This window comes from Corvus cornix, chromosome 1 (genome assembly GCF_000738735.6).
Source record: "Corvus cornix cornix isolate S_Up_H32 chromosome 1, ASM73873v5, whole genome shotgun sequence".
Taxonomy (NCBI): Eukaryota; Metazoa; Chordata; class Aves; order Passeriformes; family Corvidae; genus Corvus; species Corvus cornix.
Genome location: NC_046332.1, coordinates 98281379 through 98353467, shown reverse-complemented (window position 1 = coordinate 98353467; position 72089 = coordinate 98281379). Strand labels below are relative to the sequence as shown.

General features: G+C 41.5%; 1 protein-coding gene across 3 annotated transcripts; it reads right to left on the bottom strand.

The window, feature by feature from the left end:
- Positions 1–28449: 28449 nt before the first annotated feature.
- CLCN4 (chloride voltage-gated channel 4) lies at positions 28450–70053 on the bottom strand. Of its 3 annotated transcripts, none has more exons than XM_010394379.4 (13): positions 69946–70050; positions 68492–68561; positions 59545–59696; positions 59108–59207; positions 52604–52791; positions 47177–47299; positions 45441–45647; positions 45269–45349; positions 44208–44753; positions 42013–42199; positions 38643–39041; positions 33717–33933; positions 28450–32360 (listed from the first exon to the last, which is right to left on the bottom strand). In XM_010394379.4, exons 3-13 carry the CDS (start codon positions 59686–59688, stop codon positions 32270–32272), a joined length of 2283 nt encoding a protein of 760 aa, XP_010392681.1. In that variant the 5' UTR covers positions 59689–59696; positions 68492–68561; positions 69946–70050; the 3' UTR covers positions 28450–32269. The 3 variants fall into 3 exon arrangements, with proteins under 3 accessions (XP_010392681.1, XP_010392683.1, XP_010392680.1); XM_010394381.4 differs by having other exon boundaries at positions 68492–68558; positions 69946–70049; XM_010394378.4 differs by lacking the exon at positions 68492–68561 and having other exon boundaries at positions 69946–70053.
- Positions 70054–72089: the final 2036 nt, after the last annotated feature.

Sequence of the window (72089 nt, the reverse complement as noted above, 5' to 3'; positions counted from 1 at the left end):
TGAGTCTTAATTTAATTATGTAGACTAGAGTAAAGCTGAACAGAACAAAATGGAATAGAACAGACTAAACATATTAACGTAATTAACATAGGTTATTCTAACATTTATTACATTTTAAAGCGAACTTCCATCATATGCATATTTTACCTTTTCTCTGTAATTATAATGGCTAAAATACTATTTTGTCTTCTTAAAAAAAGAAAAGTCTTGCATATTGGATGATTTCAAGACAATTTTAAGTAGTGTGAAATCTGTCAGAAATTGTGAAACTTGGCAATGCTGTTTAGAGTACCAAGATTTCACCAGTTTTTTGCAAATTATAAGAAATGAGGCTCCCTCAGCCTTCTTTGTTTATTTGGAACAAGAAAGAAAAGAAACTAAGATTATATTTTTAATGGTTCATACCAAACTTGTCTAAAAATATATAGATGAACATATTTAGTTTGGAGCAGTAATTCTGAATTCTTTGTCTGGACTGCTGAGTATGGCAGTGCTGGGTAACGAGAGGTATTGCAAGCACGGAAGAAATAAGGTTTTGGCCTTCTTTCAAATTGTGTCTATAAACTGGAGTATGCTCTTGGCTGATTTTCTCTGATTAGACATCATCTATATGGTCTCCCTCTGCATTCAGCAGAGAGAAATAATCACCTCCAGGCACATCCTATCATGTCAGCTGAAATGCTCTCTCTGGGTGCCTGCATGTCTCCATGGAGGGTTCCTTGATAAATACTACGAATAGATAGGCAGCTTTTACAAAGGAAAAAAAAAAAATAGATGAGATGGGTCCCTCTTAATTGTTCATAGGGGGAAAGAGCCCTGCCCCCATCCTGAGCCAGTGAAACCTGCTACAATAACTCATCCAGGCTTTCAACAGTCAGAGTGCTGGAGATCCTGCATTCCTCGGGACATGATGTGGACAGCTTCAAAGGGAGCTGGTTCTTCACTCAGACTTCAGCAAAAATGCCAGGTCAAAGGTTGAGGGTTTGTAAACTAATAATCCCCAGATGACAGAACAGGAGCCCTTACCAATATTCTTTCCCTACTTTTTTTTCTTATTTCTTTATTTCAAGGGAACTATGTCAAAAAATGGTCAAAGAAAGAAGAAGGGAATTTTTAATGCAACTAACAATGCCGTGAATATCTTGGTAAGGAGGGAAGGAATACACACACATTTTCAAACACATTTTAGAAGAGAATATGCATGAGCCTAGAAGAAGAGCCTTATGGTTCAACTCACTGAAGACTGTATTAGCATTTGCAGCAGTGTTGACTTTGGAGTTTTCTGTCTATCTTCTTTTAATTGTCTTGGAGCCATCTGAATCATGTAAGAAAAAGAAGAAAAAAAAAAAAAAACAAGGAATTCAGCTGATATCCCCACTTCTATTTTGTAAATGAGCTATTAAAAATACACAAGACAAATCAGATTCTGGATGAAAATTTCAGTACCCAGTCTATACACAGGTCTGCTTTACTAATGCAAGGCTTAGACATTTCATATGGGAGGCTTTGTAGGAAGAAAATGTAAATGGAAGGTTTGCAACAACCTAAGATTCTGAAACAGTCTTTAGGAGAGCAATTTCCAGCCAGAGGCATCTGCTGTCTCTTAGCCAGCAATCCCAAACTGTGCAGGATCAGAAGTTTACCTCCAGGAAGCTTTCTCCAGCTCAAACTCTCACAGCTCAAGTACCCCCAGCTCTGCAGAAACATGAGACAAAGCAGCTCACTCCTTCACCCCTGGTCTCTTGGTACTTGGTCTGTGAAGGAATTTCTTTACTGCAGTTTCTGTATGTGTATATAGACAATGAAGACATTTACAACTATGCTAACTGGAAGAAAGCAGCCAGAGACCAAGCTGTGTGAACAGCAATGCTTTCCTGGTATACAGCCACAATTCTCAACATGTGCTGCAGAGAAGGGCAGGAGAGGAGGACAGCCAATTCAGCAACTTCTGATGTCAGGAAGGCATGAAATTTCTTACCTGTCCATCAGTAGGACAGGGGCCAAAAATATTGGACTGCACTAAGGCTTGGCAGCACATATTGAAAAAACATTGAATTCTCCACACAGTTAGTCTTTGACTCCCACCACAGACCAATCAGTGGTGTTCCCCAGGGCTCAGTTTTGGGAGAAGCCCTGTTTAATACCTTTGTCGATGATTTAGGTGAGGGGACTGAAGACACTCAGTCAGTTTGCATACAACACCAGGTTGGGAGGAAGCGTCGATCTGCTGGAGTGTAGGAAGGATCTGCAGAAGGATCTCTACAGGCCGGATCAGTGGGCTGAGGCCAATTGTACGAGTCTCAATAAGGTGAAATGCCAGGTCCTGCACTTGGATCACAACAACCCCATGCAGTGATACAGACTGGGGGAAGAGTGGCTGGAGAGTGGCCCAGCAGAAAAGGACCTGAGGGTGCTGATCAACAGCCGCCTGAACATGAGCCAGCGTGTGCCCAGGTACATGGCCAAAAAAGGCCAATGGCCTGTACCATCCTGGGCTGTACCAGAAACAGTGTGATCAGCAGGACCAGGCCAGTGATTGTCCCCCTGTAGTCAGCACGGGAGAGGCCACACCTTGAATCCTTTGTCCAGTTCTGGGTCCCTCAATTAAGGAAGGACACTGAGGTGCAGGAGCAAGTCTGGAGAAGGGCTGGTGAATGGTCTAGAGAGTGAGTCTTATGAGGAATGGCTGTGGGAGCTGTGGTTGTTCAGCCTGGAGAAGAGGAGGTTCAGTGGAATGTTATCTCTAAAACTCCTGAAAGGACGTTGTGGGGATTGGTTTCTTCTCCCAAGTGACAAGTCAAGATGAAACAGCCTCAAGCTGTGCCAGACAACATTTAGACTGGATATTAGGAAAAATTTCTTCAGTGAAAGAGTGGTCAGGCTATGGTCAATGGAATAGGCTGCCCAGGAGGTGGTGGAATCACCACCCCCAGAAGTGTTCAAAAGGCATGTGGATGTGGCACTTGCAGTCATGGTGAACATGGAGGGGCTGGGTTAATGGTTGGACTTGTATGATCTTAGAGGTCTTTTCCAACCTAAATGATCCAATGATTCTATGGTCATGGATTTTGTCCATGTGAGAAAACAGCAGTCGATATGCATATGGGATTCACCAAATCAGCTTGCAGGCTTTCTTGCAGCTAGACATTTGATTGAAAACTGGATGTAACTGTATCAGTTTAAAGGTTAGATGCCCAGTCTGATCTGGTTAGCCATGCTTTACTTAAAACTAAAGAGGTGAAGGAAGAAGAAAAAAAATATTTTATTAGCAGCTCCTCTCATGCCATCTGGGAATTATTAATTTGTAAGCCTTCATAGTTTGACTGAAAAATTTAACTGGGAATAACTGCTTTGAAGCTCTTCTCAGCTGCTGTAGCAACCAGATCTCTGTATCTCAGACTGGCTAAAGACCAGATGAATTACTTCACCAGTTTGGAACAGGTTATTTATGCCCATACTGTTCAGTCCAAGTGGGAACCATCTTCATATGCCTAAAAATGGGCTGGCTTAAACTTTCATTCTCTGATTAAAAGAATGCCAGAAACCTTCAGAGGAGAATTCAGCCACCTCTCTCAGACACATGTTTTAGGACCTACAGAATCTGCCCTCTTGAGCTGTAGCTCTCCGTCCCTCTGTCCCTCTTGCACTGACCACAGGCAAATCCCAGGGAGCCAGCCCAGAAGAGGTATCTCCTCCAAGGACTCCAGTGAAGCACTGAGAGAAAATGGTAAAAAAAATGTGGAAGGGGAAGAAAAAAGTGGGCACAAAGCTAAAGAGTAAAAGGGTTATGGCAGGTAGTTCTTCACAAGGGGAAAAAATTAACTGTGCTTTCATTCATTTAATCACATACAACTTCTTCCTATGCAGCACTGCTGATTTTTCTGCTGGGGGCTTAATTCTAATCTCCAAGCAAAGAAAAATATCTCTGTTTTTCACAGAAATAGCTTTGTCTGCAAATTTTTTGTCTTTGTGTGCAATGACCAGAAAAAGTTGAAGATAAAGCCACAGAACAGTGGCCCCTCTCCATATATTCTACCTCCAACATAGCCAGTGTGGTTTTCCTTAAGAATACCAAATTTGTCATACAGCAAATACATGACATGCCTCTGTATGGGTTAAATAGCCAAAAATACTTGACAGAGAAAAGAAAGAAAATGCTTAGTGTTACAAAATCAACAGACCTCATGCTCAGAAAAAATGTAAGCAATTTATTACTAATCTAACTGGTATCATTCTCCATGATTGTAAGAATAGCAGGGGAGTTTAATTGTTGGGAAAAAACCAATCAATCTTTTACTGGAATCTGAAGGATTAAGGCAAAACATGGCATTGAGCCCAGCTTTAAAAAACTTCAACAACATATGAACCTTAATTTTCTTTAGTAGAAAGGTATTTTCTCTTCAAGTACTTTTTTTTTTTTTTTTGACAGTCATTTGACTACTGTAGAGCACATAACACAAGCTGCCTTCAATTCATTTATTCTATAACGTATGAAGTGTCCAGTTCTGGATTAAGAAAAAAATTTTTGGAACTGGAAATCCCTACATATACCCTTTAACTTTTTTTTAGAATTTTCTAACTCTTCTATGGAAAAATATATTAATTACTTAAAAAGTAATTTACATTGGTTTAATTGCCTTCTAAGGAAATAATGAAATCCCTAGGTCTCAGCCTGTAAAACTGTCCTTTAATATAAGCATAGCCAATATTTGATAGATCTGTGATCTTTAATTATTTTTTCCAGTGACTTTTTCCCAAATTTCCCCTGTATATTTTTTTCGCAATGGCTTATCTGGTAGGAAAATCCCAGTTGTTAAACCCAAGTACAAGTGAAAAAAGAGACCTCTGCATTTTCCCATAGCACTTCTGCTTCTGCATTTCCTAAATGATGGATGAGGATTGTTTTGAGTCCAGGAGTTTTCCTGTGCACTATGCCATGAAAAGGTGGGGGTGAAACAAAACAGGAGAAATCTCAGCTCGGTTTTGTTGGTTTTGACCTACATTTCCTTTTTGTACTCCCATTGTATAAACAAAAGTTTTGCCATTAAATTTGTTTTTGCATGCAGCCCATGAACCATACACAAGTCAGCTGAAATATCTCTATGAACATATGCGAAGTTAAAATTTGTCTTTTAAACATCTATAGACAGAACCAAATCTGCTATTTACATTTTATTAATCTTCCTTTTTCCCTTTTTTCTTCTTTCCTCCCTGCCCAAAGAAAAATACTTCAGGCTACTGCACAATGGAAATTTTAGTAAATGTGATTCTGCAATTCCTTTTTGGATGGAAAACAAACCACAACCTCACAAGTGATCAAAGTAGAGGGAAATACTTCCCTTCACAATTCTGTTGCTAGCAGTTACATTTGATATATTGATGAAATCTTGATCCAGTGATACCTGAACAAAAAATTTTCAACTTATTTTAGTGGGAGCTGCTCTTACATCATATCTTACATTCATTGAGTATCAAAAAATACAATTCTCTACTGCCAAGAGATGAGACTACTCATTAATATTGATCTAGATGTCACTCTTTTAACTTCAGTCTGGAGGTCCTACAACAGGAAAAATCTCTTCTTTCTTAGATATGTAATAGCCAGTGTACTACAGCCAGGGAAATTTGTCCTGAATTGCAGAACAAACCCCATGCCCTTGGTTCTGCTAAACAGAAGAACTATATATGTTTGAATGTAGCTGAATGAATTTTGTTATACATTTAACAGACCTTGATACATGTCTAAAGCCAAAGAAGGTATAAATACCAATGTCAGTGCTTAAAGGCATCATTGCTGGTATTTCACCTAACAGTGCCAAGCATACTGTTAATTATACAGGTGCCTCAAGTGACTTGCAGTTATGTTAAGTGATCAGAATAAAAACTTGCTGAATTTCAACCAGTTGGAAGTGGCTGGTTGCTGCCCTACCACTTGGTTTCATTCTAGCATTAAACCAAAAAGTATGTGAGAGAGTGTTTAAAGATTCCCAAAGAGTAAAAACTGTAATGTGCCAATGGGAGTATGAATGAGTCACAGCTATTTTAGGAAGAGCTTGATGCAACAAACTTAAACCCCTTGTGATGAATTTATAATATATATACTGCTTTTATTTACAGTACTACCTTCTGCTATAAAAAGCTGCAGGAATTATTCCATCTTTCTCTTGCTGAATGAAAGGCTAACACAAACAGGGTAATTTTAAACTCCGGGAAAACAAAAGGCAGCACAAAGAAAGGGAAAAATGTTTTCCAATCATAGTTTTATATGAATTACTTAAACCAAGTGATTTCAGCGGATAGTAGCCTCATAAAGTCCAAAGATATTAGCTGATCATATTGTTCTATATTCTATTGTATTAAACAATTGCCAGCCCTATATAAACTGACCACAGTGTGACAGTTTCTGTGAGAAGACATTTTGAAACCAAACTTTTGGAAGCTAAGTTTTACTGCAGCTCATTATTGCCTTTAAATTCATTTTTTAAATGACATCATGCTCTCACATAGGCAATTATCAATGTTTGCTCCAGAGACCTTTGACTTTGAGGAGAACTGAATGACATGGTTGTTTGCATGCATACTATCCTAATATTTGCATAGGCTATATATATATTTGCACAGAAATGTGTTTATCCAGGTTCCTGTCTGAAGTGGCCAGCTAAAAACAAACTCCCTGAAGCTATACAATCATGTCAGTGTGAAAAGATGCTAGGTGGACTTTGTCAAAGTACTTCATAGGCTTTTGGGATCCAATTCTCTTTCAGGGACTCAGCTGCCTCTAAAAAGGGGTGTCTTGGCCTTGGCTGCACTTCTCTGTCCAGAGAGGCCCCAGGGCTCCAGGAAGCCCTGGAGGCACCTCAAAGGAAGAGACATGGGCCAGTGTGTGCTCCTGCACCCCACTCCCAGCTTGACCTGGGATGTGGCCAGTTTAGAGAGAACCTTTACATCTTCCCTGGAGGTTGAAATTATCTGTAATGGCTTGCAGCTTTAGCCTGGATTCTGTGAACACAGAAACATTTGGGAATGGTTGGGGCCGTGTAGGGGTGATGCTGAAGAAGCTCTGGTGCCTGCTGGGGTGCAGGGCCATGCAAGCAGAAGGGACACCTGAGCCCCTGTTCCATCCCCTCAGCCCAGCAAGTGCTGAGTGAAGAAATGAGCACAGACAACATCCCAGGAGGTGAGCCCAAAGAGGTGTTTTTTGGGGCGGCATGATGGCTGGCTGTGGTGAGGAGCTCTCCCCTTCCCACTCCCACCAGCTGGCTGGTTGTTCTTCTCAAGGACAGAAACCCATCATCTTGAACTTGGTAAAATTGTCTCATAGCTTTTTAATTTGCACAAACTGTGTTTATTTTCATCTACAAAATAAGGGTGATATCTAGAGATCTGGTAACCCTGCAAGATATTTATTTTAATACATTGGCCATTTAATTCTGAATCTTCAAGGGTCCTTTGGGGGCCAAGAAAACCACAACAATGAAAATCAGAGGGACATGGAAATGTTTTGGTTCTGTTGGACTTGCTGAAGTGGGTCCATGAAGGTGATCAGAGTGCTGGAGCACCTCTCTGATGAGGACGGGCTGAGAGATTTGGAGTTGTTCCTCATGGAGAAAAGAAGACTTCAGGGAAACCTTACGGTAGTATCTTCAGTACCTGAAGAGAGCCTACAAGAAAAGATTAAGAGGGACATTTTGCAAGGGCATGTAGTGACAGGACATGGGGAATGGCTTCAAACTGAAAGAGGATAGGTTTAAAATTAGGAATTAGGAACTATAAGGAAGAAATCCTTTGCAGTGCAGGTTGTGAGGCACTGGAACAGATTGACCAGAGAAGTTGTGGATGTTCCATCTCTGAAAGTGTTCAAAGCCAGGTTGGATGGGGCTTTGAACAACCTGGTCTAATGAAAGATGTCCCTGTCCATGGCAGGGGGGCTGGAACTAGGTATCTTTACAGTGCCTTCCAACCCAAAGCATTCTCTGATTCAATAAGTGTCTTACATATGTGAAAGACTTCTTCACTAGTTTTTCTAGTAAGGCCAGTACGGCACTTTGTCTTCCAGAACATTTCTTCCGTTAAAAACATGTCTCTGGGTCATAGGAAGATGGATGTTCTCTCTGTTCCAAGACCCAATACCTAGCAGAGAGGGCTATGCATTGAGGAAGGGAGGGAAAATACTAGGGGCTGTACCAATCATCAGGATGTGTCTAACCTGTTTCATGGGCAACTTTGCAAACACCTCTCTGAGCTCCCCCAGTGCGGGGAGCAGCACTGACTCCAGGACGCAAGCCTCCCCTGCAGTTGGGGGACAAGTGTGCAGGTATTGGGGGCAATGCAGGAGGGACTTGTCAGAAATGTTGGGGCTGTTTTAGTACTAGAAATTGCAACCTTTGGAAATTTAAGCTCTCACTGCTCCTTCTCAGCTATGAATGTTTTGGCTAATGGCTTTGGCAGGAGCAGGTGTACAGTTAGTCAAATAAAAGAGCAGCCACTGGCCCCTGCATACAGCAAAGATACCCAGCCCAGGGATGAAGAAATCCAAGAAAGTGACACAGTTTCAAAAGTAGTTTTGAAGAACTGTAAATACACCCACAAAATCTGTAGCAGATTCTTTTCTCTGGTGAAGAAATTGCGATGCTTCTTGTCCCCTGTTAAATCTTTATATTGTTTCTGTCACTCAGAGGAACACAGAGATATTTCTTTCTTAAATGTAATATTAATAAAACAGAGTCAAAGGCACATTGGTGGCTTTTCTGTCTGGCTGCTAAATGGCTTAGAAAGTATGCAGCTCTATTTTTAGGCAATAAATGCTTTTAGGGATTAAAATTCAAAGGGTAAGGTAAACAATTTCATATGACTCTTTAACATGAAAGATGATTTTTCCCTCAGTGCAGGTTAGTACTTTCACAACAGGATGATGAAAGATACCCTCACTGCGTTTTTCCCTGTACAGGCTACAGAGGATCTGGGATGAAGCAATAAAATATGGAAGAGCAGCACCAATGTATATGGACGAAAGAGGGGAGGGGAAGGTAAATTCAACCAAATTAGACTCTGATAGTCAACTGTCCCAGCTGGAATTAGATTCTGTCACTTGTGAATATTTCAGTTACCAGCTGAAAGACATCTAGCAAAGCAATGAAAGCCAATCAGTGGAAGAGCTAAGTGTTTTGTTTCTCAGCCAACTAAATTAAGCCACAGTTGTATTAAGGTTTTAAGGGGGGAAAAAAACCCCAAAAACCAATATACTTTTTCCCACTGGCAAGCAGAAGGAAATGCAGGTACAATTTTTTTAATGAGTGTGTGTTGCTGAGTGGTAACTTACCCCCATCTGAGGGAACGGGGACTCCTGTGGGAGGCAATATGCCAGGGCAGTCTGGGTGTGCGTTTGTGGTGCCCTGGTCCCCACAGGGGGCACCTGCATCAGAAAACCCCCTCTTCCTACCTGGCTAAAGCATATTGGATGATGTTTCACTAGGTTAAAAGGTCTTTCCCTAAATCCCATCTCTAAGCTAAAGGCCCATTTATGTTAAATGCAATAGGAAGTAGTAGAGGCAGAGCTTCATGCTGTAAGCCAGACCTTCCCCCCTCCCTCCTTTTTCTTCTGATGTGGTGCTAGGACTATGGAGCAGATTGTTTCTGCTTTCTACTGCAAGCAAATTTCTTGTTTCCTGAGCACAAAGGCATCAGGAGAAATTAAAGCTAAAGCTCATTTTCCAGAACAGTGTTAACATCTATGAAGAAATTAATTGTTCAGCTGGCCTCTTAATCTAGATGACAGTTTTATTACAATTAAAATATCACCTCTAGGAGGCCCTTTGTTTGCATTTGACAGATTTTATTGTGTTTATATAGGCTAATGAAGCAGAATTAAATTATGCGGCTTATATTAAATTTAAATGCCTGATTTATTGTATTTAAAATCCAAAATTTATCATGCATGTTCTTTAATGCCACACAAACTACATTAGTTCACTGCTGGTTTATATTTTACTTTGGTGATTTGCTCAATTGAAAAAGGTTTTGTAGGCACACTAAAACATGGTGAATTAATGTCCAAATGGCTAAAACAGGAAACTGTCTTCAAGCATTTTAGAGGAGTAAAAGTATTGCGATGCTAGGTCTAGCCTGTGCTTCAGGTCAGTGGCTCTGATTTCATGGTTTACTATCAGTGATTTCACTGAAGTGCTTTAATTTGAGCCTTTGCCAGCTGAGATCAACTATCCATATGCTCATCTTTGTTCTTGAGATTTCTTGTTACTTATTTATTTATTCTAGCAAACTTTGTTATTCCCCATTAAGCATGCTGATCAAATAATCCCTACTGCATACAGTAATCCATAAAAAGGAGCACTGAGTACTCAGGTTTCTGTAAAACTGCAGAGCTGATCACCCATAAACCTGAGGGTAACCTGATTCTCATTAATCTTTGTCTTTTCTGATCACAGAATTCCTCTGAGTTTACTTTAGATTTCTGTCCCATAGATGCTTACAGCTCATTTCATTACTCCATGTTTGTTCCTTCATTAATGGAGAAAATTCGATGTGTAGTGAGATTCACTGGATATGTGTTTTAGATGCTGCCTTAAGGTTGTGCTGTAATGCCTCTATTCCTTTCCTTATTAAGGAAGCCAAAGCTGATTAGTTGAGAGGTAGAAGACATCTAGAGTGGAGATATCTGTTCACTCAAATTAATCCCATGGCTAATATCTGAAATATTGCTAAAATATGTTCCAATCCTTATGAATACTGGTACTTCTTTTTTCCTTCTTTTTCTTTTTCTTTTGTCAATACAAGCATAAATGAAGGGCTTGGGAGAAAAATCAACCTCCAAAACAAATCACTGGAATCACTGTTATTAGGGTATATCAGACAATTCTATGAGTCCTTAAGTAGTCCAAGAAGTGCTATTTAAGAAGAGCAATTTTGCTGAAAATTTGACTTTCAGGATATAAAGCAATTTCATATATCCAGTTTGAATCTGATAACCAGCTTTGGCCAGGGAAACCACAGAAGAAGAATTTCAGAAAATCATTTTCCTTTTTTAATAGCAGTACTTGGTGAACTCATGACATCAGTGATTTATTTTCCTTTGTAGTATTGCTCTATCTTCATCTTGCCTTTCCATTTTGGCCATTAGCTCAGACGTATATTGTTTCATATGTAATACTATGGGGAAAGAAACATATCAGGGTTGATTTTCTGCTCAATTATTAAAATGGTATGAGCAAGGGAACAACTTAAATGATTTCCATGATTAAATATATTGTGTAATGACACAGATGTTTGTGGGTATGAGTAAACTGCAACTAGGAGCCAGCTTTATTTCTAGGACTTCATGCAGGACGATGAGTTTCACTACTTTTTCCTTCAGTTCTCAGGTGTCTGTAGGGATTTCTCTTGTCTGTGGGTGGCATCCACCAGCTTCATCAGCAGGAAACTTCATGAAATCTTCAGGATTCAGCTGTATGAGGACTCAGCCAGTATGAGGTTCAACTCAGTGTAAGGAAAGATTCAGTAACTTCCAACCCTTTGTGGTGCACCCATTTTCATCTATTTGAACTGTAGAAAAGTAGGTCTGAGCAGGAAACAAGGCGGGAATAGGCTTCTGGCAGATCAATCCTACTTGTTGCTAACTCAGTGTTTCAATTATAGAATCATAGAATGGTTTGGATTGGAAAGGACCTTAGAGATTATCTTGTTCCAATACCCCTGGAATGGGCAGGGACAGCTTTCGCTAGACCAGGTTGCTCAGAGCTCCATCCAGCCTGGCCTTGAGCATTTCCATGTGTTTAGCCATGGAAAACATGTAGGTTCACAGAATCGTTAAGCGCCAATAGTGTACTGAGATTTGTCAACTGCCATGCATCAGAGTAGGGAACCCCAGCAAACAGGATCCTCTTTAAAATATAGAGACTGGTTCTGAAATACCAGATAAAATGAGGTTTTATACCTCATACCAGGAGCAGCTGTGTCTGGAAGTGAAACAGGATTCAACAGGAATTTTCCTCTGCATGACTCACTTGAGGACATAACACTTCTCCCTCATAGAGTTTCCAGTGAGAAAAGTTAACACACCATGTTAGAATGCACAGAACCCAATATTAAAAAATACTGTTGCTTCAATATACCACAGTCATCTTCCCTAAAATCAAGGTGACAGGTTATGGTCCATCCTGCAGCAAAAGACCTAGACCAAAGTTTCTAGCCTGACGGTAGATTTGTGTCTCTAAGAGAGGTCCAGGGTCCTGCCAATGGATTGCATGAAGAGCCCAAAACCCCCAGTGATCCTGGAAAGCTCATTAGTGAAGAATATGAGTTGTCATTGGAGTCTCTCTTATATGAAAAAAAAAAAAATCAAGAAACACTAATATGCCTTTTAGTATGGAAAAAGTATCCTTCCTGGAGCAGCATCACATGTTGCTTGCTCTTTGACTTGTCTGGCTTCTGTCCTTTCTTGCTTTACTTAAATCACTGTGACACAATGAGCCTTAAAAGCAAACTTGTTCCTTTGTGCTAACGGTGTGCTTGCCCACTTGGCGTTGGTAAATAGTGTCTAGGTAAAGTGCTCTATGTTGCAGCAGATAAGTTGTTTTTTTAAAGTTTGTATCAGTTTTCAATGTAGAAATATATGAAGAATTTGTGACAAAGAAAGAAAAAGGTTCTTTCTGTGAGCTAATGTAAAGACTATCTACCAAAGAATGGTCTTGCTTCTGTGTATAGATCAGCTATAAATTGGATACTCCAAGTAAGGTCCAGGAGCTAAAGGAGAGGGTCCAGCAGAGAGCCACAAAGATGATTACAGGTCTGGAACATCTTTCCTGAGGAGAGACTTAAGGGAGCTGGGCCTGTTTATTCTGGAGAAGACTGAGAGGAGATCTCATCGATGCATATAAATATCTCAAAGTTGGGTGCCAAGAGGATGGTGCCAGACTCTTTCAGTGGTGCCCAGAGACGGGATAAGGAGCAATGGCCATAAACTAAATCACAAGATGTTTCACCTCAACATGAGGAAGAACTTCTTTTCATTGAGGCTGACCAATCACTGGAACAGTCTGCCTGGGGAGGTCATGGAATATCCTTCTTTGGAGACATTTAAAACCCACCTGGACATGTTGCTGTGTCACCTGCCTTGAGGTGACCCTGCCTTGAGGGTAGTTGGACTAGATCATCTCCAGAGTTCCCTTCCAACCTTAACTACTCTGTGATTCTCTGTGATTCTCTCTGATTTAACACTGTCATTTTCATTTTTCATTAAGTCAATCAAATTAGGAAAGCAAAATAGTCCACTGAAGCAGAAATATATGTTAGTATATTTAATAGGCCCGTTACAAGCTTTGAAACAATGCAGCCTAGGTTGTATCTGGTAAGACTATACAGAGCAGAACTGGATATGCCAAAAAAGCAGTCAGTCTGTACAGTTGCCAGAAGAGGTGTTAATATTTTTCTCCATTCTAGTAGAAGCTCATTGGGATATGCAAAACTCATTTGTTAAGTAACGCTGGAGAGTGACAGATGCTGACATATATAATTTGACAGCGGCAAATACCAGGTACTAGAAAGTGTCATTTCCCATAAGTATAAAATAATGGGTCATTATTCCCTGACAGATTAAAACCCGAGTGCTATGAATAAATGAATCGGTAATCCTGCGTGTTTTAAAAGAAAAATAGAGCATTCTTTTTCTTCTTCCAGAAATAAAGGAGATTTCCTTTGTTCTCTTCTCACCTGTGTGTGTTACCACCAGTTGCCAGCCCTCTGATGAGGTGGAGCAGATGAGGGAGCCTCTCATACAATCTACTTAAGGCATTTAAGACCTTTATGTTTCCAGACAGGGGATGCTGGCTCCCTAGGCAGCCAGTGCAGAAACAGCACAGCATCCAGCAGATAGCTCAGAGGAGAAGCTTGCTGCCTCTTTGATTGCAAGAGGATCCCAGGAGCGCAGGCACGCCCAGGTCAGGGGCCTGACATGAAGGGTGCCTCTCAAGGGTTATCTGTCCAGCTTTGTGCTGATCCATAGGATGGATGCTGTTATGGGGCCCCATAGGAGGGCCTCAGCTTTACTCTTGCCTTTAAATCTGAGCCCATGTTTCCACTACTGAGGCACAGTGACCTTCCTCAGGCAGACAACTAACAGCGGGGGACCCCTGAAATTTCAGAAGCAGCACCAGTAGAGATGTTTGTCTTCCTCCAGGCACGGGGAAATCTGCCCACTGGCTGAAAACAAAGCCCAGGAGGGGAGCAGAGACAGATAATACCCAGCATAGTTCTGCTGAGGCTGCCCTTGCTGGGCTTGTGGGAGGGGATACATCTCTCCAGGATCTAGAGTGATGCTCTGCCTAATGCGGCCTGAGTCCTAAAACAAGCCACCAGGCACCGTTCCCAATAGGAATACACTTAAAGCATTTAACAGGAATCTAGTTGATGTCAAAGTGGTTTCCAGTGCCTGCTGTATTTAGCCAGCCTTGCACCTACAAGCACAGTTGTACTGTGCCCTGTGACTAGCAGTTAAAACATGGCCATGTTATGTCTTCTTTCTTCCCTCCTACCCGATTATCAAACCCATCACCACCATAACATGGCATTGTGTTAGATATTGCTGGGACCAAAGGCTGCTCTCCAGCTGAGGCACAGGGTGTGTCTGATCGCAGTAACTCCAACTTTGTCATAGAAAGGAGAATGGCAGGAGCTATGCCAGTGCCTTTGAGTCATTGGAGACACCACCTGAAGAATCATAGAATCATTTAGGCTGGACAAGACCTCTAAGATCATCGAGTCCAACTATTAACCCAGTACTTCCAAGTTCACCACTAATGTATTCACCATGTCCCCAGGTGCCACATCCATATGCCTTTTGAACACTTCCAGGGATGGTGATTCCACCACTTCCCTGGGCAGCCTGCTCCAGTGCCTGGTGACCTTCTCTGAGAAAAAATTTTTTCCTAATATCCAATCTAAACTCCCTTGGAGGAAGGCCATCCCTTGATGTCTAGTTAAGTAGTCTCTGACAATCCTTCCCAGCAGCTCTGCAAGAGCCAAGCAGCTCTTTCCTGCTTGAGAAAAGTGCTTTTTGGTGTCTTTTGGGACCACGATTTCTTTTGTGCATTAGGTACTTTCCAAAAGAAGCATTATTTATTCATTTATTTCAGTTTTTTTAAATCTAAGTCCCTTAGATGTAACGCAAGGCCATTTTAACTGACAAGTTCAAGCTCTTGTGTAATGGAGGACCCACAGAATTTCACTCAAATTCCTGCATTAGGGACTTGTTCTTTTTTTCATGTCATCACAATTGCTCACAGAAAAGACAAATAAAACTATGCCTATTTATTGATCCTGTGGTTGTAAGGTTTCTAACAGAATACTTACAGCTTTTCAATGAATTTTAAAATGTAACTTACATTTAGATTCTCTGTCAAATCATGCAATGTTGAAGATCGGGGGGGGGGGGTTGATTTTTAGTATATTATGCTTGCTATTGTCTTTTTTTGGTAGCAGATTAATTAGAAGCATGATAAAACCCAACTGCAAAACCAACACAGAATTTATTGGGTGGATTTCCTATCATCTTTGTGGTTCAATACATTTTTTTGCAAGTGTTGCAAAAAACATTTAGCACAGCAGCCTTCTGGTCTGTGACTGGGCTCCTAGAAACTATTATCATATAAATAATAATTAGATGGAAGTTAAAACCAGCATGACTGTACTGAACAAATATACATGATTGCAAATGTGTCTGTATCAGTGGGAGAGAAGGAAAGTGAATCCACTTCAAATGTTCAGAGTTTTACACCTCATTAGTTGGAGATGATTGTTTAATGGTTTGATTAAAGGGAATTTTTCTCCTTCCTCAATCCACTTGTTTCTTCTCCTGTATTTAGTAATTGACTGCAGTTCAGAGATCTGCCGAATTTGTTAAGATTTTCACATATTTCTTCTCTAGAAATTTTTATCTTCAGGCTGACCGGTGTTTGCGGGCTCTACCTCATGCTATCCATAGCATAAGATACCAATCTTCCCACACCAGTTCTGTTTAAAGACAGACACTTGGACTGTCAGCAGTGGGGTATATTCTCAGCTTCAAGGACACACTTTCAAAGTCTTTGAAGACAAGAAGTATCGGAACAAGTTTGCAGATGGGAGATTATAGACAAAGCATTGCAGAGATGAAACAAATGCTTCCCCAGTCTCTTAAGGTACATGTTAATCAAGTCAAATACTAAAGAGCTGTTAAATATTGTCATCAACAATTGCTTAGGCAAGGCCCAGCTTCTATACATTTATAACATATGCAGAACAAATGCATTTACAGTAATATTGGTTAATTTTTGGAGAATATAGGTAACTTTTTAAAAATTCCTATATCATGAGTAGATTTAGTGAATATTCATCCCTCCAAGGGCCAAAATTTAAAAGGGGGGAAAAAAAAAAAAAACAACCAAAATTTAAGGCTAAAATCTTTTTTGAAGGACCTGGGATGCATGCTTATGTACTATCATTTTGTTCTTTCAGTTCTAGGTGTTAATAACTGAAAATTCCCTTTCATAGAGCATATGGCTACAGTAACAATATGTCTGTCTCCTTAGTATTTGTTGGCAGACTAGTTTGCTTTTGTTTGTATAACAGAGAAAGGAGCTTTAGAGGCAGTAGTCCAGGATGTACGGTGCATGGAGCACTAGTAAAGTGGTTGAGACACTGCTGGCAGCAGGAGTCTGCAAAGAAACCATCACATTGGAACAAAAACAGCTGTCTGCCAGCACCATAAACTTTAGGAAATGTTGTGGGTGATTAGTTGCTGCTCCTAATGTGTGAAAGTTGGCCTGTCTGCATACAGGCAAAATAAACTCCCTTTAACTTCTTGCCACTCATACATAGAAAGCACAGGACATTATGGGATTGATTATGAGCCATAAAAGCCAGGAAGTTCAGTTTTAGAGTGAAAACCATGGCAATGACTGTCTCTTTCTATTTGGATGTCATTGCATGAAAAGCTAAGGTGAAATGAAAAGGAACAGGAAACAAACCTCAAATGGGAATGGGACAAAAAATTCTAATGGGAAAAGCAACTCAGTCAGGAAGGAACACTCAAGCATATAATATAAGGCACCTGGCCTCTCTGAAACTTTTGGTTTTTTAAGTAAAGCTTAGTGGTCCTGGAACAATAGTAAAAGAACAGTCCAGCAAACATATTCTGCTGAATGTCACATAGACTTTTTTCCCAAAGACAGACATCCTTCCCGTTTCCACCAGCTCAAATAGTCTGAATAAACGCCACTTCAACAAAAGCAAGAAAGAATATGGATTGATTGCAAAGAAGAGAATAATAAAAGGTATTTTGTTACACAACCCTTCAGTTGCATTTTTTTGCAATAAACTTTTCAAAGGTCATTTCAAAATTAAATCACATGTGAGTGCAAATCTGGGAATTTAATGTGAATTGAAACTATCCTTGTTTTGTGCTGCAAGGCAGTTTGAATAGTTCCTTTCTGTGAGGGATTTTTTTTTTTTTTTGCTAAACTGATCGTGAAATAGATGTGAAAACTAAGGGCAGAAGGTGGGGCTATTTTATTTTTTTCTTATGTACCTCTGAGTCTTCTGCTTTAAGCAATCATAACAAAGATAAATATTTATATAGCACCTGCCAGTCTATGGCTTAAAAGCACTTAACACGCTTTAATATATACTATTGCACAGAAATAGAAAAAATACAGTTCTAGGGTGAAAGGTAATTTCTAGCTGATAGCAATACTGGAAAACAGAAAGTAAACAGGGTTTAGAGCAAAGTAAACCAGAATTAATTTCTTGTATGAACAAGTAGAAAAGCTAATATATTTCCACTGCTGCAAAATTTGTCAGTGGGAATTTCAAAGCCTGATTTTTCTTATCTTTCATAAACAGGCTGTAAATCTTAGGCCCCACAAAGTAAATGGATGGCTTAGTATTTACTCTAACAAAGGACAAGACTTCATTCCCACAATTTAGTAAGATACAGCCTTGGAAGAAATTGTAAGATCTGAGTCTAAGTGCCTGCAAAGGGTTAAGAGGGGCTGTAGAAATGACTTATGCCTTTGCCTAAGTAATAAAACTACATTCTTGGGTGGGGGGAGACTGCAATATTTTGGAGTGCTTTTTCCTCACAAAAATGTCACAAAAAGATTTTCTTTCCTTCAGCATGATCCACTTTATTGTATTTGCAAGAAAAGTAAAGGAAATGAAGACTTTTACTCTGGGAAATGCCAGTTTTTCTTTCTAATGCTAGTCAGCAGCCCAGTGATTTAGAGGTCATTCTCGGAAGAATGCCAGGATTAGCAGATGGTATCAGAGAAAACTTTTGGTTTGGTTTTTTTTTATTCTTACTGGTCAATACTGACTAGCAACTTACTAAAGAAATCCAGGAAGAAGCAGAACCAGAGGCTTTAGGTAAAAGTCCTAGAGGTTTCTCCAGAATCACAGAATCCTTAAGATTGGAAAATACCTCCAAGGTCGTGGAGTCAAACTGATGCCATGATTATTATTTTCTCTTTTCTTTTAAACCCCTTTTATACCTTTTCACAACTTCTGTATTCTTCGTGTTTTTTAGCCTACATTCTTGGACTTGTTTGTCAACCTAGGAGACTCAACATCTTAGAGGTTTCGTAGTTAGGGATCAATATGCCCCAGACCCCAAGGTCCTCTCCAGAACACATTTTGTAAACTAAGATAGAACCTTCTTCGAAGGTTCCTTGGGGAGAGGGGCTCATTCAAGCCTCTCATTGGGGAATCTTTGATAGATATGCTAAGTAGTAAAACCTATAATGTTATACCAGATCTTTTGGGGGTGTGCATTGCAGTGTGCATTGAGGTGCATTCAACCTGGATGTGTGCACCTAAGGATCCTTAAAATAAATACCAAGGTAAAATCCCTTTTTCCCTTCTAACCGTGTTTGACTCTTGATTTCAAGACCAGGAAAAGGCATCACAACATTTGACTGAACATCACCACCATGTCAACTAAACCATAGAACTAAGTGCCACTCCAGTCATTTCTTAAACACTTCCAGGGGTGATCCATCCACCACTTTCCTCGGCAGCCCTTTCCAATGCTAAAGTCATGCTCATACTGTGAAATGCATATTTAAGTGTTTGTGGAAAATAGGAGACCTCTGAGAGGAAGGCATGAAAGAGCCCTGCCTCCAAACTCCCTGTATCATAGGACAGATTTATTTCATAAACATAGGAAAACTGCTAACTTTTGCATGTGTAACCTTAATTATAGCAGAATTTAACCTTTTTTTTTTTTCTTTTAAGGCAGTTAGGAGGTTTTCTTCTTACTGGTGAGACTATTTTTAAAATCAATTTAAATATCTGAAATGATTATGCATACATAGTACTAACATGCTAAATTTAACCTTTGAAGTAGTTCTTAGCTCTTCACTTCCAAAATGAAAACATATGAATAAAAATTGCTCTGGATTAAAGAGGCATACTCAATATTTCACTCTTAGCAGAGAGACACCTCAGACCAGGGTAGTAAAGGTACCTGTTTTGTAATAAGGAGCTTTGGTCCCTAACAACTTCAAATGGTGTTTCACAAAGTCTCCATCACCTCTCTTGGATCCCTCAGGGTCCGTAGGAAGCAGTTTACTCATTGCCAAATATATTGATCCAAACAAGCTGGAACAGGGCAATGTGTGCAATGTCAAGAGACCAACCCTGATCCCAGGGTGTTCTAGCTCTGTGGGCACAATACTTACTCTCTGCTAATCTCGTCTCCACACTTCCTAGAAGGGAGGGTTGTTGTTAGCCCAAGTTGACTCCTCTTAAGGAGCCCTATATTTCAGAGGCAGCTACAGATCTCTAAACAAGTATGCTGTGCTTTGCCATGAGTCCCTAAGCTCATGGACACAGCCTCCAGCAATGGGACAACTTGGTCTGTCTTAGACAAGCCAGTCTTCTGTCACCCAGCATGAGCTGGTGCTCTGGCACTGCTGAATGTCTAATCTACTTATTTTCAGGTACATCACCCAAGGAAGAAATGATGCACTGGAAAAGAATCAGCTGGCTGTAAGATCCTCTTCAGTCTGGAGCCTTGACCTTCAGGTTAGGAAAGAACAGAGAGAAAAGCAGTCTTTGCCTTTCCTGCTGAAGCTGGGCCACAGAAGTTCATCATGTGGGCCACAGTATGCACAGGGAAAATCTCTAGCCTAACTGCTGTGGCATTTACTTCCAAGGGGGTAGACTTCCATTTTACCCCTGTTCCCAAGCCTGGAACATTTGAGAAAATGTACATTTGAGAAAAGTGGATAAAATACATAAGCAGAGTGGGGAGGAGGAGTGGGAATGCAGAGCTTTCTTCTCCCACTAATTGCAGCAATCTGTCTCTTCTCCCTTCTGCCTTTGCATATTACTTTTGCCGGGGTTTGCAGGATGGTGTCAGCCTCTTTAGGTGACCATTGATTTTCTGTTTACTGCTCAACTTTCCAAGCACATGTAAGATCCACCACAGCACCAGAAGCACTTCCACAAGTTCTTAGGCATTTTTCACAAGAAAAAAAGAAAGTAAGTGCTCCGAGACTTCTGTGATTACCAGTACAGGGAAGAGGTAAGATCTTAAGGTCTTCTCTGGCATTTTTCTGTAGCTAATATCAGCTGTAGCCTGTTCTGTGTGGTGGCTACTGTGAAACCTCTTCCTCAGCGCTTCATTCTCATTATACTTTTAAAAGGATATTTAAGTATGTAACTTGGGGTTGTAAATTGCACAGAAGCCTAAAGGTTACATATGGTAATGCACCAAGGAGCATATGCCGTTTTCCAGATCTGACCAAATGTTTTACAGGGAAGGCATTTCACTCAATTCCCTAATGTTGTTTTATGTAAACAACAAAAACAATAACATGTTTTAGAATTTCCATTAAAAAATAAGACCTTTCCATGCTCTAAGGGCCTCTGGCATTCCCTACACAGATATTGCTATGTTGAGGGACATACTTATGCAAATAGAAATGATGGTAAAGAAAATGAAGAAGAAAAATATCAGGTCAGAAGAACAAAACTGTATTTCTTCTAGCTCCATCAGCTTGGCTATATTTTCTTCCTGACAGCGACTTTGAAATGGCAAAAGAATTCCTTCGACCAACTCTTCCTGTGACCTAAATGCATAATTGATGAAAACGTATTGGTTACATGAAAGCCTCATAGAAACCACCAGGAAAGCATTGCAGATGATTTTTTCCTCCTTTCGCCACTATGTTTTTACAGATGTGATACGTGGTTTAAGGAGCCAAAGCAGACAGTTGTGCTTTAGCCCTGCCAAATACCCCAAACAAAGAAGAAGATTTCTTTCTTTCCTCTCCCTTTCCCAACAGAACGTATGTAGCTAAAATAAATAAATACATAAATAAATACAATTTTTAAAAATATATTTTAATTGGCATATCTACGAAAATTCATGAGGCAAATTATACATTTAGAGCAAAAATTATACAGCTTTGATTCCTGCAAGAATCAGAAGTCAGCGCACAGCAAGGACACCGCGGTGGCCTCTGTCACCCTGAGCAGGGCTGGTGGCCCTGGTGCTGCCGCCGCAGCCATGCCGAGAGCTGGATTGCCACCTAGTGGGACCCCGCGGCTCCAACCCGCTGGAGATGTTAAATCCCTGCTCACGGTCCTAACGCTGATTAACAAATACTGCAGCTGAATTTAGAGCCTGGAGCAGTGGATCGCTAAACACCCCGAGCATTCCGTGCAGCACAGAGTGGAATCATACAATCACAGAATGGTTTGGATTGGAAGGGACCTTAAAGATCATCTAATTCCACCCCACCTGACATGGGCTGGGACACCTTCCACTTGACCAGATTGCTCAAAGTCCCATTCAATCAGGCCTTGAACATTTCCAGTGATGAGGCAATCACACCTTCTCTGGGAAACCTGTTCCAGTGCCGCTCTACCCTCACAGTAAAAAATTTCTTCCTAATATCTAGTCTAAACCTGCTGTCCTTCAGTTTAAAGCCATTACCCCTTGGTGAGTGTTTGCCCCAGCAGGGTGCAGGTGTACCCGAAATGTTGTCTGCTGGTTCAGAGGCAGCACAGAGTGCCTGTGTGGCACTTCCAGCTCTCCTTATCACAAGAGGATGCTGGCCTTTCTCAAGTGTCCTCCAGTACTTGAACACTCTCATAACTGATAATATCTTCTCTTTGAAGTTCATAGAAAATTTAAGTGTAAGGAAAACCATGGGGCCCTCTTGTCAGTGCAGGAAAGATATGAGGCTAGACCATGGCTGGCTGCTGTGATAAACTGCCAGCCTTTTGTGCTCAGTGCACATGGAGTTGTGGTAGACACAAACCATGGATTTGGTTTTCCATTGATCTGAGAAAGGCAGACTTCGTGCATCTGTAGAAAAGCTAACTGCATTTCCTGGTGTGGCTGTGCAGCGTGATGCAGTTACTCACTGAATACTCCCCCCAGACCAACTGTGAGCTTAGCAGGAGGGAGCAGAGGGAAGGAAGAGGCCAGCCAGAACTTCTGAGGACCACCCTAAAAGTCAGTCCCAACAGGGTGGATCATCAGCCAAGTATCGAAGTTCTCCACCTTTTTCCTCTGTGCATTCCTGCTCCCAGAGTCCTACAGCGCCAGGACAACGAAGATGGGAGGAGGTAGTGGTGGCAGTGGCCTCCAGCTCTGCTGGGGAGGGGGTGTCTGCACTGCTGCTCCAACTGCTGTTCGAGTGCCACCAGGTAAAGAGCACTTGCTGTTTCTGTGTGCAGGGCTTGGAGTGCCCATAGTTTGAGGGAAAGGAGTGGTGCAGACTGGGCTTTGCTCAAGTGTCTTTGTGCTGACACCACATGAATGAGTACCCAGATGTATTGCTGAGGGAGTACAGAGGAAGGCACTACTTGGGTAGGGACAAGAGTGGAAAGGGTCAACTGCTTGTTTCTTGTCCCCTACCTTGTGCCAATAGTGAGTTGCAACTCTCCATTTAAAAAGACTAAACTTCTGTAAGGGGTGGAAAGAGAGGGCTCACCCTTTTGTGGAGCCACATTGTGTGATCCACAGGAGAGCTGATCTCAAATTTGTCTGTGAGGGGCTGGTCACCAGGCAGCCACACATGTTCTGTGCTGGAGCCCCTTTGCCACAGACAAATATTTTAGTCTTGCCCCTCAGTCCTTCTGTCAATTAATCAATCAAACAATCAATCACAGCTACTGCAGGTTTTCACACTGGAGAGGATGGTCGGAGTCAATAGGTGGATGTGAAGACCTCACACATCCTATACATCCTAGATGATATCTGGTGCCACTCTGGACACCTAAAACAGGAACTGCAGGAGCTGATCATCTCAGTGGAGATGTGAGAAATACGGAGTATGGATGTGCATTCCACTTTGCTGCTTCAGAGGTTATCCTGGGCTGAATGTCCATCTCACAGTTTCTGGGTTTGGCACTTACACCAACTACTTCTGACAATTCCCTTCTTTCCCTGCACACACAGACTTACTTCTCTTAACATAAAATCCTCATGGCTTCAGCAGGGAGATAGACAGGAGGCAGGAGCCTTGGGTTCAGTTCTTGCCTCTCCATCCAGTGGGCAAATGTAACCACTGCTAAGAAGGCTGCTTTCATCCCTGGACTAATGTATATGTTCATGAAGAATGAAAAAGCTTCAGTAAGAGAGGCAAAAAACTTCACAGTCTCATGAATGGGGCATTATCCTGAGAAAAAAATGGATCTTGGCAAAGGAACAACTCCTCCTGTCCTCTATGTTGTTGAAGCTTGAACAGTAAGAAGGCAGAATTCTAACATGGAGCCAGAAAAAGAGCAAATAAGGCAGTTTATGTTACTGTGGTCTGTATGTACCAGGCCATCAGATGATCAAGCTGGTCTCTGGTTCTGGTCCCTCAACTGCTTGTCTTTTACAATTCATGAGCACTGAATATTTATTTGGTGGAAATAATGCTGGTAACTAGACTGTATCTCAGCTACTGACTTTGTTGCTGGCAAATTTGCATTCTGTGCAGAAGTCCTATGTGAACAGAAAGAGCAGATGTGCTGATTTTTTGGGGGGTTCTTGGGTTATAACAAAAAAGCTGCAGCAAAGAGGCAGAATGGGTTGGGACTGAAAGAGGAGAAAAACAGTGAAGTGAGAAAAGGAGGAGGGGATGGAGGTGGTAGTTACCTGCCCTACCTAGTTATTCTCATGCAGAAGGAAAACGGGTACTCCTGGAATGGTGCCTGTTTATCTGGAAGGAAGCAGTCTGACATGGATTTACTAAACAGGAGTTGCTGTAACCATCAACTGTGCAGAGATTTCTATTGCCAAAACCTGGCTTGACAGAGAGAAAAGGAATTGTTTCATCTACGTTCCCGCAGGCTTGGAAAGAACAGGTGCAGAGGAGATTATGATTCATTCCTTGTGTTCCTGTGACTAGTGCTTTGTAGTAGTGTTCCTTAAAAGTGAAGACATGGCCAAAACAGAACTCAGAGTCAATGTTAATTATCTGTGATGTGGAAAATCTTCAGGCAGACTATTCATACCTTTGTTCTACCTCTAATCATGGTACCATTTGAATTAGTTAATTGGATAAATAAATATTATTAAAAAGGTGCTTAAATATCAGAGATTAAAAATCATGAATTAGTACAATAATCTAAATGATAATTGATCTCAAGCAGTGACTGCATAGAAGATAGCTAAATATTCTGGTTGGTGACAAATGGTTGCTAGATTTTAACTTCACTTACATGAAGCAAAGTACTGTGTGCAGGCTACAGCAAGGTCTAAAAATGTGATGAACATCCCAATATCCTAAATATGAGAGTATAAGCAGAAGCCTAAGTTTCCTATAACAATTTAGGTACAAAATCTGCATCTCAGTGTGATTCAGGATAGCTAGCTGAGTTATCTTTAAATAGAAATCTACAAATGTCCCTTTTAGGACAATGCTGCTTCTGGGTTGGCAGAAGGCCCAGCAGAGCAGCAGTTAGCAAAGAAGGAGCTGCACTATGGTAACTTAGCAAGCTGCACTTAAATCAACACCTACAAGACCTGTATTGCAGGGACATTTACTTAACATTGAAACTGGATCCCGGCCCTACGAGATCCAAAGAGTTTCTAACCATGAGGCTACTGTGAAAAAGGGAAGGGCTGGTGATGGCACATACTGTGCTTTTTTCCTGAATCTCACTACTGACCAGGGCCATTTTGGAGCCTTTGGTAGACTTTGTGTCCTCTCCCTCATCCCTGCAGCACAGTAGAGCTTAGGTGTCTCTCTCTCTTCCAGGCTTGGGGACTTCAAGAGTCTGGTTGTTCCCTGTACATCATTCAGAAATTTTGAATTCTAATGGTCACATGATCTGAGAGTTAGGTAAGTAAAATTTGTCTTTAGACAAATAGCAACTCTGGTAATAATCCAAACATGAATATATTTTATAAATCATAAGGCTTCATAACCTTTCAATCTTCCCTGTTGGGAATCTTTAGAAGCAGAGAACTACAGTTCATCTCACTTTTTAATTATTTGGAATGGTCCTTTTGCATGGCACAATTATGGCAGCCACTCCTTTTACTGCATTTATCAACGGAGAAACACTCAACTAACATTTAATGCACTAGTCCTGCAGCACTCCACATCAAATTGTGCATGGCCACAGTCCAGTTCTCACTAGCAACTGTAGAAACAGCGAGCTTACTTCAAAAAGGCAAAAAGTTGTCTTTTAGATACATTCAGAAAGAAAAACAATATCATTGGTTGTAGTCAATACAAACAGATATGATTTTACTTTTTAGGTATTACTCTCCCTAGTCATGAGACCAGCCAGTGAACCCTTCACTGGGAATGGTTCTCCTGAGAGTGAGATGCCTCTGTGGACATAATTTTGAGACAATAAAGCAGCTCTTCCTAGCTAATATAGTTGACTGTCTAGTTTCCTAAGCAATCTGCATCTTTTTTCTGTGCCCTTTACTGAATCTTTGTGGATTAAGAAAGACTGTTTAATTTGAAGGCTATGTAATATCAGCTGGTGACAAACATTGCTCTGAATGCTGTGCAAGCCAGGAACAAATCATCAGGCTTTGCAAATCCCCACAGAGAGCTGTGCACTGATTGTTCAGGCTGCACAATCATTTCTCAAATGAAACACTGCTGAAGTGCCAAATACTAACTCTCCCCAGTCTGGCTGTTACATATGGTAATGTCTTCCTAACCAGTTACCTGCTGTGGCTGGGGAAAGCCAGTAGGAACACTCAGATTATTTTAATCCTGACTATACAAGATAATTCTGAAAGATAGCAAGGGTTGAATCATTAACTGTGCTAAAACAGTGCTTATAATGTGCTCAAACTGAGACTATTAATCATGCTCAGAATACAGTAAGGTTAAAGGAGGGATGGAGAGTTAACCAAATGCTGCAGCTACAGGTCAGCAGTTCCTGTCTCATTCTGCCTAAGAGCCCTTAACTGCTTCAGGATACAGTTCTCACAGTCACATCCCAGCTCTAGATTGACTTCACTGGGAAGTCACTAGTTACTGGTGAGATGGTGAACATACTAGACTGATCTCTGAAATGCAGCAGCTATTTTTCTCAAAAGTCCTTCTTTTTGACATTTCATTAAGATAATGTGAGGATCTGGAGAAGCAAAATGAACAGTCTCAAATACTGTCAAACAAGAAAGTTCCCACAGGAGAAGCCACCAAAAAAGGAGCTTAAGCACAGGTGGCAAACAGGAAGGCATTAATACCAGACCTAAGAGGAGGTGAAAGCTTGGAATGAACACACTGGACAAAATTCCACTGTGCAAACTGTGGGAAAAGCGCAGATAGCAACAACAGGAAGGTGCCAGGCCTGGTGAGGCAGATCTAGGTTACTATCTGGACAAAAATTCCCACCAAGGCAAACTGTGAGAAAGGAAGCAGCTTACACACATGCCACCCCGTGCCGGGTTCCATGCCTCATGGATACCCAGGACTTGGACTGTATAAAAGTGGAACCTCCAGAAGAACATCTGGGAACCCCCACCACTGAGCAGACAAGGGTGAAGAAGGTCCAGCAGGACACTGCAGGATTCCATGTGATGCTGGTGTCTTTGCTTAATCTCTCTCTCCCACTCTCTTTCTCTTCCCTGCCTGGCCACGTCCCGCCTCCTTCCCCCCCATTTCTATCTCTCTCTACTTGACATTTACTGTTAAATAAAATCTGTGCTATTGACTTTGGCATAAGGTCTCCTTTGCACCTTAATTCAGGTAGAGACAACTCAGTAACCAGATGCTAACAGATAGCAAGCCAAAAACCAATCAAAAAACTCAATGCAGCATTCCAGCAACACCATGTTTGCTGTGTCCTCCAGGAAGGAGCAATGCAAAATCCCACCTGCCACAAGTGGAGGCCTTCCACCAGAGATGCACTTTCTTATTTTGGATACAGTGTCTGTGAGATTGTGCTTAGTGGGCCACCACAGCAGACAGGAGCTGGAAACAAGATCACATTTGGAGCAGAGGAGCAGAACAGCGTGAGGGAATGATAGAGCTTGTAGGAAATACACGTGGAGGAAGAGCTGCCCCTAAAGGAGCAAGAAGGCACATGGATGGAAACGGGCTGCTTGGTTTGGATGAATGGAGGATAGGCCAGGATATGTGGAGCACAGCTGCACCAGGGCAGCGCTGAATTCCTCTCAACACATTCTATTCCATTTCCCAGCTGTGCCATCACAAGTGATGACAGGTAGGTCTAAAGTTCAGACCCCCATGACCAAATGCAAACTACAGGAATTCCTACTACTTATTAAAGTTGCTGCATGCCTGATGACTCCTGGCTTGCTTTTTGGTGTGTGTTTTGGGTTGTGTTAAGGGCATAGCAATCCATGGAAGGAGTTGAAGGCCGTGGGACTCCCAACACCAGCTTCTGAAATGAGACACTTAACTTGAACTAGGATATTGCTGACATGTTCATTTTAGTTAGTATGTTGATCAGGATCAAGCCCATATTCTTTGCTACTACCTAGAATTTAGCCTCTGACAGAGCTTTAGGGTATATCTCATCCAATTAAATAGGGATGATTGAACCTGTCATTTTCAGTCTTTGATCTTAGCGCTGAGTTAAAGTACAACTGAAAAATATATACAAAAATTCTATCATAGGGGCTTTGCAACATCTAGTGTTAAAGTTTAATGATTATTGTAGACAGAATAACCTGGTTAGATAAATAATTTTTCTTATCTTTTTAGTTTTCTAAGGTATTTATGATGCTGAAGAAAAAACATTTTTCTCTGAAAATAAAACAGCCAGCTTTCAAGGCTGATTCTCTGAAGTCCACTGAACTTTACTAACTCCCTTCTTAATATTACCTAACCCATAACTGAATTGGATATCCTAGATCTCTAGAACTCAGGCTTGAGTTATCCATAAAATTGAGAAAAGGAAACATAAAAATTATACAGACAATAAGTGAAATACTTCTCTAATTAATAAGATGTCCAAGAAATGTTTCCAGTACTGTAAGTCAGTTTTATTTAAAAAATAGAGTCCAAACATTGTTTTTTTATAAGGTGCAACATACACACTGTTTTCTACAATTAAAAAAAAAAACCACAAAAACCCAAAAAACAGAACTAAAGCAAAACTATAGTCATAAATATAGTGTCATTCCAACACGGAATCAGTGAGTCTCCTGTAATTCTTAAACATTCTTTTTCTGCTTCTTCAAAGCATAAGAATTAACAGTTAGTATCCTGGGACAGCCAATGTGTCTGTCTAATGTCATCCATTTCTGTACTTTATTATTAAATTTTCTGGTACAGATTGCTTCAAGTACACATCAGAAGCTGAATGTAACTGAACACAGTTCATGCAAAACAAAGGTACAATACTGAACCTGCATCATTCAAAGATTTTTATTCTCCTGTTTAGTTTAGTTGGGCATTTTTCAAAGCCAACAGCTTGAAGGACTGAACTGAGGTTGCATCAAGTCAGCAGTATATACTAAGATACTTACATAACTCAGATTGATAACGCTACATTACTATCTTGAGCTCTACAAATTCAAATAAATCGTTAAGCCTGAGATCTATGCCTCTTGGAGTCTATTCAGTACCTTCTGAGACAAATTTTGGAATACAGATGGAAAACAGTGCGTGATAATGGGCTTGTTATGGGGAAATAAATTAAATCATTATATCATAACTGCATTTTTTGAGACAAGCATGTTATTAATTTATATTAAGGGTGTTCCCTTTCAGACACCAGTGGGAAGAGCAATAAAGGCTGTGGCATGGAGGAAGTTTTCTAATTAGCAAAGTCTGTCCTGTTTCAAAGCCCTCCATGTCATTCTAGCACCAGCCCCAGCCTTGATGATAACACCAAGCAGCTGAAGTTAGCCACGAGAGTGCCATTTCTAGACAGCCAGATAGTAGCCCCTGCTCTGAAGGGTTTAACATATTTTGAACAGAAACTGGAACAAGGAGCAGCACTACATGGTTACATGCCCAAAGGTTTTTCCCTTGACCCCTTAGGTATTTAAAACTTTCCATCTAGAAAGGAATGTGTTTGATAGAAGAGAGCTGTACACCCATTAATCTGCCTTTTACTTGGGTGATAGTCCAGGGTCAAATTGCACCCACAACAACTACATAAATCTCAATTCGTTCTGTTGTTTGTTGCAAACCACCATGTTGATTTTCTGGATCCTGTTTTTAAGCCCCAAGGGCTCCTCCTAAGTGGGCTAATAAGGCAAGGCAACAAGCTACCACAGGGGTGACTGTTGGTGTCAGTTAATCAGCCCTCTGGGTATTAACAGACTTAACTACACAAGGTTATGCCCATGCATAACCACAGACTGAGTTTAACCTGATAATCCAAGTCAATACACATGTGAATTTGTATTCATAGCCACCTTAACCTCAGGCAACTCCACATCTTTTTCTCACAAAATGATAATGGTTTTCAGTGTTGATACACTATATTGGTTCCTGTTAGCAAACATGGAAAAGTAGAACATGGTCATACAGTTTTAATCCAAGAATGAGATTGCTCTCAAGATTCAGCCTATTTAGCTTAGTCTAAATCCCTTAAAATCTAGAAGTTATGGGTAGAAACTGACAATTGTATAAAGCCGTACTTGGATTTAGTGGGAATGAACTGATTTTATGATGGCATCTCAGTTCAAATGAGGAAATCTAGTGCTTATGGGCTTTGTTGTAGACTTGGTTGGTTTTTTATGAGTTTGGCTGCTGACAGCTTGACAGAAAAACATAAGAAATAACCACATTATGTTGTATTTCCTATTTTCAGAAGAAAGGGGTTGCTCAGTTCCATAGTTTACATAGTTTTAACAATGTCCCTTTAATAATGCATTGTACTGCAGCTGTTCAGTTAACAAAAAGTATACATGGGCTTTGGCCAGAGCTACGTATATTTATGTCAGTCTGGTGCAAACACCATTGTTAGGTGGAGTACTTAACAGATTAAAATTATCCCTTTACTTCCGTTTCTTTTACTTCAGCAATTCAGGCCATACTCCATGTGAATGTAGTGGGACACATGCCAGAAGGAAGCAGGGTCGCTGGAGATAAGAGAAGGAATTTGTGACATATAGCTTCAGCATCTAACTCAGGGTGCACCTGAGTGGTTGTCTCAGTTCAGGGACACAATAATCATGCACATTGCCTACATGATAGATCAACAGAATGGTTTTGGGCTGGAGTAAGCAACAGGCTGTTCTGGCATGAAAGGACACTGCTCATCTCTGTCCATGGGGACCATCTGAACACCACCAGTTATCTGTGTGAATTTGAACAAAAACACCAGAGGTCTTAGATGCCTAAATGAAGGCACCAGGAGGTCTGAAGGGGATTCAGGGCATCTAAGTTAGAATGCAACCTTTCTCAATCCCTAAATTTACGTCTATAAAGCAAACCCTGGGCAGTGTGAATTATGTGTTACAGAGAGTACAATTTGGTATTCTGTTACTGATAGCAGTATTGACTAAAGGGTTGACCCTCTGTATCTCACATAGGACCAGAACAAGGGTTTAGGAAAATTTAGCATTTTTACCTGAGTGACTTAGAGGTCTCTACCAGGGTCTGTTAAATCCTGTGTTCTTGGTGCAAACAGATAAATACTTAAAGCTTTCCTGTGATCATTTGCATTCTCAGTCCCTCTGATCTCATCCAGCCACAGTGTTGTGGAGATGGATTCCACAGTCCTATGACTGACAGGTGCATAAAAAGTAGATCTCTTACGATTAAGTGTCTATGACTGTTAAATTGATTTCAGCAATCTCTTGGCAGGTGCAGACAAATGCCAAGAAAGAGCAATAACAAAAAGGATCTAAGTGGAGAACCAAGAATCAATGCAGAACTTCATTCCTTTGTGAAAAATGGTGATGTACACAAGGGAAGACAGGTGACGGATTCAATCTCTTGTCACTAACACTGATGAGAGATGGATACCACTGTCCTTTTAGTGCTTTTGAAAACTATTTTATGGGCTTCTATGTTTTTTCCAGTTACCACAGCAAACCACAAAATACTAAATTTTACAGTACTTGTATGCAAAATTGCATAGAGAGATAATAAATTCTTACAAATAAATCCCATTTTAACATTAATAAGGGGAAGCTGGTTGGCAGAAATGCTAAGCAGTAAAAAATTCAAAAGACTAAAGCAGGGAGCAAGGGACACTACATTTTAAAGTGAGTTGAGACATACTCTTACTCTTTTCTCTAGGACTTAACTCCAGTCTTGATTCATTAAACATTTACAAAATAAATGAAGATGACAAAATCTTTCATTTAAAAATATGGAAATTTTTGTCCATCATGAAAATGGTATAACTCAGTAGCAAATAAATAGCCATGATTCCAGTAACAAAAGCAACTGACATTACTCATCTACACTCTCCGGCTTGGAACACAAACCTTTATATCTCTTAGCAGTTTGTACATAAACAGTGTCTGCTACTCTTCACACCTGCCTCATGAGTTACTGTGACCTTGATGCCTCCCACTGGTGCTCCTGCCTCTTTGTCTCGAAGCACCGCATCGCTTACGCCCACCAGCACTCCAATTGGGATGTTGGGAATCTCATTAAGGAAACACAGCTTGATGTCTGCAGCTGCTCAGAGCTTCTAAACTGCCTTCCTCATGAAATAAGTGCTGTCCTGCATCTACTCCCTCTTTCAGAGGCATATCAGGCCATTCCTCATATACATTACCTTTTTCTTTTTAAGCAAGATGAAACACCAAACACAGCCTTTGTGTTAATCTAGAAGGGATTCCTTTGGGGTTACTTTCTTCTTCTTTACCAGTCTAGTTAAACATGATAGATTCAGGGTCCTGGTTTGCCATTTGAGCCATATGTCTTAATACATCCTTTTTAGTTATGATACCCAGCAACCTCCTATAGGAGAAAAGGAAACGAAAGGTCAACAATCATCACATATATCATCCAGGTTTTTTCCTTGTTCAGCTGCAGGGACATTTTGTGAGTGCTTCCATACAGTACTGTCCATCTCATCTATTCCCCAATTATTATCTTTTTATAAAAGTATTCTCACCTCATGTATTTCTACGACCCCAGCCATGATAATGAAGTGGAATACTTTGGCTTGTTACCTCTTTTTGTTGGGAACATGACTGAGTGAGGAGCTACAACAGCTAACACTTCATACAACAAAATAATAAGTTTCCTTAGGCTCAGGCTGCAGAGGACCAGCAGTCAAACCCAAAGCATCAGTGCTTGGTAATACACAAAGTAAGGATTTCTGAAATTCTCACTATCTGACAGCATAATTCCTTCAAATTTAAATGATAATTTCTCATTTATGAGAACCTAAATGAATTACATCTGTCAAGAAAGATGAGGCCTATGGGATGTCTGGCCCCAAGAGTCAAGAATTTCATAACCCTCAGTTTTCAAGGGCTTTTACTTCCAGTCCTTGAAGACCATTAGGCACTCAATTTTGAACCCATGTCTTTGTTAATAGTTTTTCAACCTTTAGTTTCACATAAGATCTAAAACTCAAGATCTAGGCACCTAAAATCAGAATGTAAATCTGCATCCCAATAATGGTTCTTATTTTCTTAATGCTGAGAATACTGCATTGATAGTAACAACTGATGCAATATTTTTGAATAACAAAAAGGCTTTTTAACAGAAGAATAAATTCTAGTCTTCCACATTTGGAAGTGAGGGCTCTGGTTTTGGCTATCCTGCTATCACTAGATCCTGGGATGAGCCATGATGCTCCAATAGCTCAAATTTCATTGGAACTATGGGATGTTATTTCTAGTCCACATGGTGCAGTTTTTTATTCTCCTAATTTCATGTTTGCCCACCTCCTTCAGCTGTTATTTTAGGGCCTTTGGTTTATACACCTTTCCATTATCCAGCAAAGAAAGTTGAACAGATTAATTTTCCTCCAGTGACACCTTTATCACAGTCTTCACAAACATCTGATCTAGTTGGATGTCTCAAAACAGGCACATTCTTAGCAAACAATACTGCTTGCCAGATCTGCCTCTGTTGAAAACTGCATGATAGTGGAAGTCAGAACAGTTTATTTTGTATTTATCTAAATGAGAATACACTAAGGATTTGGGAGAACAGAATGAAATATAACACCCTGCAAGCACCATTTTGGTTCCAAGTCTGACTTCTTTTGCTGCCCTGGAAAGACATAGGTGAGGTTCCCTTATTCATCCATTCACAAAGTAAGACAAAATTAAAATATTCACTTGACTGTCAACTACTCACCCACTGCGAGTGACCAGACACTGCCGGAGCCCAAGTTTTCGGAAAATATCTACCACAGTCTCCATTGGTGTGTGGTCAGTGACAGTGAAAGGGCTCAGGTTGAGAATACGCCGCAGTTTCAGGGGATGGGGACTGTTGGGTGGCAGTTCTGGGGGGTCTTCGGTGAAGTACACGATGGAGTTGCTCACCACACCATCCTGACGCTGTCTTGCATTCTCTGTGCAACATAAAGATTGGTGTAGATAGTGAATTAAGCTTGATAATAAAAAAATTCTTCCTTTGGAAAGCAAGGTTTTTTTTTGTCTTCAACGTACTGAAGTCACAGAAATTCGGACTACTGGAGAAACTTGAATTTCCTTGAGACATTGCTCCCTCAAAGCAAATGTAAGTGATATTTTTACAGACACATACTTCTCCTTGGTTGGGATAGTGCTTTTCTGAATAAATATGCAGCTCATTGCATTCACAAACTTCACTAATCCAATTTCTGTCAAATTCAAATGACTGTATGTAATTTCCTCCATAGTGAGAAACACAACAGAAACTTTATTACATGGCTGAAGGAGTGGAGTCAACAGCTGTGTAAGATCCCAGCTGGCTTGGAGCAAAACATTTCAGTGGAGTTGGGAAAATGTGGACATGGTGAATGGATTTATGAACACAAAGCTGGGGAAAGACAAATTCACATTCCAGGGATCCGGGGGCAATGTGGATGTTGTTCTAGACCAGCACACCTCTCTGGCACGCAGGGTATATTTTGTGGGCTTACACTTAATGCCTTAAATAGTTTGTATATCTAGATTTTTAAAAGGAAAAAGAAATTAGCTTCCTACTAATAGTAATTCAAAATAGTAAAGGGAGGAAAAAATATAGGGGTAAACAGCACATATGTGACCACTTTCATAAGTTCAAAAGCTATCATTAGTACTTTGATCAAACTACAAAGTGAACATCACACTACATCTGGAGTTTACATGATCAGCATAAGTCCTTCACTTAAAGTATGCTCCAAGAAGAACACTTACCATTGGAGTAGTTTATTTTCTTTGTAGTGTTTACCTCATCTCTACTCAACACTACAGGGCATAAACATTATATGAGACACATTTCCAAATGACAGACAACTTTCCTCTCCCCCGAATGAACATATAATGTGTTTGGCTCTGAAGGTTTAACTTTTTTTTTTTTTTTTTAATAAATTCTTGGAAATAGTTAAATTATTACCTTCAATTAACATAGGTTGCTTCTGTTCTTGAGAGGTATAGCAACTCATACTCAAAGCATATGTAAATATTCTTGGAACTCTCTGCCATCAATCAGAGTGCAGAAACCTGCTCCTGTGACTTGTAATGTGTAGACAGTGATGGCTTCCAACATGTTCCAGCTGCAATTTCTTTTTACATTTAATGATCATTGTCTTGTAATATTTGGAACTGGAGCAGTGCTGGCTCAAACCTAATATCAGTACAGTATATGATTCTCAACCTTCTCACCCCACATATTACAGGCCCTATTGCAATTTACAGGAACGATGTTAGTTTTGTCTCAGCTCGCTTCAATTTATGCATCTAATTTCAAGTGTGAATATGCCTGCATAGTTCTTTGATATATATGATCTGTGCTAAGAGGTAACATTAATCAAACTGAAGGTAACTCCCCCCCTTTGATAAAAACCTTTGACAGCTAGGTATTTCCTTCCCAAAGCTGCACCCTAAGAAATAGGGCCAAGCATTTTGGTTACCACATTGCTGTTCCCAAGGCAGCAATGACCCTGAACAACAGTGATTAGCCAAAACCATGATTTCACTCTTCCATGTCAAACACCTCCCTAGAGAAATTTGAATGATGTAGTACTACAGAGTAAATTCAGTGGCATCAGAAAAATGGTGGATTTTGTATGCAGTCTCACTGGATGGGGGAGTGAGAGTAAAGGTGCAACAGAAGAGCAGATCATTTCTGCAGTCAGTGGGTAAGAAAAACAGATACAGATTAACAGAAAGAGCAAAGCAAATGGATGACAACGTCTGGTTTTACAGAGTAATCTATGCAGAAGGCTCTTGTCATAGCTAGAGAGTGAATTAATTCTCCCAAATGTGAAACAGCCTCTCATATTCAGGGGTTCACATTTCACAGCCTGTATCAACTATGTTGATCTCTCAATTCCACACTGGAAAAAGCATGTCATACAGGCCACCTGGCTATTGTCCAAGGCTCTGCCTTTTGCATGGTGCCTCTGGAGCTAGCTAAATTTAAGAAAAGCTTTAAAATGTCAAAAACTCCCCTCTGTAAGATCGTAAAGTAGGTGTCATCTAAAATGTAGACACCTCCTCCCAGAGGGTGACTCTGCCACCTCACCTGCCTACCTACTCAACAAGGATCAGTGGAAGGACACAATGCTCCTGAGGATGCTTCTGAGCAATTGGAAATGGCATTGCCATTCACTTTACAGGTAATTGATGCATTTCTAGAGCATGCTCAGTGCTCCAATCACTAAGAAAGAAATTATGTAGGGGTAAATCATGAGGCAGATAGCTGTGTGGGAACAGGTATTTGATGCAAGACTCAGCAGCTATTGACTTCATCCAAGAAGGCAGATGTGTGAGAGAATTGGAGTACTTCCCCAGAGTATTCCCTGGACCACCATACTGCTGATGCACAATTAATTGGGCCTGAGAAAGGAGCTGAAATTCTTGGTTGAAACCATGTCTCTATGAAGTGCAAAGTGCTCTTATGTAGAGGTACCAGAGCTAGTTCAAACTGAGGAGGCCTTCTGCAGGGCACAATGCCATGAAAAAAGAGATACTGGTGAAAGAAGAGATACTGGAGTGGGCCTGACTCTGCTTTTCATAAGACCTCATTCCCTGGCTGAAGTGCTGCACAGATGGGGCTTATGCTGTTCAGAGATGTAACTCCAGTACCTCTGTCAGGCTGAGCAGGTGAACCTGAACAGTTGAATAAGAGATGCTTCACCATGTGTGATGTTTATCTCTTGGTAAGTAATTTTATGGCTTAAGGAGACTTGGTGTATGATCACAACCATGAAGCAAGATGAGGTAGTGGTTCAGAACACATTAGCTACCCTCGTGGTAATGCTGAGCAATAACAACTTCTGAAATTCAGGCAAAGCAACTTCAGAGAAAGAGGATTAGCAATCAAAAGGTTGCTAGCATGGTTTGCCCTGCCCTGTACTGGAACCATATACTGTGTCTTTCAAAACCAAGTCGAGAGTTTAAGTCAAAAGGACACAAACCATACTGGAAAGATGAACCATTTATCATAGTGTCAGCACAGAATGACAGCACTCACACTCAGCCCAAGGGGAAAAGGGCCACCAAAGGTCACTGATGGCTGAGGATTTTAGGAGAACTTACATAACAAAATAACAATTTGATTTTAAATCTAAGTTCTGTCTCATTTCCTATGAAAGATGCTCTTAATTAGAACTGATCAGGAGACAGTACCTTTTGCTCTGAAAAATGCAGTTGTCAAAGAAACAATTTTTGAACAGGAAAGCATTTTGATCTAAATGTTTACTGAGTTTAATTTTAACTTGTTTCTTTGTTATCAGTTCATAGCTGGACACTTCCTAACATCTTCTGGCAAGACCATTCAGCCACACTGCCATTTACGATCTGAATCCAAAGACTCAGTTCCTCAAAGTTCTTTGACTGGCTTCAAGCAGCCTCTGATCTTTCTGATTTTAAAGTGAGGGCTCTGCATCTTCAGTCCATGCAATTTTCCCACTGACATACCTTCCTGAAAAGGAGGTGCAAAAGACTATTAACTTTGGAAGGCACCAAGTGTTAAAGCCATGACATGGCATGGGCAGTGTAAAAGACAGACCCAGGGTAGGCTAAATATATCTAAAACATGTGCTTTAAAGACTACTGTTTTTTCAAATTTTTGTTTTAGCTTTGTGGGAAGTGAGCTGGAAATTGACCTTCAAAAATAACCCAGATTTTCCATTTATTAATTTTCTTGTCCGAAAAATACATGAATTTCCATCCAAGACAACAGCTTTTTAAAGTGCCTGAGTAACAGGGATGAAACAAGACCATGCAGAGAAGAATAATTTCAAGTCAAGGAGATTTGGATATACCAGACATTCCACTCCCCTGCAAAGTACAAGGCAACCGTGTCCAGGTGGCATCTTGCCTGCCTGCCCAGCTGGCCCTCAACACCACAGGAGTGCCAGAACTGGGAGCAGACAATGGGCCAGCCTTGCAGGCCTCTGCAGTTCTGGATGCCCTGAGTCCAGAAAAGGTGGGAACACTTGCTTTCATCCAATATACCTGTTCTTCAATCCCCACTTAGTCATCAGATCAACCAGGAAAGGACATGACAGTCAAAATCTTTAATTATCTGGATTCGGATTCTCAGGCAACCAGCCAGCTCTCCACTGGATGCCAGACAAAATTCAGCCATTTTTACCAAAAAACACTGTCCCCTGAAAAGCTTTCCACCTGTAGCACTAAAAGGCTGCATGTGAGGAAAAACTGAGACAGAGCAACAGAAAGAAGCACAGGGTATTTCATCACTGGGTGACAAAAGTTCACAACTGCCCCAGCCACCTCTGGCAGCCCATGGAGACTGAAAGAAGCTGAGCACTGCGCTGGCTTTTGATCTGGTTCTGACAAAAACTCTGGCCCTATGAGCCGAGTTTCTCTCTATTGTCTCTAGAAGAATTTTATTTTACTGTTTTGAGTAAAATAAAACCCACAAGGGTCAAGCCCACAAAATGCTACCAGGTGGTATGATGGAATAGAAAAGCTTCCAGGTCCTAGCAACCAGTAAAAGTCATATTTGAAGAAAAAGTCAGATTTAGTTCTTGTTTATCCATTCTTCAAGGTGAGTAACACTGCTAATCTCCTATCTTATAAAAACTCCTTTCAAAATCAAACTTTTGCACACTGATACTCTACTTACTTATTGCAAGGATCAGCTCTCGTCTCTGTGCAAACCCAATGAGTCTCTCCGAGTCTTTTGAAACCACCACTGGAAAGCCATTGTAATCAGTCTCTTTGATAAGGGTCTCAACATCCTCCACCGTCATGCTGTCCTGTGTCAGAACAGAGAGAGGAGCTTCGCCGCGCCTGGGTCTCATCACGTCAGTTGCCAGGGTTCGGTGGGTGAACTCATCCTTCACATCCAGGAAGGGGTAGCCATTCAGATGAATGTGAGCTTCATAGATCCCTTCTTTTCCAAAGGCATCTGCCACCCACTTGCTTGTGACAGCTGCAGCCATAAGAGGTACAATGTACTCCAGGCCTCCAGTTAGCTCAAACATAATCACCACCAGAGAGACTGTCATTCGAGTAACACCACCTGCCAACAAGGAAAAGACTCAAGTTTCTCTCGGTGCTGGTATACGTACTAAGCAACTCATTTATAATTTTGAGCCTTACACTCAAAAAAGCATGTAATTATTTATGCTGAGTATTTTGTCCTTATACTTTTAGCCTTATTTCACTGAAGAAAGGTATTTTTCATCTACTGCAATTTTCATCAAAAAGGTTGAGTGAACTTGCTCATGCCAAAGTTGCTAATATTGAAAAGCAAACAATGAACGCTAAAAGACAGAGCTTTAAAACCAGAAAGGACACAAAAAAAAAAAATCAGCTTTAATGGATACTTGAGAAAGTAAAATTGAACCCTGCCATTTAGCCCTCTAAAATGACTCCAAGAATCAGTTAAGTACCACGGCTGAGGCAGGTAGGAGCGTGGAGAAGTGGCCTTCACGCCGGCCTATTTATTGCAGTCATACTGAAGAGAAAGCTGAGCATTATCTTTGGGCACAACATGGTTACAACATCCTACCTTAAAACAGCTTAGGGCCACTGCAAGAGCTGTATTATAGCTTAAACCCTTGCTTTTGATATCACTATAGTAATATAGTTTGAACTGTGTACAGCTTGGTTTGAGGCCATCCCGGCACGCAGCCATAGGCAGGGTTGTAGCTGTATTTTTCAATCTATTCTTTCCATATTAATTTCATAAGCAAGCTCCTTGCTCCTTTAGTTTACATTAAAGGATAAAAATAATCACATAACTGAGGACAAGTGTGTATATATCTCTGAATTATTAGGTAACATTTCTTTGCCTCTGTTCAAAAGGTAAATGTAATAAATCTGCTATTTTTAGGTCTCAAAATACAGCACCATTTTAGATGAGAAAAATCAGAAACAGGTCATTAAAAGATGCTTTTCATCTAACAGCATATAGAAATATTAGATTGTTGATTACTTAACACTATAATCCAGATATGAATTTCATCTGAGGAATGCCTTAAACTTCTGACTGCGAAAAGCTGAGAGCAAATACCAGAGTAAAGATCATTTAATACTTACTCCATATCTCTTACTTTAGGCAAGATAGGTTTTGGTACTAAACAGCCTAAGTACAAGCTGTGACCATTCTACTGTATGTCTCACCATACTATTAAAAACTACCCCACCTTAATTTGGACCTTTTAAAAGAGGAAGAAATTGCAGCTCACATTGAGTCCTGTGTGCAGTTTGGGGCACCACAATATGAAAAAGACATAAAGCTATTAGAAACTGCCCAAAGGAGGGACACGAGGATGATGAAGTGTCTGAAGGGGAAGCCTTTTGAGGAGTGGCTGAGGTCACTTGTTCTGTTCAGCCTGGAGGGGACTAAGGGGAGACCTCATTGTGGTCTACAACATGCTCACAAGGGGAAGCAGAGGGGCAGGCACTGATCTCTTCACTCTGGTGACCAGTAACAGGACCCAAGGAAATGGCATAAAGCTGAGTCAGGGAGGTTTAGGTATATCAGGAAAAAGTTCTTCACCCAGAGGGTGGTTGGGCACTGGAACAGGCTGCCCAGGGAAGTGGTCACAGCACCAAGCCTGACAGAGTTCAAGAGGCATTTGGACAATGCTCTCAGGCCCATGGTGTGATTTTTGGGGTGTTCTGTTCATGGTCAGGATTTGGACTTGATGGTCCTGATGGGTCCCTTCCAACTCAGCATATTCTATGCTTCTATAATTCTATGCTGACTAGCAGATCAACTGCAACATCAGAGCCAAATTTTGGTGTATTACTTCTTTTATGGACATTAAGATAAGAGGAAGTGCTTTACTTGTTTGGACAGTAAGATTCATCCTAGCTTTTTTTAATGTGTCTACACTGCTATGGGTGTTCAAATCCAAAGGGATGATCCAGATTGCCTTTACAATCTCTAGATAAAAACAGGCCCTTCTAAGGCCAAATTCATCTGTTCATTTGCCTGGTTTAAGATGTGTATTTCCAGATAATACAGATCTTTCCCATGCCTCATTTTTCTATTTTGGCTGTGAGGGGTATCAAGACAGTTAAGCTCAGGTGTTGATATCTACATTACAGACATTAAATTTTCAAGCAAATCCCACCCTTCCTTCCTCTATACTGATCGCACAAATGATCCTGCTTTTCCAATATGAGCATCCAAATCTGAATTTCCAGCTCTTCCTGGAGTACATCTTTCATTTCAAACCTACCCAATGACATTAATCCGTGTTATGCCTCTCCACTATTTTTTCATCCAGTGATGATGATATCAATAACAGCAACAAAAGGAGATAGAATATGCAAGTACACAAGGGGAAAGATATGATCAGGTAAAAACATGTTCAGATGGTATGCTTGTAACATTCTTGTTGCATCTATGGCTAGAAGTTTGATATGTGAGGTATTATTCAATGGTTTTGCTTTAATAGTTAACAGATCATTGCTGTTATATTCAATAAATCCTATTGATTGAGTGTAATCCAGTATTGGCCTATGATCAAAATGAAAACCAAAATACAGCTCAGTTGATCATAGTGTGACACACAGACAAAATAAGACCCAGAATTTTTACCTCTGTGTAGCTTAAAATTTAGCCAGAACTGGGATGTTTTTTCCCTGCACTGAGAGAGAGCACAGTCTAAATAAGTAAGTAGCTTCAGTCCAGTTACATCATTACATCAAATGAAAAAAATGCAAGTAAAAATACTCCTGCTTGGAAACCTGCAGCCTAACTTCAATTGTTTTCTTTCCTTTTCTGTGCTTTTTGGCAGATTACAAGCAGTAGGCATCAATGACTGCAAACCTTTCTGTTGCTGACTACCTGGCAGATCACTGGAGCAACCAGTAGAAGGAGCTGCCCATTCTTTAGCCCATCACATTTTGATTTCAACCTCTGTTGCACCCAGAAATGCCAAAACAGCAGCTAACACAAACACAGGGCCCTCCTAAGCATGTCCCCAAACATCAGTGTTGGTCACACACAAACCAGTGACCAGCAGAGACCGTACCCAAGCAAGCTGCTGCTCCCACCATAGCATAAAGCCCTGGTGTGACACAGTCTGCCCCAGGTCTGCACCAGTTCCTGAAGATGATCCAGTCATGATGGTGATATGCCAGCTGCTCCACTCCAATCCCAACCATCCTGCCAGCCATGGCTCCAACAGCCATGCTAGGAATAAAAAGGCCTGAAGGGATCTGGAATGAAATGCAGACACATGAACACCTTGACAAAAATGACCAGTATCAAACAATTTTTATTAACAGTATGAGAACCAAGTTTCCATAGCCTCATGGCAGCCTACAGTGCTGATCCCCATGCTCTGACACAGTTTTCTGCAGTGACTGAGTTTATGTGGCTACGTGTGTATTAATAGCTTTATAAAATGTTAGTGCAGTTTTTAAAGAAATTTTGAATCTCACCTGCTGCATCCCACTGAATTAGGGAGCTAAATGCTGTTTCTGAATAATAGTTTGCTTTTGAAGTCAAGATGTTCCTGGCTTTGCCTTTATTGCTTTCTCAGCAGGAAGTCAGGAGCTGCTGATGGTTCTGTCATAGGCTTAACTAAAAATAGTATCTTGATTTCACCCTCTATCAGATGGAGCACTTTATGGTTTTATTACTACTTTTTTCAGGCTAAATCAGACCAGATTTTAAATTAAATGTCAAATGAAGAATAAAAATTCAGAGAAAGGATGCTGACTGCTCAGAGGCAGCTAATTCTCCATCTCAGTTTACAATATATTTTCCAAGAAGCTCTACGAGTCATTACTTTGATGTCTGCTATACAGACAAGTCACAAATCATTAGAAAACAGTATTGAAATGAGAAGGGAGGGAAAAAAAGAGAATGAAAATTTACTTTGCCTTGGCTAAGTGCATTTCCTCTTAGACGTCAAGTGAACCAGCAAGCTGGAGATATACTCCTGCTGGAGAAGACAATTCAGATCTGTGACAAGGGCTTGCATGGAGCTTTGGTTGTTTTCAGAGAGGAAAGCCTATCATATCTTTTTCAGTCAGAAAATGTAGCTTGAGCTTCCTAGAGAACTCAACTAATCACCTCATCAGCATGGCCCAGAGACACTAGGGCTGATAACAGCAGATGCTACAGCCCCCACCATATAGTGTTAACATTGCTGATGAAGTTCGACTGAGTCTTCTAGATTTAGAGGGTAAAGCTATTTTGTCTGTTCTTTTACAGACTGGTTGAAACTGGTAATTCCTCCTAACAGATTTTAAATATATAGGATAAATAAAGAATCACATTTCAAATAAAGAACCAAAGCTTTTAATGAACAAGCATAAGAATGGACTGTCAGCCATAAATCAGTTTCTAGAGTGAAAGGCTAAAAATGGATCGTCAGTTCAAGTGTAGCATTTAAGAGAAAGATGAGATACTTTAGTTCGGAGCATGGTATAAAATATAGTGTATAACTACAAAAAACTTCTCATTGTCTGCAGACATCAGATCCAGAAATAAATGCTCAGATAATGGGAGCTGTAGACAGACAGAACCTGTTTTTTATGTGCTCTATTAATCAGATATATAGAGCTCACCACAAACAGCTTGGTATATACTGAAAGCTTGGATAAATTGTTCTTGGACCTTTCATCACTCATTTAAGGGGAGAAGGAGTTGTTGAAGGAAAAAGCTGCAAATCCAGAATATTCAAATGACACATCAGTTAGTCTTCTCATTCATTCCTCTTTTTTTTCCAAGCTACAGTGCTTAAAAAGATTCAAAAATAGACCTTTTCAGCCACTTCTATATTTTTGTGACGCTCTAAATGTGTAAAATAGTAAATTTAAAATTATTACTTCCTTGAGCATAGCTACCTTGAGGCACATTAAGACATTAATCCAACAAGACAAACAACAATGTAAATAGCCCATGTCCATGAGAGAGCTAAGAAACAGCTGCAGTGGGAATCATCTTGAAATTGCTTATTGGCAAGAGCGGGTTTCAATTCCCATACAGATTTCTTTTTCACTTAACAAAACCACAGATGAAAAGCAGGGCTCATCCCTGTGCTGCCACAGGGGCCACAAGGCAAGGTGCTTACAGGTGAGCCAGCAGCATCTCAGTGACAGCTCTGTGGCTGGGGCAGGTCAGAGGCAGGCCAGCCCTGCCAGAGAGAGCAGCTGCCCATGGCAACCCGTCTGTGCCTTGCGCTCGCGACTGCTCCTGTGCCCGTGCCCGATTTACCTTCATGCCGAAAGTGAAGATCGTGATGACAATTTTGAACACCAAAGCCAAGGCCAGCTGCCACATGGCAGAGTAGACTCCAGGGCCAGCAGGTCTGTCGGGAATGTCATCCACTGGCCGGGTCATGTTCGGGTCATTGATGTAGTCGCAGAGCTGCGAGGACTCCAGGGCACCGCAGTCATTGAAGAGCTCGGAGATCAGCTCGCTGGTGCTTCTGCGGGTGTAGGGGTTGGGGTAGGCGATGATGGCAGTGATAGCTGTTATCACGATCACCTCCAGCACTGGGTATTTCCCAAGTCTGGTGGTTTTTCGCCTCCTGCACCAGGCAATGTTGCATCGGATAAAGAGGGTCCCCCAGAGGCCCCCAAAGACACCGAGCAGGATGAAGGGGAAGAGCTCGGCCATGTACCAGGGGGTGTGGTACTCCACGTAGAACAGGACCAGTCGGCTGTTTCCAAAAGGATTGATGGACCTCAGTGTGAAGGCAGCCACGAGAGCAGCAAAAAATGACCTCCAGAGGGTTTTCAGAGGAAAGTAGTAGCTGACCTAAAACCAAGTAAAGACCATAAATATTTCACTGGGTGTGACAGAGGGTGCTTCCTTTAGCTACCATCACCATCTGTTTCATTTGACTTTACTGCGAGCACTAGCCCTTACCACAGCCAGAACATGTTCACAAAGGTATCAGAAAAGGCATTTTCAGATTTCAGAAAAGGAGTAGCAACTAGTTTAAAATCAATAAATTTAAATCCAGAGTTGCTGTCTAGAGAGTACAAGAAATGCCTGACAGCTTGGTCCATGCATTAGCAAGCTGAAGGCCGGAGAAACCTCAGCACAGGGATGTATTTCCATATTACTCATCTAATTTGTTTCCAGAAAGCCAGTGCCCTTCTACTATTCAGATTAAGCTAAAATATCTGGTTATTTCTTATTACTAGTAATCACAGATCATTTTTTAGAAGAAAAATAGGCATATAAATATTTGAAAAATAATGGTCATCTTGGAGAAAAGTATCAAATTAAAATATATTTATTGAAGCAAGTGAACTGCCAGGTCTTACCTCTTCCAGACTAAAAAGCACACCTCCGATTGGAGCCCCAAATGCAACAGAAACTCCTGCAGCAGCTGCAGCTGAAAGGACCTACAAAGCAAATGTTTACATACGAGGCATGAGTAGTTTGAAACCCCAAGTATCCAGACAAGAAAATTAGAAATTTATAAGCCAACCTCACCTCTCTTCTCTTTCCTTCATTCTTGCTGTACTTTGAGAAAAGGCTGCTGAAGAAGTTTCCGCAGCAACAGGCCACATGGACTAATGGGCCCTCTTTCCCAAGGCTGAGGCCTGAAGACACCACCAGAACCAAGGTGACTGTTTTGATTAAAAGTGTCCATTTTCCCAGGTAGCCCCTAATAATGAACCCACTCAAGATGGTTTTTATCTGGAAAGCAGGAAGAACATGTTGAACAGATGAAGAAACCTTTTCTACTCCGAACTTTCAAATGGAGTTAAAACTCCAGCAGAGTTTAAAAAGTTGCAGACTGCTTGAAAAGAGACAGTGATGGAGAGAAAGAAACTGTAGGTAGGGCAGCTTTCCCACAGCAATATCTGAGCACGGGTTAAGCAGACCACACTTTTACTGCTGTTACGGGTGGTCCCCATAACAGGCAGTAAGGACTCTCACAGAGATCAATAGAAATATGAAACTCTTACATATCTCCTTGGCTTACAAGATCAGACTTAAACCGGATTCGAGTTTAAAAAAGCAGGAAAAAAGCAAATAAACAACGACAGATTTTTTTTTCCAGATAAAACACACAAAAAAAGTTCTAGCTATTTGGAATCCCTGTGCCATAAAAGCATGCACGTGTTATGAAATGAGAAAGTCCAAAAGATCGTATTTCTACACATTTTGTCTTAATTTTGCTAGTGAGTGGCTAGGAAAGAGCACAATGCATGTGCATGACACACAGGCTGCAGGGTGGGATTTGGGTTTGGACTCTAGGCCTGGAAATGGGCTGGAGCTGAGCATCACCTCACACAAGGGATTTAGCACTTGGAAACTGGCTATATAGTTAACTATGAAGACTTTTTAAAACCACAAATATATCAAACACATAACAAAGACACACATGACTACTTTGAAACATGGAAATTATTCAAATATTTTAAATTATTTGTGGTGAGGTTTTTTGAAACATTTGAATGATTCTCAGAGATCAAGAACAAAAGTATGCCAAGATTTCTAAGCTTTGGGCTGCTGATTCTGTCTGCCAGATTCTTAAACAATAATTCCAGCAGTTCCATAGCACTTTTAACAAAAGACTGCCCTGATTTCCAAGACTTTCAATGACTCTGCTGGTTGAATTACAAGGTTCTTCATTTAACAGCTTAAATATAGACAGAGGCTCAATGTGTAAAATATTGAAAATCAAGTAAATATTTTGGCTGCTGTCATGCTGGCATAATGTACATTATGTTGTGTTCAGGAACACAGCAAAAGATGTGCACCAGACACTTTTCAGGCATCCCAAATGATGGGCATCTTCAGTAGCTTAGGAAACCTTAGCTTTGTAGCCCTCCCCCTTCTTTTTATTTTGCTTTTGTTTAGAGTCTAGCCTAGAAAATAACTGGTTTTTTAACTGGCCCAAGTAATTTCATCCTAGGAAAAATCTTTATAAACTTCTAGTGAGTATGTGTCTCTTGGAGATGTTGATTTTTAATTCACACTCTGGCAATGAACAAGTACGTGCATTAACCTGTCACAGTGACATATGAACACTTTTTACTATGAAAAACTGAGATGATCACCATAAAAGCACAGACAAAGGAATGAAGGCAGATGAAATGGAAAGACAATTTTTTTGTCACTATGCTATCTCATGGTACATTTCTGGAATGGGAAAAGGCAATAATTTTTTTTTGGTTGCTTGGGTTTTTTTGGATATTCATGCACAAAGAGAAACTCACCTCTGGGATTCCAGAGCCACAGGCATAAGGAGCAAACACTCTGACCAGGGAGACTGCCAGGAAAGCAAAACATAGAGCCCACATAATGTACAGAAAATAGTTTAGAATGTAAGCACTTGCACCCTAGAAAAATAACAGTAACAAACATTGTTAGACAAATGCAGATTGGCAAATCTCACACTTCTACTAGGGATCATGATGGCGTGGAGCCTGATTTTTCATTTACATAGTAAGAGCTGCTTTTCCTCAGGAAGGACAAATAACTTTATATACTCCAACAATTTTATTACTCATGGAAAGAAGCAGCGTACTAATAAATAACTAACCTAGTCCCTACAGTCTGTTTGCAAGGGACCCAAATACCTTAAACTGAGCATCTTTCAAGCACTAAAGAATTTAACTAACCCACATAAAGTTCCAAAACATCAAACAAATATGTCATAAGGGCAAAAGCAATTGGTAACGAAAAGGCAGCTAATGAAGGAATCTGCTGTGTTCATCCCATGGTGGGGGACAAGGAATATGTATTTTTCCCTGATACGTATTTTTCTGAGGGCTAGTATTCAAAGGTCAGTTCTCCATGCAGATGCTGATCTTTTCAAACAACATCCCTGTGTATATCAGTAGCCAGTTCAGTTCACAAACAGGAAGGGTAAAACCTTAAATAAGTCCTTTATTTCTATATGCTGCTGTCCACGATAGGGTTGAAACTAATTTTAAAACACCATAGCTTGGCAGAACCCACTCACACATCTCAGTAATTTTTGCCCTAATATTTTAAAATCATTCCTGTCAGGAATGAGCTTCTCTTCAAACTGAACAGCTTTACTTTTTTGACAGAACGGGAATGCTAATGATCATTACCAATGGTTGACTGTGCAGTGCCATAGTGGAAGCATAGTCAATAGTGACCTTCAAGTTTCTACCTTTTTCCAATGGTCAAGTCAAAACTTTTGTTAAAATCTGCCTTGGAATACTTTTGCCTCCTCAAAGGCATAGTTTTTTTAAATTTCCAAAACCCACCTACATGGACAAAAGAGAATCTACTCAGCAGCATCAAATTGATACAAGGAGCTTAAGCCTTCAACCAATATCCTGTAGCAACATGACACTACAGAATAAAAAACCGAGATGAACCTCAGTGCATGAATTGGTATGAATCCTTCACCTCTAAGTGAACTCTTCCTACCGGATGCAATCCCAGCTGCTCAAGAATATTGGGGCCCCTGCCTCTGCTCTGCAGGACAGCAGCCTGGATATCAACATTATGATAAATCAAGTAGGAAAACAGGCATTAATCAATTGTATCAGTTAACAGAGCTGGCCAACCCCTGTTCCCAGACATAAAAAACCTAGAGATGAGAAGTCTCCCTGTTTTCAAATCTGCAAGGAATCAACTTTTAACAGTATGGATGTTTGCTGGCTTCCTTTTCCAGGTCTGTCCAAACGAAAATGCAGTAAGGATATCACTAACCCTTATCCTTATGGATGTATCTGGAAGAAAGGCAATTTGTTAAGCTGGTGCTTGCTGAAGTTAGCAGATGGCTTTGCTGATGACAGCAGAATGCTGAAGCAATACGTTATCCCCCAATGCCCTAAGCAGTCATGGATCCCACACTTGCAGTGATTGACATCCGGCTGTAGTAACCATGGATCTTTGTTGCTACAGCTGAAGACAGTCTCATGAATGTCGTCTCCTAGTGCTTTCAATTACAAACAGCTATGACAATATTTGCTCTTCCTCTAGAGAAAACTCTGGATATCTTGCCTCAGGGCAAAATCCTTCTGTCAGTGTGAACCTGGAGTACCTCCAAAGAAGGCCAACACCATTACAGAAATTTGGCCCTACTAGGTTGAGCAAAAGCTGTAGTTTTGCTTCTAAATTCACTGGAGTAAAATTAACTTTGTTTCTTTTTACTTCTTCTTCTTTTGCATCTCAGAAGTCATAAGAAAACTCTGTCAGCTCGTTACTGCAGTCACACATACACCTACAGTGCTGTGGCAGGACCCCACAAGAGCCCGTATGGCCAGTTCAATCTTATCCCTTGGGACATCTTTCATTGTTACATTTTCCAGATATCTGGCATTCTACAGGTTCAATTGCAGCAGTTTCTAATGATTAATAATATGAAAACCTTTGGGAAGTGAAGTAGCAGTAACTCAGTATAGCAAACGGTTCATTTCTCATCCATTACATGCCACTACTGAGGCTCTGGAGCAGTGAAAGTCTTGAGCATGTACACTGGAGTCAGAGACCAAAGCAGTTCACCAGCAGAGCTGATCCTGCTACAACCTTTCCCACAGCAGCTCGAAAGACTCACCCTGGAAACAACAGTGATGAAGCAAGTAGGGAAACTGAGCAAAACTTTGTATTTTAGTTTGCAAGACCAAGCAGTATTTCAGATCTGGTGTCAGTCCAGTTTAGATACAGATGGAACACAATCGAAAACATCCTTCACAAACTCAGAATACTGAAATAAACCACATCCCTCAGAATGCCCTCCAATGTATGGTTACTCCAGAGGCCCAGAGCTCTACGCTGACTCCATAGGGATCTCACAGTTTGCAGACTCTCCCCTATGGATGTTACAGCAGTGTGTGTCCTCATGACTGACAGATTCAAGGCTGCAAAACTGAGAAGTGGGTTCCACATTTAGAAGGGCTTCCTTGTCTTGCAGGTCTCTGCTTTATGACAGGAGATCCAGAAGCCCTAGGATAGGAACCCAGTCCATTTCTGGACCCAGTGTCATGATCCATGGAAGACAGAGGGTCCTTTCCTCTACCTTAGACATGTGTAAGCCATCAAAAATGGGGTCCTCAGCCCCAGTGAAGCTGGGGTTGGGACCAAACTGGATCTGCAGAAGAGGGCAAGTCCAGATCACCAGTGACATCTGATGACCTTTTGATCTGCCAGTGAATTTGAGGTTTTGAAACTTCCTCACACCAAAAAACCCTCTTCACCTCCTCTTTGGAAGTGGTTCAAGACCAGAAGGATGAAGGATATAATTGGCCTACAAAACAGTGATTAGGGAAGCAAACATAGCCTGGTAGGTGTCTAATGGGCTATTATGTTTTCCATAATAATTTATATCAAGCCTCTGCTTTGGGCTCATTTTATAGGAGCACTAGAATGGAAACATTTTTCAGGAGAGGCCATAGGAAATGTCACAATTCTCTGTGAAAACATATGTAGAGGGTTTATCAGAGCCATAAATTGGCAAAACCACAAGGAAGAACTGATCTAAATCTCAGTCCTCAAAATGTCAAATTTAGTTGGCTATGACGAGAGAGAATCACAGTCATGCATAAAAAAAGAAGACATGTCTGACCAGAGTACCTTTAGGGAAACTGTTCCAAATACTTTTTGCCTAAATTGTCCTCCAATGTGCACAGTTGTCTTACAGGGCTCTTTTGTAAATGTCAGGCACAAAGTGAAACACAGGAAAAAAACCCAACAAAATTATTCTGAAACTCAGTCAAGTTCAGTGTATTTTGATACCTACTAAAATCCTCTACCACTACAGGAACCACTCCCACTACAGTGCAAAACTTGCCCATATCATAAGCCTTCTGAACAAAACCGAATTTTTACTTTCCAAATTCACATTTTTATTGGGCTTTCCCTGGGATTTCAGTGTAACAGTAACAGATATATATGTAATATTTACAGCCTCCATCACACCATCAGGAACCCACAGATCTTAGAGGCCCATTTGTTTTAGGAAAGAGACTAAAATCAAGCCAAAATGAAACTTTTCTTTTTTGTCCTACTGTGACAGTTCACCAGGGGGTGAGAAGCCCAGTTTGAACACAAAGTGAGTGAAGTTTCACAGTGCTCACCTGGCTGATACCTTTTCTAAAGGCCACAGCACACAACAGTCATCACTGCTGTTTCCAAGTAGCAGGAGAAAGCAATAAATTTTCTCAAGGATATGCATCATTTATATATTCCAGACAAAGTAACAGCATGTCAAACACATGCACAGGATTTCCAAATCCCCTAATAATTTTAACAGTCTCCTCATTTTTTCCTTCCCACGTTTTTGGGGGGCTTTTTTTGGTTTTTCTTTTTGTTCTTTTAAATTACAACATCACCCCCATTCTGCAGCTTTATATCAGGGTAACATTTCTTCACTGTCACAAAGACACAGCCACCCAAAACATCTGCTGATGAAGACCAGAGTGAACCTAGCAAAACTCTGGCAAAGGGAAGCCTGGCACTGTGACTGGCACCCATACTGAGAGATTTCTGCCCCTGATTATGTGGTGAGAATATTCAGGAACAGTGAGCACCCCACTATTTCCACTATGGTTAATTAGAACTATAGAAAACTGAGCTATACATATGCACAGACACTCTCACCTAGTACTTCTTCTACTGTAAACCTAAAGCAGCACAGAAGAGAACATGAATGACACACTTGCCTGGCAATGAAGGTGTCCTCAAACACTGCAGCACCAGACAACCTCCACACTGGGGGAAGATCTGAGACAACCTCTCCAAATCACCCACACACACTTCAATTCAGTTTTTGTCAAATTCAAGTCAGAAATAAGGAGGAAGGGGGGATTTAAGACAGTAATTCTGCCAAAGATCTGAGTTGTGAGTGGGATCAATATTATTCAATACATTGAATAACTTAGGTTGAAAATAAAATGTGTTTTTTTTGTACTTCTTTTAAAAAGTATTATCTGCTAAATGGTATACAGAAAGGCTTCTTTTTATTTTTTTTCAAAATGAAACTTTCACCTGCTTTGCTTTGAAAGAGCATTCTTTGTATTTAAAATTACTACAATTATGGGGAAAAAAAAGAATTGTAAGGGGAAAAAATCTTTAAATATACATTTCATGTCTGTCCAAATCAGCTTTTTCCCTTCCTGTCCAACATCCCTGCAAATCCTTCATCTGGCCACCCCCCAGGGAGCCTATTCTTTCCCCAGCTTTTGGTGCTAGCTAAGTATCTCGATGTCTGACAGAGAAACTGATTGCAAGGGATAAGCAGTTCTTATGCAGCTCCCTGTATCAGAATACATAAAACCCCATCTGCAATCCCAAAAACATCTTCATAAGTGTATTTTTCAGTGCTCATCCTTTTTTTTTGTCCCATAAAATTATATTTAAAAGGAAATAAAGAAAATGCAGCTCAGGTCCCCTGGTGATTATGCTATGCATGTTATAAAACACTTTTAGTTTAATACTGATAGAAATACAGTGCAATCTCAGAGTTTTCTAGTTTCCATCACACTGAAACCACAGGACCTCCTTCAGGTTAAGCAGATATTGCTTGTGGAAATGTCTTTTTTTTGCAGTGTGCTCAGTTCATTACTTTCTCTTTCAGAGAAACTCTCTGGAGGGAACATCAGCAAGTATGAAAAAAGGGCATTGCCTGGCCTGCTGTGACCCCAAGCTAATCAGGCCTCCCATACCTCAGACTGGCTTACAAGAAGTTCAGACCATTTCTGCCACTGGGGACATTTGTCCCTGTCATCGAATGTCGTTTCATTGGATGTCCAGCAGCACTGCTCATGGCTGTACCAGAAGGCAGACAGGCAGACACCCTCTTTCAGGTCTGTCATCCAATCCACAGCTAAATCTATCACTCCAGCTAATGTACCTGGGAAAAGAAATGCAGAAAAAGAAATGCTGGCATTAAAAATAATCAAGTTGCAAGGATAATATATCTAATTTTTATAACAGAATAAAATCCATGATTTGGGTAAGTAGGTGCAACATAAGTTTCTCAGACTAGAGAAGAGAAGGTTTGGAGACCTTATAGCAGCCTCCCAGTACCTACAGGGGGCTTATAAGAAAGATGGGGACAGACTTTCTATCAGGGGCTGCTGCAGTACGGAAAGGGGTAAGGGTTTTAAACTAAAAGAGGGTTGATTTAGGCTAGGTATAAGGAATAAGTTTTTTACAATGAGGGGGGTGAAACACTGGAACAGGTTGCCCACAGAGGTGGATGCCCCATCCCTGGAAACATTCAAGGCCAGGTTGGACAGGGCTCTGAGCAACCTGATCCAGTTGTAGATGACCCTGCTCATGGCAGGGTTGTTGGACAGGATGACGTTTAAAGGCCTCTTCCAAGCCAAACTGTTCTCTGCATCAATAAATACAAATATACCGAAGAACTGGGGGCACTAACAAGTTTTTCTGACCTTCAATGCTCTTCAATAAGCTTTTATTCTAAACATTATCATTCTCATACTGACTGATGGCCAAATAGGGGAGAGATAGCCAATGCCAGGCCTGCAGCCTGTTCAAGGCAGGTGGCCCATCTGGCTGAGATGGGGAGGACGTCGTGCAGGGTCTCTATATGGACACTGGGCCACAGGTCTCAAACCACACTGTGTATTTCAGGGGTAATGGAGGAGAAGGATATGTATGTTTTCCTACAGCTTTACCGGTGCCAACACAGCAACCTTAGAAAGATGATTTCATTACAAAGACAACATGAATGCCAAATTCTGACTTATGAACTTAACAGAATGGGGCTTTTGATATGTGTGTACATTGACTGGCAATCTAGACATGCAGAATAAAACTATCTTTCAAATCCTTCCTGTACCACAACGCTCGTTTCAGTTTCTCCCCGGTAATTACACAGAGCTACAGTGACACCCGGTGGCCACCAGACACAGACACAGGTATAATTGCTGTCGCCAGACACAAAAAAATAAAAATTCTGCTTCTCTAGGGCATTTGCTCATCAGCGATAACAACCTGCCCCAGCAGCAGCACCCTCAGCGCAGGTGGGTCCCCAGGAGTGCAAGAGCAGCAGGAACGGGAGGCTGGGAGCAGCCGGAACACAGAGAGGCAGACCTGTGTGGGGATACTAAAGAGCAGGAGCAGAGGAATTTTCCAGCTGCTGAAGCATTTTGTGAAGTTTTCCTTTCTCATGCCTTAGCTGAGAAACAGAGAAAGACTGTTCTGTAAATAACTCTCTATCTTGCACCTGCACGGTCTTGTTTTGGTTCACTGAAGGAAATATTTTGAAATAGGCGTTGTAGCATTCAGCCAATCGCTCTGGGAGGTGTATGGTCAAGCACCCAATAATGTCATTTCTCTATTGCGAACCAAGGTATATAAACGAGGTGATAATTAATTAAATAATTCCATTTGTCCTGGAATTCCGTGTTGTGATTCTCGCCGTCCCTGGGGACAACAGCGACACCTGTGTTCTGTCCCTATGTCCATACTTCCTGGAAAGAATTAAAGCAACAACTGATAGAAGAGTCATTTAGTGTTTTCCAGATCCCTCTCATATACAATGGAAAGCAGAAGTCATCATTATTTTTAAAATAATCATTAATAAAATTTCAGGAAACCACTAATGGATTTGAACAGAATTTATCAATGCATTTCAGTAGGACACAGAGAGGAAAAAAACTTCAGAAAATGCAAATGGTTTGGTTTTAAGTTTCCAAAAGTTATAGATTTGTGGCTCCTCCTAAGAACGTAATTATGTGAAGCAGGGGTGGGGGCTGCTCCCCTTTCCCCCAGCAGCTGGGGCACACAAGTGGGTCCAAGAGCTGGTTTATTTCATCTAGAACTAAAGTTTTCTCATTTGCATTTCTGTAAGAGAGATAGGGGAAAAAATACATTTCAAATAATTCAAGCACATGGAACCTTTTTTTTACTTCAAAGACCAGAAAAAACCCACAGGTTCTTCTCCCACCCTTAAGAAGGAAACTTGTCCCCACACTGACAAGCAGTGGTGACCAAGGTAGCAGTGAAGAATTTCTGTTGTATAAAAATAATCTGAAGAACTATACAGATATACTAGACAGGACAACACACACATTAAAAAAAAAAAAAAAAGGCTGCAGATGGGAGTGATGATGTCTGTAGCAATTATTTTCTTCCATGAAGATCTTGGCTTAATCTTGGTTACTCTTCCATTTTTCCCAAGTTTCTATGGAAACAGTGAACCATGTTGCTAGATGACAATTAATCATTGCATTGCTGGCAACATCAGCATGCATAGCTTCCTGTTTTGCAGTGAGCTCTAAATTCTTCTCCAATTTTCTGAAAGTTTCAGAAACAAGGAATCTTCATCCTCTGGACCACATGCTGTGTCTATTGCACCTCTTGATGGGTCTTTAATGCTCTCTGTAATCTTCAAAGTTTACACTACACTTAACCAGGCAGCTGCACATTAATGCTACCAAAGGCACAAAGGAAGACAGACTTCTGAATGTTTTTCCCCAATAAAGTTAATAACTATACTGAAGAACAAACATTCAGTTCTCTAATATAACAAGCTCACAGGCTCCTCAGCACCACTGAGACAATGTGTTTAATTATGCAGCTGATCTAATCCCTTTTGCCAGATTCTTAGGGATCCACATAAAGAGGAAAATGCTACATGCAATTTACTACACAAGCCTTCAAGAGAAGAAAATCATAAGGAGGGCCAAGATAATAATGCAATAGTAAATGCTTCACTACCTATGTGACCAGAGCTAGAAGTTTTCCAAGTTCTGAATTTTTGCAGCTTTAAGTGAAATTAATGCAAGTGCTAGACAGTTCAGCATCTCAAAGTCAAGCTTTTAATTTCTTGTGCTTATTTTGGCTGTCAAGACTGTAATAGAGTATAGGTTTATCTCCCTGCTTCTCCCATCAAAGGAGCTGAGTTTGTTCCCCCTTCTATGTAACCTCCTGCCTGGAAGGAAAAATAATGAAGTACTCCTAAGCCAGACAGTGCTGAACTTTATTTTAGATATTAGCCTTTTACCTCTCTCCTTTTCCGTTTGTTGATGATGGCCAATTTCTTCCTTTACAGTGCCGTAATGAGAATGCTAAAAATTTGCTTTGAAAAGAGAGTTTTCTTCATGCACCTGTGCCAGAAAACAGCATCACCCAAGTGATGAATTACAGAGGGAATTCCTGCACATCCAGCCTCAGCATCAGAGCATTTCAGCATTACTATGATGGCACTTTTTGTTACATAGCTTTAAAACACACACACACTTGCTGATCTATAAAGAGCATATGCTTTCAGTTGGGCAGTAGTAATGGTTAGGCTGAGGAACATCCACTGGTCTGCAGGCAGAATGGGCCCAGCAAAAATTCAGATTTCCTTAAAAACAAATGTTTAAAAAATTTGGTATCCATACATAAATGTTTAGGCTCACTCCCCATACATTGCTTTATATGAGGAAAGCATGGAAACTCTGACTGAGACAGGCCCATGTAGTGCTCAGTATCTTTTTCTAGACCATTGTGTGAACAGTCTTATCTGATCTCCACACAAAACAACATTTTTGGGTTTTACTGTTCCTTCCCTCTTCTCTGCAATTAGCAGGCTTTGGATCCCAAAGCCTCACTTCCAGGAGCTCCTCAGTGCCCTTCCAGCCATTTGACAGTGTCATACACCATCGTCTCCCTCCAGCAGGATGTTCAGGGTCCTGTGGGTACTTGCCACAGACTGGAGGCAGTGAGAGGCTCTGCTCAGGCTAATTTGTGTGTGCACCCTCACAAAGGAAATTATGATCTGATCCCAGTGGCTGCTGTTACATTCTCAATATACATTGGTGTTGCCTGTAACCCTGAGGCTGGCTCTGCTGTGAGCAGGAAGCCAGAGCAGAACCCCCTCCAGACATCCCTTTCCCACCTACACTCTTCTGGGACTAACAAAGGATGCAGGCTTGATGACATTCCAAAGATGACAAGATATATGTATGTGTATGACATGATACATATATATATATGTGTGTGTGTGTGTGTATATATATATATATATATATATATATGTATCATACTGCCAAGTGGGATGGTCCTCTCCTTCCTCCTTCCATCAGCTCCTTCCCATCAGTTATTTTTTGTTTGCTTGCGGCTCTGTGGTGACCAATGCTGCTGAGACCACAAATCAACTGAAAACTAATCTGGCTAAAATCAATTTTTTCTAGGAAGTCAGAACTGACCCAGTGTAGCTACACATGCACAGAGCAACAGGGCCCAGTGGCAGAAGCACTGGAGAACAAGGATTGCATCTTTTGGCCTCATCTGCTCGTCTTGGCAGTGGAGGTGCAACCTTTGAGGTATTGCAAAACCTGAAAGATGAAGCTTACCAAATTGATGGGATTTAGGCTTCTAGATCAGTTAAGCTCACTTTAGACTCCTGGGCCTGGGTAAAAGACCCAAGTGCTTTTGGAAGCTTGGGGAAGCCCCTGCCAGCCTCTTCCAAGAGTCCCATCTTGCTGTTTTCTGTGCCCAGCACAGGAAGAGCACGGGACCCTTATGTCCTGGGTACTGCTGCTGCCCCTTTCCCCTTTCTCTCCCATGCCTTCCCATACTTTCTGCTTGCCTCTGGTAATGCCTGGACCCAGCTGCTCAAGGGTTCACCCAGTGTCCATCCACTGACCAGGCTACTCCCCTTGGAGCAGCAGCAGCTTCTGCCTGTTCAGCAGAGGAGGGACCATGGAGGAGCCCAGCTGGTCCATGCAATCCCATCTGATCATGCAGATGTCCTTGTGGCAGGCTCACTTCTCTGAGCAGGCAATATTTTAAGAAGAGAAGACAACAACATGAAGTGCCTCGTGACTGCACCACCACCTCCTCCCTCCTCAAACCTGGCTAAGATTCCTGACTAATTTGGTTTCATTCTTTGAGGTAAAATGGTTGCTCTGCACCCTTGTCATTGAAAAGGGTGATCTCAGTTTAGTTTACCCTCAAACCCCATTCCCAAGCTGGACATATCAATGTTAGGGTTTATCAGAGGACAGTGACTCTGGCTTTTGACAGCCTTGAGGATTTCAGCCTGAGGTTTCATTGCAAACTAGAACTGAATTAAACCTTCTGGGATGTTTTTACTAAAATGGGAGTGTGTGCATGTATACCACATTCTTTGTATGAGGAGAGGATTACTGAGGTCACTAGAGCCCTCAGGGCTTGCTCTAACTTTATTTGCAGGCAGAATTCTCCATCCCAGATGAGACCAACCCTGGCCTTCAGGCTGGACTCAGCAGCCCTGGTAGTACACTATCAGTCTATCAAACTCTCTTCCCATCTCACCCTCCCAACAGAGTTTTTGTGGAAACAATTACATGTCTATGAAATTACATAATTTGCCAAACATGTCACTTCAGAAATGTTTTCTCAAGAACTTCACCAGTACTTCTGAGGCTCCTAACAACTGTAATAAACATATTAACTTGACAGATGCTGAGCAGGAAATTCCCATCACCCCTTGGAAACGGGGAAACTTCACATGGTGCTTTTACCAAGCAGCATAACACAAGAGCACCCTGACATCACTGAAAAAGCATAAAAAATGGCAGCTGTCTCAGCTGGGTCAGAGAAGTGCAGCTTTCCAAGCAGGAAGATGTGCTAAACTGAGGAGAAGACAGGAGAAATTGAGGAAATTAATGAATTTGCCATGTGAGTTTGAGCAGACTGTTAAGTATGTAATGTCTGTCTGGCCTGGAAGCAGACCTGAAACCAAGTCTGAAACTATTTTGCTTTCAGGCATACATAAAGAAGATAACCCAGTGGAAATAGCAGTTTATAAAGCTCCCCTTTGAGTGTCCACGACCAGTGTTTTCCCCACGTCATATTTTCTACTTTGCAGAATTAAAGTGATGACAAGAAACAAAATCCTATAAATAAAATTGACTTCTGCAAAGCAAAGATTCAGAAAGTCAAAGTAGTCCATCGAGTACGAAGCACTAAAATGCAGATTTCCCAAAGCAAAAGAAAAATCCCTCTACTGGTGAAAACATTTTTCTCCAGGTCAGCAGTTGAAAGGAGACTTTGCAAGTGGGTATTTTTATTTCGGATCATAACTCCACGAATGCAAAGTTGTCTTTTTTAGCTTAAAAACTAAAAACATCAATGGAGAGACAATGAAGTACAAAGAGAAGCAGATGGTACTGCAGCAGCTTGGGTGAGCTGCTCCAGGCATAGCTGTAGCACTAACACATACATACCTGCCAGTAGTCCTATGAGAAGCATTACAACCCATCCTGACCAGGCATCCAGCAAACTCTTGATGAACTCCCATATGGATTCTTTACTTTTGCTTGTAATCTGAAATTAAACATACATATAGATGTGCTGCTGATTCAGGCTGACAGTTTTAGAGTACAATGTTTAAAATAATTAAACTCCTAGATGGTGCATACAATTTCTCTACTCTCTACTTCCTGCAGTCCCAATAATTTATTCTGAGATGCTCATCTGATCAAGTTGCAGCAGCCCTTTCATATTTACAAACTCAGGACATCCCACGTCCATGTATTTAAAAGTTCTCCTCAAGTGATGCAACAAGGTAGGAAGCAATAACTTTGGAAAAACACTTATTTTTGTCACTACCAGGATGGCTGTAAGCCAGGGACTGTGATGCATCAAAGCCTGACACCGTCACCTTGCGATGGCGGTCGGTGTCACGCGATTTCTCCCGCAGCCAGTCGATGGTATGGAAATCTTCGTAAGTTCCAACATCGGGGAAAGGCTCATCCAGAAAATCCATCAGGTTGCCCGAACCATTCATGTCTCCTGCATTGACCATATTAGGATCTGTACACAGAAGAAAAGCAAACTTGTCAATGAATTCATGCAGCTTTGTCAGGCATTTCAGAACCAAGTTTTCTGAAATACCTCCACGAGCCCGGAAGTCAAGACAGCATGAACAGTAGTCCTGGGGGGCACACACAAACTCTTCATATTTGCTTTAAGAAAGCAGGGGGGAGAAATATCCACCACATATCCTACTAAAGCATGAGAGGAAATAAAAGACACCTGTCCCCAGACTACAACAAACAGTTACCAGAGGCATTTGATGGGAATTTGGATGAAGGCATGTAGGAATATGAGAATATAAGAAGAATGAAATATATATGAAATACAAGAAGAAGGGGGACATATACAGACCTTAAGGGTTGTATAGAACAGATCCTGCAGAGCCGGTAGCTCCTTGACTGACACAAGGTAACTTTTGCTGGTCACTGATGAGGCCAGCAGGGCACCAACGACTGCCACCCACTTTGTTCCACCAGGTATAAAAATGGGAATTTCACAAGAATTTAGATCTTTGAAACTGTGAGGAAATTTCCCAACTCTAATTGGAACAGGCAAAAATGTAGCAGATAAGCTTTTAGTGGACTGTCCATAAACCCTGATACCCTGCTCAGCCCTCTTTCTTCTTTCTTCCCCCCTCCCCATTTTCAACTGTTTTATTTGAAACCTCACCATGTAATTTTTTGCCTTAGTGGTGTCTTTAGCAATGTAATAAGTATGAACACTCAGCTTTGTCAGTCTCTGCTCTCCATGAGAGGGATTTTGGATGACACAGACAGTGTTCTGAGCACAAGCAGCTGAGAAAAGCATTATCTTACAGGCAACCAGCAGATCACCATTACACCATTAATAGAAACCCTTTTAAACACGGAAATCAAGTGATCTCCCAGAACCATGGCATGTTTGTCTGAAAGAGAACCAAGCAAGTGAATCACAGCCTGGGGAAGGAAACTCAATGCAGAGCAGGTGTCCTAGGCAGCGCTGCAGAGCACAAATAAGCTGCCACAAGATGGGGATGATTTGAAAAGCAGAAGTTAAGAGGAGTGACAATTGAGAACAGTGATACTTCGCCATGCAGGTGAGAGCACGATCCCACATTTGCTAAGTGAAATGAAGATCTGAAGCTGGGATGACGAGGCTGACAACAGGAGCTGAAGTTGCAAGGGGACCTTGAGCTCAGTGTCTTTTAAGAGGACTGGAAGGGGAAGCTGAAATGAGGTGAAAGGATTAGACAATGCTATTACTTCATAACATTGTGATGTTCTGCAGATCATTTACTTCACCCTATTCTTCCCATACAGCAAACAAGGACCTGTAAAAAACATGCAGCTCAGACTGTCTGCCTGCAAAAGGCAGCACCCTCTGCTAAATAAACAAACTTCTGGAAACTCTTGCACTGAAAGCATTGCCAAGTTTTCCTTCATATCACAAGAAAATTACCCAACATGCTAGTTATATCATGTAAAAAATAGCTTTTTAAGTATGTTGTCGATGCCCAGCACATGACAGTATTGTGACGGATAATACCAGGCCAGACCACAAGTATGTAGGATAATTACAATCTCAGTCTGAATCTACCCCAAAAATACGTGCTACACAACATGTCCAAGGAGAGAAAAAATGTGCTAGAGACCACAGGGCCACAGAAGATGAAGAAAACAAACAAACTTTGAACTCAAAGTAGCATACCAGTACCTGGAAATTGCAGTGAACTGGATGACTGCCAGCCTTAAAAGTTCACTTCAGGTACTACACTTTTGAAAGCAGAGACATGATATCAGATTATGCAAAAAACCTAGCTACAGCACTTTGAACTGAGTACTACAGAGTTTCCATCTTATATCTTATTACTGAGCACCATAAGTATCCCTTTCTTTCTCTTTATTTTGCATTTATTTCTCTCACCTTACTTTGGCATCTGTAATAATTTGCAAGGTTTATGTCAGGATGAGCTAATTTGCCCTCCTAGTGAAGCTTGCAGATGCTTTCAGTTCTGCCAGCAGAACTGGAGCCTTACACCAATCAGTCAGTGACAGATATTTCCACACACATAAATTAAGGGCAAATTAACTTCATCCAAACATGAATTGTAGCCAGGAGTACCGCAGCAATACACTCCAATGATGGCAAAAGCACGAACAGCCATGGTGCTGGTTGTCTCATCTAGCATGAGAAATCTGCACTATACTCTGGACACTAAAACCTAACCTCCTTTCACAGCTGATGACAGGAAATTAACTATTTACATCAGAATGAGAGTGATTACTTCCCAGAAGTGATAATTTCTGTTTATTGATCACAAAGAGCTGTCAGAGGTAGACATCTTCACCTGACCTAATGAGTGTAACACTAACACTTCAAAAGAAAACGTTGCAGAATTACAAATGCAGCTTCTCACACCTGAACATCTAAGAGATTTGGATGCTCTGACAGAGCTTATTGTATACACTGAAAGGTGTTGAGTCTTGCTGAGGAATTGTCTAACATACATATTTTGTCCCTTTGTTGTTCCATGCCTTAGACTTCCTTGCTGTCCTTTCCACTACTTTTGCAGATGCTGATGCAACATAATTTGTGCAAGGGCTGTTTCCTGCTTAGTCCCCATATTCTCTTCCTAATAATTTCTGGCACTCCACCAGCTTTTCCTAGGGCAGACATCCAACACTGAGCAGTCTGCTGTGACTCCCTGAGAGACAGTGGCCAGTCTGGAGCCCATCATTCTGTAATCTCTTGGGGTCATTTTCCCCTTTGATTTGCCTTTCTCCACTTTGAATTCCATCAGCCATTTTATTCCCTACAATGCAGCAGAGAGCCTTAACAGCGAGCACTCATTTTTACTAACTAGCTTACTACCTACAACTGAATGCTTGTGTCAATATGCTGCTTTAATAATTGCAAACAGGTTCTTTCTAGAAACTGAACTAGAAAAAAAAGAAACCTGACTGAACCACCTATCTCTGGAACTCACAGGGTTCTGGTTAGCAGACTTCCCTGGATTTAGAGCCATACCAGACCAGTGCGATCCTGTAGACACAGCAAAGTCCTGGCAGGGACTGAGTCACAAATCAAGAGAGGTCACAATGCCAGACTGACAATTGTGCCTCCTGATGGAGGCTCTCCTGGCTGCCACATAACCCTAGACATCTTCCAGAAATCTTGGGCCAGATCAATCTGGTGGTCAGTTCCTGATCTCCCAAGCCAAGCTTGGTGCACAGTATTTTGAAGCCAGAAAGAGTTACCCTACAAATGTCAGAGGAGTTGCATGAGAGCAAGCTGGCAGTCAAGGTCCAAATATTAGCCTGTGAAGCTTTATGGCTGCAGGAAACCAGATAATTTTTAAGCACGTAAGGGAAGCAAAGAAGAGATTCATGCAAGCAAACTACAGAAGCCAGGGTGCAAACACAGGAAGCTGCTGATGGACCAGGACACACCAACAAGCTCAGCCAGTACTACACAGACACCAGATCTCATTATATTTACTCACTTTTTATTATTTTCTGAAGAACCAAAAGGGAATAGTATTATTGTATTCAGGGTCACATTTTTTCTGCAAGTCTCACAGCGAGTAAACTCATCACGTGACTTTGATCAGCTTGGAGCTAAGTTTTATAGAAGAGCGATAAATCATATTTACAGTGAAAATGCTGACAAACTCTCAGCTTTAGAGCACTGTTACAGCACGTGCAAATGTAAAAGCCACAGACAGAAGAGCTCTATCAGTGAACTGACATTCTAGGTAGTATGCTGACTGATCAGATATGAAATGTATTTGACATGGCAAGCACAGACCAAAACATCCCATCGTTCAAAGAGGCTGAAAAGTATACTGATGGAAAACAACTAGCTGAACAGTCATCAAAGGAAAAGTCTTGGCCCTGGCCTATTGCTCCTAGATGCTAGTTCCATGCTATGTTCTCCTCATCCTGTTTTCTGTTTTAATTGGATACATTGCACTGAGGCAGGCAGTATGATTTTTAATGCAATTCCAACAAGTTTCAAGTTACTTTCAACAGATCACAGTTACTGAATTACTTCAACACTTCAAATGTTTCTAGCAGACAAACAAACGTTCACCTACACTCTTTGCTGTTTTCCTTGAAGTGGGGGGTTGCTACGTGAAACACGACAGGATGCAGGCAGCAAATGCCTCTCCTGTGGTATAAAGAATAAGTGAACCTGGCAAGAGGCTAGGAGAAGAAAGCAGAAGCCTAAATGCCAGTTTAGTTTGCAAGTTTCTCAATTCACATTTGGAGTACCTTTTTCAGGGTGTCCAAAGCATCACCTGTTCCATGTTTTACAAATGTGCCATGCGATAGCCAACACACCAAAGGAGAACACGGTGTGTCTCAGGGCTTTTCTATGCTCTAGTACCAACACACTTACAGTGATAAAACAGAGGAGATACTACTCCAGACACAAAGTTTTTGAATCATGACTCCATCGTAGTTGAGCCCACCACTGACCTGAACGGTTGGTCAGATGAGCTGTGCTCATGTGGCGTGACATGACAGCAGTTACTGCAAAAATGAAGGAGCATGGGGGCTGTGAAAATCCCTGGGATTTATTTTCTACAGCAGTATAGTAGTACTAAACACATATTTATTTTCTATAGTAGTAGTATGGCCATCATCACCAGACCCCTTTGCACTGACAGATGGTTTGCCACTCTGTGCCCCAAATACTTGCATTGGCTGTTCCAAGGACCAAGCATGGTGCCCCGGCCTCAGGCCATTACCTGATCAAGGTGATCTGTCAAGCAAACGCACCTCCTCCCGAGAGCTGGGTGCTCTCCCAGCATCCATCTGTCCCCACTCCCAAGGAATTTAGACCCAGTCACAGAGATGGACCCAGAGCACTCTCCTCACAGGGCCTGAATCCAGGCAAACAGGTCAGTGCTGCCAGCAGAGTGAGCTGAATCACAGAATCATGGAATGGTTCGGGTTGGAAGAGTCAGTGTGCAGAAAGAGGCCTAAGAGGGTAAGGCTGAGGCAGAAAGTTCCTAGAGCCGAGCACGGTTACACCACAGGTCTTCAGCACCACCTGGCCAGAGAAAATGGGCCTGACAGCTGAGGAGGCAGCAAGCAAGATTATTTAACAGGGTCACCATGAAAGACATGAATGAAAAGTACAGGGAGATGATTAGGGGTGTGTGTCTTTTGGGGAGGGGTAAGAGACTGAGGTCTGCTTAGCCTAGAGCCAGGAAGGCCAAGGTGGTGTGGATGGAATTCCCCTTCCACCACCTGCCATGCAGAAGATGATTTAGAAATGGCAACATGATATCACACAGGATATAGGAGACAGGTAAACAGTTATCAAACATCCTTCTCAACAAGAAGTAAGATGCTGTTTGGTGATTTTGCAAGGAAGAAGTCCTCAGCAAAAGCAAGTAGACTGAATCCCCAGCAAGTTAAATGGGTGATTTTCTATAGGTTGAAAAATATCCACATGCAATTTAAGATTATTCAACTTAGAAGCTTCAGATTGAACAAGCCAAACAAGTTATTGACCTTCTGTCTTAATGATGAAGTTTATAAAAAGGTGTTAGAATGGCCTTGAATCAGAGTAATCAAGTTCAGACTCCTGGAAAAAGTTGGAAATGCTGGACCCACTTACAGACCTTTTTTGGAAACAATATGGGAAAAAATTTTCCCTGTAAATTGAGAAAATACAGAGGAAAGACAAGATATTAAAATTGGTAAATGCCTTTCCTACAATTCAAGGACTAATTGCCCAGCCTCCAGATACAAGCAAATAGCCCTCCAAACCCTCAGTCTCTCAGCACGCTAGCACGGGCAGGCTGCAGTATCAGAAACAGTACAGTAAAATATTGCAGCCTTTTATTGTATGGCCCCACCACCACATATTATGGAGTTTCCAGCTATGATAATGTGGTCAAGTTAAATACAGTCACATCTTTGATGTGCAGCTTTACCCTGAATAACCTCTAAGGAAAACATTATGAAGCCACAGCAGAGCTCAAAAAACGCAGGGCACCAGATCACAGTGGAGAGGACCTGGGAGAGAAGGGAAAGGCAGGAGGGAACATTTGGGATAAATGGCAGAAAACTGAGGGACTGCTCTGACCAAACCCCAGGGGCCTTCAGCTGCCCCTCCTCAGCCAGCACACATGCTCACGGGGTGAGAGCAGCGCTGGCCAGGAGCACAGGCGGAGGGAGGCACGGGGTGACACAGGGCACACAGGGCACGCCGGGAGCTGATACCCAACCAACAGGGCTTCCCACCCTCCCATCACAGCCAGACTCCCTCTTCTCCTTTTCTCCTCCTGGGAGGCATTCTCTTCCTCTGAGGGGTAAAACACACCCCAGCATTCTGCTCCCTGCTCCCTCCCATGATGACTCTCCCTTTAGAAACGAACTTCTTTTGGTATGAAATATCATGTGCCTGCTCCCCGTTCAAGTTTGCTTCGAAAGTCTGAGCCAAATTAGTTCAGCTGCTGAGTTATGTCAGGAAGGCAAGGGGAAATAAAAATCCCAGCTCTGTTCCTGCAAGCTCCAAATGGAATTTTTGCCAAAATTGGCTCTGTATAAAAAAATGTTAAACTTACATCTCTGTTTCCAGTGAGTCTTAAAGGTCCCTCCAATAAATTTACTTGTTAAGTGCAAATGTTGAGGCTGTGAAAAAAGCAGGAGGGAAGCGTCACTGCCTCTGGAACATCCATCTGCACTTTTGAAACTGAGCTGAAACGTCTCTGTTAAAGGATGCTCCTCTGCTAACAGGCCAGAAGTTTGGGCAGATGAGCCCCATGAACTGTATCAACCCTACACCCCATTATTTCTTGAAGGAAACAAGATTTGATTAGGTAAAACTCTGAAAGCCTTCAACCTCTGGGTAAGAAACTACATTTCAGGAGACAGGACATCCTGGAAACCAGTCCTAACAGTGTAGGGGCATGTATGGTTTCTATTCTTGGTTTCCCTCAAGTCCTCTTCCTCACAAAAAAAGAGGGTAAATTTCCTTTCTGAACCCATGGCTTTTACTGCCGCAGAGCTTTAAGTCACATCTGAAGAGTCAGGGGTGCTACAGAGTTTTCCTCCTCATGCCACATACAGCTGAGCAGATTTGGGGTTCCAGTGCTCCTCTTTTCCTCTTCATTCAGAAAATTTTAAGATTAAGGGGGAAAAACAGGTTTGGAACTGGGGAAAAAAAAAAGCAAGTTAATTCAGAGAGAGCAGAGTTGCACTGTCAGAAGGGAAGTGGCTTGGTATACAGTTACTCCTAAACAGCTCTCTCCTGAAATGGGATGTTCAATGGCACTCAATGTACCTCTTGCTGAAAACCCTTTTAAGCCTTCAGCTTGAAATAAAGCTGACAAACCCACACTGGAAAAGCCATTAATCTGGTTCTACCATGTCACTTCTCGTGATCTGAGCAGAGGTTGTGAGTCATTTTCACAAAGGAGGGCAATGTGTTTTGGTTCCCAGGGCACTGGTTTGCACTGCTGTGTTTGATGCCAATGGGCTGCACAGCTATAGAGAAGTTACTTCATCCCGCTGAGAGGAAGCTCCTGCTTCTGCAACATGGGGAAACCCCTCCCTTGGGGTGATGCTTAAGAGCAAAATGTTAAAAGTGCTTTAGGAGTAGCAGCCTAGTGTAACCCTGCCAGAGTCTCTCTTTTGACATTAATAATCGTGTGAGATTTTTTGGTTCTGCTGGGCTAGAGATGAAGAAAGCTGAAAAAACCCAACACCTGGTGTGTATGTACACACACACACAAGAAGTGAATTAAGACTCCTTCTCTACAACCTGATCCCATTTCACTAAGAGGAAAAATTAACACACACACACCCTTGTTGGGCACCCTGCAAGCTGCAGTGTGATGGCAAAAGCAATCAGGAAAAGGACCGGTACCTCCGGGCATCACACCACTTTTGAGGGTTGAGCACGATGCTGAGCCAGGATGAACAGGAGCTGTTCAGGCCCGGAGAGGCTCCCGCCACACACCACCAGCCTCCAACACAAGCAAGATGGCTCTGCACTGTGGAGGAGACTGGGTGCTGGGAGCATCCCCTTTCCCCCTGCTATAGCACCTGGCCACAGTCACGATCCAGCTCACTTTCCCCTTCAGGGCAGCAAACAACTTCACAAAGAAGCAGTTCCCAGCCCTGGGAGGTTACAGCACTCCCAAGGAGCCTGTTTGGTTCAGGCAAAGAGGAATTTCTCTAACCCAGGGTCAGTGCTCCCCATCTCCTTCTCCTCTGGTCCCTGCTGAAAAGCAACCAGCCACTCTTTGAAAAGGTACAACCTTCGTAAGAGAGGTCCCGATGTGCACAGGGGCTGAGCACCCCTGCAGCCACGTGTTGGAACCATTGCACGGCATCCCAGGGATGCTGCCAGGGAGAGCACCTTCCAGCTGGGGATGTCCCCAGGGTCCCCCTTTTATACTAAGTAATTCTTAGAGCACTCAAGTCCTTAATTTCCAAAGGCTCCCAGCACACACATCAGGCTGGTGCCTTGTCTTCTTGCACAGAAGATGTCTGACTCAAACTGAGAGAGCAGGAGAACCACTGCCCGGCACATTTTTCCACAGGGCACTTCCATATGCTCCGGAGTAGGGGGGGAACCCATCACCCTTGTAGAACCCAAGCGTGGCAGCCCTGCTGTGCTCCTTGCATGGGCAAAGAGCCAAGTCTCAGAGTGCCTGGTGAGCAAGGGCACAGCTTGGCTCACAGCCAGTGCTGGAGAGAACCAAGCCAGCCTTGACTCCAGGGGAAATCAAGGAGAAGAAATCCAGCATTGGCACCAACAGGATGCAATCTCCCCCCCGCCCCCATCACCTCATGCAGCAACAGGTTTGTATTTCTATCACTTCAGAGGCTCAGTCTTGAAAAAACAGGAGCAGTTCTGCTGGAGAAAAATAAAATTGAAATTTATTTTTCTTTCAGTTTGGAACAACCACCATCTTTTTGTACTTCAGTAATTCATTATCTACTTTCCCCTCCCACACACCTTATTTTCTGATCCTGACACAACTGCAGACCTGATCACTGGAAACCAGAATTCACCCCTCACTAGGATGTACAATCTACTGCAGCACAGGAGATCCAAAACATTCCCCCTTAAGGTATGGGTGAGCACACAGATTCTAGGCCTGCCAAATTTTCAGATTTTTCCAACAGTGGGAAAAAAATTATTTGAACAAAGAACAGGATTTGGAAGAATAAAAAAATTCTTCCTGTAGACCAGAAGTAAAAAGTCACCTGACTCTGCCTGATGAAGCTGCAGCTGAGTCATCCTCTGTTCTCTGGCAAAGGCATAGAATTATTTATCACAATTGTTAAAAATATAGAGATATAATTTTCTTTTCTGACTAGTATAAGCTCAAAAATTGTTTTTCACATTGTAACATTTGCATTACAATAAAGTAAAAAAAATTTAAAATTTTAAAACCCTAAAATGTATTTGAAAAGCTATACAGAAAAAAAGCCCCACAGGAGAGTCACCATTTTTTCCCTTTACAGATCTATGCTCATGTATTTGTACAGAGCACCTAATTAAACACCCACACCAGGAACACAGACTCTGGACTTTGCTTCCATAAATATCAAGTCAAAAAGCACAATTTACTGCAGATTTTTCAGCCTTCTGGTGATCAGCATTTTACAAGAAAGCAAAAATACGCTTGTCATCTCCTATGCTCCTTCTGGAAAAGGATTTTTCACGTTTATATAGGACAAGGAAAAACCGACCTTTTACTACAGCAAATTATGCAGGAAACCTGTCAGACTAGGTGCTTTGAAACCACATCAGCAAAAATTAACAATAAAGGAAAAGCCTCTTTCCCCAAATACACATCGTAACCCCTCGAGCAAGTTAATCCTCATTCCTTTATAAGCTTAGACACAACAGCAACTTCCTTTAAGCACCCAGGAAAAAAAGGCAGGGGATGCAAGCAAAACACTATTGCTGCTCTCTTTGCACGACTGAATGATGATGGCTGCTCACGTAAATACAGAATTCCGCAGACACCCGAAGGAGCCATTGGAAAATACAGGGAACAAAGGGCCTTCTTTAGCTATAAAGCTCCATCTGGCAGCATTTCTACTGGAGATGTCAGCCGGCAGATCAGCACAGAGCCAGCAGGCAGCCTCTGCACCTGCAAACCCTCTGCTTGCACAGAAAATGTGCCGCTTTATTTGCCAGCAGAAATCCTGCCCGACGGAACTGGAGCTCTAGGACTGCAGCACAAGAGCAAACGGCAAATGATTTTTCGAAGAATTATGTTGCTTACCTGCAATGCAACATCATTTAGCCCAATCCCAATGATTTTAATAGCATCCTTCCTTGGGTGGTATGGCTGCACCAGCAGCGATGTCATGGGGAGGAAGCAGTAACAATCATGTGACTGCATCCTCCGTCTATAGGATATCTGATCGGGGGAGCCGCACCAGCCTGCAATCCTGCGGGATTAAACTGCAAGCCTCTTTACCCTGCCCTGCCGATTCCGTCACCATTGGAACACATGCTGCTTTTCTCCCTCCCTAACCTAAGCTAATCGTTCTGTGCAGTTTTTGCAACAGCAACAACATTCACATTTTTCACGAGGTAAAAGCGTAGGGAGTATGATGTGTGCAAGCCAGCAAGCACTCCTGGAGACTCTGCAGCCCAGGTTGCTGCTCTGTGAAATATGTAATCACAGCACTTTGGAAATGAGACAAACTGCAATTTCACCATTCCTTGCATTTTTCCTTTCCTGGCACTGCATTTCAAGCTTACCCAGACTGACTTCCCTCCGTCTTGTGTGTCATACTCATGCTCTGCAAGCCTCCCTCAAATGTTTGTTTCATCCTTGTTACCTTCGCTTCTTAATTCTCTCCATCCATCCATCCATCCATCCACTTGCAGCCCTTCTGCCTTTTCTTCAATGCAACTGTCACTTCTTGAAAAACCCTCTCCTACATGCCAGTCTACTTTTCCTTTTCAAAACATCTGCTTAAGCTTTCCCAAGTATTGAAAAGCTAGAACTTCCTAAAATATTTTTTTGAAAAGGCAATTAGCCTGACTTTCACATTTTGGTTAACTGCATATAGCATCTCAATTGTAATTTTTTTTTTCTTTTTTTGAGGGGCAAGGGGAGCGTTTAAGAATTTTATCATACTCAGCAATGTATTTGATTTCTATGAGATAAAAATTTCCGAAGTTCTGATTTGCACAGATTTTGTACAAGCCACTAGGGCTTTATTCTGCAAGGCAGAGGCTGTAACTGTTCTTTCTGAAGACCCTATGCATGTTTGTATATGTGCAGTGTGTTGTACTTCAGGACATTCACCTTACTGCTCACCTTCCTGCATTTGAGTATTGTGCAGACTGGTTTTACCCCTACAGGTAACCAGGCAGGGGCTTTCCAAGCAGATGCAACAGCTGGATAGAGGGAGGTCTTGCACAAGCACCCATGAAAATACTCACGGGTAACTGAAGGCACATAAGTGACTCCCACTCAGTTCAAAGTCGAAGGAACACAGTTCTGGAAGACCTTTTTGTCCCAGTGTGTTTGAGCAGTAATTTATGGATGTGCCATGTATTTCTGACATGGACTCGCCATGCAAAACCCACACACGTGGGATTTTATTGTGAAATCTGAACACTTAGCTTGCTTCATCGGAAGTTCCCACACCTTTCTTCTGGAGCAAGAAGCAAGGCTTTAGAGAAAAGGTTTGATTATGCCCTTCACATCTCACACAGCAGATCATAATCCTCTACCATTCATAGATCAGTAACAGCCCCAGGCCTTTATAACCATGTCAGTGAAATGTGGAAAAGTGATACAAGTCCCAGCTTCCTGCCAGCGTCTGTTCTTTGTGCCCCTTAAAATCAGTATTAATAGGCCAATTGAATTTGTGAAGGAAGCTAAACACTGAGCACTTGATTTATTTTCTTGATAATACAACTGCAATTTCCTTCAATCAGTTTATGAGAGGAAAATACGGAAAACAGGAAGTAGCATTTACTTGGTGAAACATCTGCACCTGGGAACTTCTATGCCAGACACACACTTGAACACAAACATCGTGCCCTAGACACTTAACAAATTAGTGTAAGGGTCTCAATCCTACATTTTTTTTTCCTGAACAGACTTTCCTAAATTAATTTCCTCTTTTTATCTTGTCTATTATTCTGTGATTCTGTGATTACCAGATGATCTCATTAAATCTCCTACTGGAAGTACATTTTTAGTTGGATGGTCAAACTGCAGACAAACTAAAGGGACAGAATACCTGATTCTCTATTGAAAATACAATAAATATGTATGCTCAAATGTAAGAGATTTTCAAAAATCGTAAGGAACCAGAACCAGCTCCTAAGAAGCTTTTAAATCCAAGAATACGGAGATTTTCCAAGTGCAAGAAAATTATTTAACTGGCATTTACAGATTCC

Excerpts from the sequence above, each read along its gene's own strand:
- CLCN4 (XM_010394378.4), bottom strand. The coding sequence starts at position 59,688 with ATGGTCAATGCAGGAGACATGAATGGTTCGGGCAACCTGATGGATTTT. Across the intron at positions 45,648-47,176 it reads GTGGCTCTGGAATCCCAGAG|ATAAAAACCATCTTGAGTGG; the intron begins GTGAGTTTCTCT and ends CCTGCTTTCCAG. Across the intron at positions 45,350-45,440 it reads ATGAAGGAAAGAGAAGAGAG|GTCCTTTCAGCTGCAGCTGC; the intron begins GTGAGGTTGGCT and ends TTTGCTTTGTAG.